The sequence below is a fragment of the Bufo bufo genome, chromosome 2 (assembly GCF_905171765.1).
Source record: "Bufo bufo chromosome 2, aBufBuf1.1, whole genome shotgun sequence".
NCBI lineage: Eukaryota > Metazoa > Chordata > Amphibia > Anura > Bufonidae > Bufo > Bufo bufo.
The window spans coordinates 809,908,341-809,980,429 of NC_053390.1; the positions used below are offsets into that span (position 1 = coordinate 809,908,341).

The 72,089-nt window shown below is 44.0% G+C and overlaps 1 protein-coding gene across 1 annotated transcript; it reads right to left on the reverse strand.

Moving 5' to 3' along the window:
- Window positions 1–7,618: 7,618 nt before the first annotated feature.
- Window positions 7,619–59,269, reverse strand: LOC120990488 (kyphoscoliosis peptidase-like). The gene is made up of 7 exons (XM_040419332.1): window positions 59,168–59,269; window positions 43,596–44,208; window positions 41,943–42,054; window positions 40,305–40,422; window positions 39,061–39,252; window positions 24,802–24,992; window positions 7,619–9,356 (listed from the first exon to the last, which is right to left on the reverse strand). Exons 2-7 carry the CDS (start codon window positions 44,181–44,183, stop codon window positions 8,044–8,046), a joined length of 2,514 nt encoding a protein of 837 aa, XP_040275266.1. The 5' UTR covers window positions 44,184–44,208; window positions 59,168–59,269; the 3' UTR covers window positions 7,619–8,043.
- Window positions 59,270–72,089: the final 12,820 nt, after the last annotated feature.

Below are 72,089 nucleotides of genomic sequence, written 5' to 3' on the forward strand. Positions count from 1 at the left end.
AATACTGCCTCCTATGTACAAGAATATAACTACTATAATACTGCTCCTATGTACAAGAATATAACTACTATAATACTGCTCCTATGTACAAGAATATAACTACTATAATACTGCTCCTATGTACAAGAATATAACTACTATAATACTGCCCCTATGTACAAGAATATAACTACTATAATACTGCCTCCTATGTACAAGAATATAACTACTATAATACTGTCTCCTATGTACAGGGATATAACTACTATAATACTGCCTCCTATGTACAAGGATATAACTACTATAATACTGCCTCCTATATACAGGGATATAACTACTATAATACTGCCTCCTATGTACAGGGATGTAACTCCTATAATACTGCTCCTATGTACAAGAATATAACTACTATAATACTGCTCCTATGTACAAGAATATAACTACTATAATACTGCTCCTATGTACAAGAATATAACTACTATAATACTGCCCCTATGTACAAGAATATAACTACTATAATACTGCCTCCTATGTACAAGAATATAACTACTATAATACTGTCTCCTATGTACAGGGATATAACTACTATAATACTGCCTCCTATGTACAAGGATATAACTACTATAATACTGCCTCCTATATACAGGGATATAACTACTATAATACTGCCTGCTATGTACAAGAATATAACTACTATAATACTGCTCCTATGTACAAGAATATAACTACTATAATACTGCTCCTATGTACAGGAATATAACTACTATAATACTGCTTCTATGTACAAGAATATAACTACTATAATACTGCCTCCTATGTACAAGAATATAACTACTATAATATTGCTCCTATGTACAAGAATATAACTACTATAATACTGCTCCTATGTACAAGAATATAACTACTATAATACTGCCCCTATGTACAAAAATATAACTACTATAATACTGCCTCCTATGTACAAGAATATAACTACTATAATACTGTCTCCTATGTACAGGAATATAACTACTATAATACTGCCTCCTATGTACAAGAATATAACTACTATAATACTGCTCCTATGTACAGGGATATAACTACTATAATACTGCTCCTATGTACAAGACTATAACTACTATAATACTGCTCCTATGTACAAGAATATAACTACTATAATACTGCCTCCTATGTACAGGGATATAACTACTATAATACTGCCTCCTATGTACAGGGATGTAACTCCTATAATACTGCTCCTATGTACAAGAATATAACTACTATAATACTGCTCCTATGTACAAGAATATAACTACTATAATACTGCTCCTATGTACAAGAATATAACTACTATAATACTGCTCCTATGTACAAGAATATAACTACTATAATACTGCTCCTATGTACAAGAATATAACTACTATAATACTGCCTCCTATATACAAGAATATAACTACTATAATACTGCTTCTATGTACAAGAATATAACTACTATAATACTGCCTCCTATATACAAGAATATAACTACTATAATACTGCTCCTATGTACAAGAATATAACTACTATAATATTGCTCCTATGTACAAGAATATAACTACTATAATACTGTCTCCTATGTACAGGGATATAACTACTATAATACTGCCTCCTATGTACAAGGATATAACTACTATAATACTGCCTCCTATATACAGGGATATAACTACTATAATACTGCCTCCTATGTACAGGGATGTAACTCCTGTGGAATGCACCATGAAATATCTGCTGAGCTTTTAGGGCTGTGTCAATACCTCATTGATGCATTCCAAGTGTCAGCCAGAAGAATTGTGAATGCAGCTCTGGATGTGACTGTAGTATGCGGCATCACATATTACCTTCTGTTTGAAGATCAACAGTTAAGTTAGAAATGTAAAAATAAAATAAATGAAATTTAGAGGGAGGGGCAAATACTTGCAAATATCAGGAAAAAAAAACAAAGTAATGGTATCCGAGATGACAGAGACAGGTCAGGCATGGTAAGGTAGGTGTCAGATACAGGCCCCAGCCTTGGAATGTGCCCCTTATCTGCCCACACAATGGTTGGCACTGGAGCTGCCCCTATCCCCGTCCTATTAATACACTGGGCCTAGTGTGATGTTATCAGCGGGGGGTGGACGCAGTGTCCTGGTGCAGACGAGGGGCTGAGTGATGGGAGATGTGGGAAATTTCCAATGTGATAGTTCTCTGCAGCACTGGCAAGGCTCCTGTGCCCCTCACCCTTAATCCCTGCGATAGGGCAGATTTATTTTCGTCCTGGTTTTCCTAGAGAGTAAAGCCGATGCTTACGGGCAGAGGGTCTATAAATACCACCGCATAGTGGTTCTCACACTCAGAGCTGCACATTATCAGGTGCCCGGAATCCTGCAGGTGTTGTGTCAGGATCATTGATGCCTACAGTGAGATGTCAGGTCCATATTAAGGCGCCAGCACCTACTGCTCCTGTGCCCCTGCCACCCACTGGTCTGACACGCCTTATTGTGATAAGAAGACCGATAATAGTACACCCACATGTGAGAAGGGGTTAAAGATATCTCAAGCATATAGAAATCCTTGAGTTGTCCTCTTCTGCTTTTTCTCACAAAATTTGGTGAAGACCAATATGGTCGCTGTAGCTCCGAACAGTAAACCCGCCAAATTGTACAGTGATACAACAGAGCATCAAGGGGCAATTATCATTCAGAACTCTAGAGCTAGATTTCTCCGAAGTGGACATAAAACCTTGTGCACACGGCTGTATCACGTGTCCTACACACACACTGCATTCGGAAAGTCTGCAGACCCTCTCACTTTTTTCACATTTTGTTACGTTGCTCCTTGTGCTAAAATTTTAAAAATTCCTGTTTTTCCAATCATTCTGCACTCAATATCCCAATATCAGAAAGCAAAAGGAGAATTTTTTTAAATCTTTGCTCATTTAAAAAAAAAAGGAAAAACAAACCTTTCATTGACATAAGTATTTACACCCTTTACGCAGGACTTAGTTGAGCACCATTGACAATTATTCCGACCTCCAGTCTTCTTGGGGATGATGCCACAAGGTTTGCACCCCTGGATTTGGGGATTTCCTGTCATTCTTTGGAGATCCTCTCAAGCTCTGTCAGGTTGGTTGGTGACCATCGGTGGACGGCCAATTTCAGTTCTCTCCAAAGATGTTCAATTAAGTTCAAGTCAGGCTCTGTCTTGACCACTTAAGGACATTCACAGAGTTGTCCCTAAGCTTCTCCTGTGTTGTCTTGGCTGTGTGCTTAGGGTCATTCAGGGACATTTATCAAGACTGCTGTTCCCATACACCAGTCGTGGAAGATGCCTCCTTCATTGTAGGGATGGTATTGGGCAGGTGATGAGCAGTGGCGGGTTTCCTCCAGACATGACACTTAGAACTGAGGCCAAAAAGTTAAGTCTTGTTTTTATCAGACCAGAGACTCTTGTTGCTCACAGTTCGAGAGTCCTCTGGAGCGTTTACTGAGGAGAGGTTTCTTTATGGCCATAAAGCCAAGATAGGTGGAGGCTGCAGTGATGGTTGACCTTCTGGAAATGTCTCCCATCTGCGCCCAGGATCTCTGGAGCTCGCCAGAGTGACCACTTGGTTCTTGGTTACCTCTCTTACCAAGGCCTTTCGCCCTTGATTAGTTTTGTCGGGTGCAGGGGTGGGCTAAAATTTTTTTAACAGGTCCCCTACTCAACGGCAGGCATGCGGCATCACGTCACATGTTTACATATACAGTACATACACCATATATATGCAACACACATAAATACACCATATACATGGTACACATACATAAATCCACCATATATACACTACACACACATACCACCCAACTTTTTAAAAAGCCCGGGGAGATAAACTATCAGAGGCGTGCAAAGCTCGTCACAACAAGTGGCCCACAACTCTAACGCCACATGATGTCTCTATTGTGCCCCCCACACAGTAGTTATGCCAGATCTGGGCTGGTTGGGAGGTATGCATACATAAACAGACTATATAGACACTGCACTCACATAATCACATATACAATATACACCCATATAGGGGGCACTTACAGTAGATTTACCTACACCGTATACATTTCATACACATTTGTACCTAGCACTAGAGACATATTTGCATGCACATAATATTTAGTGCTATCCAGAATACAGCGCCCCATACGGTACCTCTTACATCCAGTGACTTCTCTGATGTAGATGTTCTCTTCCCTCATCTTCTCCTTTCACACCCCAGACCGCCATGATGATTTTTCACCCATCTCATCTCTGTAGTTTGTCAAAAAGACATCTTAGGTTACTACTTTTCCATCCTCCTACCTTCTGAACAACTCATCCTGCCACATTTAATACTTTGCCCGCTGTGCTCCCCAATACTATACTACAGAAACTGTACACCTGAAAATGCCAGTACCACACAGATAGTGCCCCCAGTACTGTGCCCGCTGTGCTCCCCAATACTAACCAGCAGAAACAGATAAACTCCCTGATAAAAATAGTACCACACAGATAGTGCCCTTCAATAATTATTGGCAGACACTGCGCCCAGCAAATAGTGCCCCTGACACTAAAAGTGTAAAACATTATGTCCCCCTGTTACTAATGGGGGACTATGGGGAACATGGTTACATATAAAGGGTATTATGGGAGCATTATTACTTCTGGGGCACAGTGGGGAAATTATTACTATTATGTGCACTCTGGCAGAGAATTATTACTATTGATGTAACTTTGGAGCAATATTACTGTGGGGGGCAAACTGGCCACTTAAAATGAGCACCAGTACAAAGAATGCCACTTTTAATGTGCCCTAGTACAAAAAATGCCCCCTAATAATGTGCACGAGTTCAAAAATGCTCCCGTTCTGTGTGCCAGTACAAAAAATTCCCCCTCTTAGTGCCCCCTGTTGAGCTAATATCCCTATAGTGCCCCCATAATGTGTGCAAGTATAAAATACCCCTATATAATGCTCACATAGTGCTCCTCTCCCCTTACCCATAGTATCCCCCATAATGTGCATTATAAAATGCCCGATATAGTGCCCCAAGTAGATGCCACCATAGCGCTCCTTCCCTTTCCCCATAGTGCCCCCATAATGTGCCTATATAATATGCCCCCATAGTGTTCTCCATGATCTGCCAGTAATGCTCCCATAGTGCCCCCATGATGTGCCACTAGATGCCCCCATGGCGTCCACCAGGATGTGCCAGTAATGCTCCCATAGAGTCCCCCATCATGTGCCAGTAAGTGTCCCATAGTATCCCCCATCATGTGCCAGTAATTGTCCCATAGTATAACCCATCATGTGTCACTAATGTCCCCATAGTATCCCCCATTATGTGCTGGTAATGCCCCCATCATGTGCCAGTAATGCCCCCATAGTGTCCCCATCATGTGCCAGTAATGCTCCTATAGTATCCCTCATCATGTGCCAGTAATGCCCCCATAGTGTCCCTCATCATGTGCCAGTAATGCCCCCAGTTAATGCCCCCATAGCGCGCCACATAAAAGAAAAAAAAAACACTAATACCTCCATGCTGGCAGCGATGCAGGCCTCTTCCGGCCTGTGTCCCGCGCAGTACAAATCTTGGCTCAGGCGGACGTGATGATGTCATCGCTCCGCCTGCGCCAGCCTCTGATGGGCAGGAAAGGGAGACGCCTCTCCCTTGCTCTGCTGCTGCCGAGCTCCGGATCGGGATTCAGCCAGCAACACGGTTTTCCGATCCGGCTGTAATATTAACAACCGGATCTGGAGAACCCATGCCTGGTGGGGCGGCCAGCTCTAGGAAGAGTCCTAGTTGTTCAAAACTTCTTCCATTTAAGAATTATGAGGCCACTGTGCACCTAAGAACGTAAGTGTGGTAAATTATTCAGTGCAGCAGATTACTGCTCCTTACAATCCTGTCTCTGAGCTCTACAGGCAGTTCTTTTCTTATCATGGCTCGGATTGTGCTCTTCTATGCATTGTCAGCTGTGAGACCTTATATAGACAGGGCCGTGTATTTCTAAATCATGTCCAACCAACTGAATTTACCACAGTTGGACTCCAATAACGGCGTAGAAACATCTCTGAGATGATCAAGAGATGAGAGGCCACCAGAAGTAAATTTATAGTGTCCTAGCAAAGGGTCCGAATACTTATGTCCATGTGAAATTATACTTTTACCGTTTTCATGAATTTGCAATCTGTGTTCACTTTCTCATTATGGGTTACTACGGTGTTGGGCCTATTTATCGCAGACCAGGGATCATGGATCAGTCTGAACACATCAGAATACTTGAAGAGGTCATGCTGCCTTATGCTGAAGAGGAAATGCCCTTGAAATGGGTGTTTCAACAAGACAACGACCCCAAACACACCAGTAAACGGGCAACTTCTTGGTTCCAGACCAACAAGACTGACGTTATGGAGCGGCCAGCCCAATCCCCGGATCTTAATCCAATAGAAAACTTGTGGGGTGACATCAAAAATGCAGCTTCTGAGGCAAAACCAAGAAATAGAGAAGAACTGTGGAATGTAGACCCATCATCCGGGGCTGGAATACACAGGGGCCAGAAGGTGGTGACTCCGAGCAGCACAGACGTCCAGCAGTTCTCAGAAACAGCGGTTATACAACTAAATATTAGTGACGGGATTCAAAGGAAAGCAAAATCTTCAAACATTTCTCAGTTTATATAGTGAGTATTTGAGTTTGTAAAGAAGAATACAAACACTGCTATTTTTTTGAACAGTCTAATCATTTTTTTATCAATTTATTTTTTTGAGGAACAAAGCAAATTTTATATATTTTTTTTCCATGTTTTGGTTTGGAATAGAATGTGTAGTGTTCCCAATGCATCTGTGTGTATGGAAATAAAAGCTATTAGAAGGATTTTGAGCTTTATTCACTTTTTAAACACACTGCTATTATTTTGAACACAACTGTATATATACATATATAGCACATATACCAGAAATGCAGCAAAGAGTTAATCTTCACTAATCTTTATTCATCATTAATGTTACATGCTTCAACTTCTGCAAATATCCCCATACACAAACTCCATTCCCCAAATCGGCTCTCCATAGGCTGACTTCTACACAGCAGCCGATCAGTATGGGAAGTGCTGCAGTGTAAAGTATAGGAGATGGTCATATCTCAGATTCTAAAAGAACGCAATCTGTCAACTATTATCTAGGATAGATGAGCAGGCTCATGCTTTTGTTTTAGTTCATTCACCAGGGAAATGTCCAAGCTGGAGGTAAAAGTACAGGAAAAATAGCAAATTTACCAGGTTTTACTTTTAAAGGGGTTTCCTGGAACCCAAAAATGTGACATAAGGCTGGGAAAGAGCTGCTGCTCAGTTGGTCCCTGTGGTCTTTTTTTTCCGGTGCCGCAAGAATGACATCACCAGCTACTTCACATGATCTCTGCAGCCAATCACTGGCCTCAGAAGTCATGTGAGGTAATCAGGTATAAGATCACTCTAGCGATGATGTGCCCGACTACCCCAGGACATGATTGCATGGAGTAGTCGACGCCGCCATCCCTGCAGCATCAGAAGCAAAGACCACTGGGACCACCAAAGCACCATCACTGGAACGGCAATGGATTGAGCAAGTGAAGAAAGTTTTTTTTTTTTGGGGTGTTTTTTTTTGAGGGTTCCGGGCCTTCTGTAAAATTTTGGGGGTTCTGAAAAAAGTAAAAATAAACTAGAGATTTTCTGATTTCAATACCTTAGGGGTAAAATATGATGTCCACTTATTAGTGTCCTATCTCTCCAGCCCTGGCCAGGGCAGAAGGCTGCCAACAAAAAACAGCTTCCACCATGGTGGATCTGGCCTGTCATGGAAGGTTCTCCATGGACCTATGGTGATCAGCTGATTAGTATTCAGTCTAAAAAGAAACTCAAATGGCTCCAGATGCAAAGCTATATTAGGAGCCTCCACCTACCTATCAATGACTTCATCTGGCACGGTATGGTGACATGCTATATGACCTTTACACGTTATATCACATGTAGGTTATAAGGTTTTGCTTTTTGCAACCTTTTATGGAGGCCGCTACATGACTGCTACCCTGAAGACGTATCCAGCATGTCATTTTGAGTTTTGAATGACATCACGATGTCCATTGTAGTGGAGGTTGGTGTGGCTTTCACAGCTATTTTAATGATGGAGCCAGCAGTGCCTGTGAAAACCTTCCCTTCCCAGATCTTGTTCTTGGTAAGCTGAAGTTCAGTCTTCATGGGACCAATGACAAGGACCTTATAAGCACCAGGAATCTTCACTCTAAATATCTCCCAACTCTCAACCGGAAGGAGTCCGACTCGTGGCTGCAGTAAGGTGCAACCATGTCCCCATGCGCTAAAGACTTTTGGGAAGGGTAGTAAGCTTGTGTTGGAGTAGCAGTCAATGACATAGTCACACACATGCGAAAACTCCTGAACTTCTTCGACATCTTGACGTTTGGTAAAAATGCTCAGTTTGTAATGTCCAGACTCTGGAAGATGAACGGTCAAACTGATCTTATGGTCCAGATGGGTAAGGAAGCAATGCCGGTCCAGAGAGTACAAGCCATTAGCTCCTTTACTATTTTCCAAAATTGGATATAACTCCAAGTCCCACAACGTATGGAAGGTGATATTACATTTACCAGTGGTTGTCGTGATGACTGGAGATGTGTGGCTGGGGTTGGTGAGACCATGCCTTCTTGAGTTGGTTCCAGGTCCACAGTGAACACTGAGGTTGGGCGGGAAGAGTTCATTATGGTTTATTGGGTTCTTGCATTTTATTAAAACATTAGCCGCATTCTGAAATTCTGTTTTCTGGTCTTTAACAAATAAAGACAATCGATAGTATCCATGGAACGGAAGGAGAAGATAACATCCAAGCTGGTTGTCCTCTATCTGAGAAACTAGACATTTTTGACTGAAAGTCTCCAACATCTCTGGGTGGGCTAATTGGAATGTTGCCACCAAGGATCTGGATGTCTTAAATGTAACCTTGAGGGAGCTGGTCTCCGTCATGATAAGGTCTTCACCAGGGTTGTAGCTGATGACCCCAAAGTCTTTTGCTTTGTGATTCAACCCCCAGAAGTGATACGGGTTTTCAGGCAGCTTTAGAGAGGTTTTCGGCTGAGGGCAGTCAATCTGATAGGAGCAAACCCATTTGTATGGATATTCGGCATCAACGGGTCTCGCAAATATCATGAGCTCATACTGTCCATGCCAGGGGGGAAAAATGCGTAGGGTCATGAGGGTCTCCTGGATGGTGAGTATCCCGAAGGTCTTTTCCACAAAAGTTCTGCTATTGAAGATCTTGTAAATCTTATAACTATATTCCATTTGGTGGGAGCAGCCAAGTGATATTGTGACTTCACCATTTTCTGTATAGAGGGAAGAGAAAAAAATCTGTAAAAATTAGGGCATTGATGAAACCTTTTCTGATCATGTCACAGGAGAGAACTTTGTTACAATGTTATCAGAGATCTGTGTGAGCAAGACTGGTCTGGATTTAAAGGGCACCTGTCAGCAAGATTAACCCTATTAAACCAATCATACTGCCTGATGGGGTTGATCCTGATGATTAAAATGATACCTGTCTTGTGAAAATCGGTTTTGGCGTTCCGAAGAAAAATTACTTTTATCCTTTATGCAGTTGAGGGCTTCAGTGCACCGTGGGTGTGTGGCCTGCACTAGAAAGCTGACCAGCTGACGGGCGATGCCCCACCCACTAGTGCACTGAAGCCCTCATTTGTATAAAGAATAAAAGTTGTTTTACTTGGGAACACCAAAACCGATTTTCACAAGACAGGTGTCATTTTAATCAGCAGGATCAGCCCTACCAGGCTGGGTGGTTTAATAAGGTTGAGAATTTATTAGAAATTGTCTGATGAGGCAGCAATTGTGATAAAATAATAAAAGAATGCAAACTCACCTATTTCACCCCCCCCCCTCCCCACAAAGTGCACTTATCGGTCATGATCCCCCCCCCCCCCCCCCTGCTGCGCTGAACGTCCTTTCGGACAGGACACTGGACGAGGGGCAAGCCAAGAGTTCCATGGCAAATTGTGCCAGCTCTGGCCACAGGTCAAGCCTGCACACCCAGTAGTCAAGGGGTTTCCTCGCTTCTCAGAGCGTCCACATTGGCCTTTAACCCGATGTAGTCGGACACCTGTCGGTCTAGGCGTTCCCTGAGGCTGGATCCGGAGGGCGGCTGTTGATGGTTTGGCGGCAAGAATGATCTCCTATCCGAAGTGACCAACACATCTTCAAACCGCCCTCTTCTTCCATGCGCGGTAGGATTGGTACCTGCACCTGTTTCGCTGTGGGTGTAAATTCCTCTGCCAGCGCCCGCAACAGCAGCATCTCTCGCAGGAAGGCCTGGAAATGCTCCATTCTGACAGCCCCAGTGGCGTACCTACCATATAGGCAGACCACGCAGCTGCTATGGGGCCCGTGAGGAAGGGGGGGCCCTGCAGTGGAGGAGAGTCCCCGCCCCTGTCTATCTTCCTAACTGTCTCCTGTCTGCTAGCTCCGCCTCCTAGCTCCGCCTCCTGCCTGTTATCTCCGCCCCCGCCTGATTCCTCTGGATTGCCACAACCAGTAATGAAGTAAGTGAGGACTTGTAGGTGAGGACAGTGCAGAGGTGTGTGGGGGTCACTCAGCTTTCCCAGGCTATTCCTCTGCACATAGGCCATTCAGAACAGGAGGAAAGCTGGGTGCTATTATGTAATGTGACTCAGCTTTCCTGATGTCCTGCATGGCACAAGTGCAGAGGCAGGAGAAGATATGAGGGTTGTGTTACTCAGCTTTCTCATGTCTCTCCACATGTGCCATGCAGGAGAGCAGAAAAGCTGGGTGCTATTACATCATGTAATGTCACTCAGATTTCCTTCTATCCTGCAAGGCATAAATGCAGATAATAAGAACATGGAAAGGCAGGGGGAGGGGGTCACCCAGCTTTCCCAGAGACTCCTGTCTCTGCACATGTGTCATGCAGGATAGCGAGTAATGTCAGTGTCTCCCAGCTGTCCTGCATGACACAGAGGATGGGGGAAGGGGGGCACTCACTTCATCACACTTTTCTCATGTGCATGTGCCATGCTGGACAGCAGGAAAGTTGGGTGGTATTACATCATGTAATGCCCCAGATTTTTGTCAATATATGCTGAACACTGCTAGAACCTACCGGATCCCATTCACTATAATGGGTCTGTTGGGTTCCAGCGTGAGTACTGCTGCACGAGATGGGGCAGAGGAGAAGTTAGGGAGGGTAGTGAGAGGAGCCAGGGCGCACAGTGGGAGGGACTAGGAACGGGCATGGGGGCCCAATCTAAATTCTTGCTATGGGGCCCAATGATTTCTGTGTACGCCCCTGGACAGCCCTCTGTGATGCTGGTAACCTGTCCGGCATTTTGTGTTTGTACCGGGGATCTAAGTACGTTGCCACCCAATACTGGTCCTTGACCTTCATGCTTTTTATTCGGGGGTCTCTCTTCAAACACTGGAGCATGAAGGCCCCCATTTGCACTAAACTGGAAGCGGTGGAGTGGCCTGGCTCCTGCTCATCGCCCAGTAGAATGTTCTCCTCGGTCTTCTCCCCCCAGCCACGGACAACACCAGGGATCCCAGAAAAGTTTAAACCCTGCTCTTTTTGCCCCTCCTCTTCCTCCCTCCAGCCACCATCCTCCTCTGACTCCTCTTCAGACTCCTGCTGACTTGTCTTATATGGAGTAGCCCCCCCTGGGAATTCATTCAGCATTGCCACTTCCTCATCTTCCTGCTCCTCGACGGCTTGATTAATGACACGATGCAATGCACGCTGCAGAAAGAAGGCGTAAGGTACAATGTCACTGATGGCGCCCTGGCTGCGACTGACCAGTTTGGTGATCTCATCAAATGGCCGCAGTAGTCTTCATGCGTCGCGCATGAGCAGCCACTGGCGCGGTGAAATTGAAACCAAGCTCCCAGAACCTGTCCTGCTGCAGAGTTCGTACAGGTAATCATTAACGGCACATTGCTGCTGGAGCAGCATATCAAGCATATACAAGGTGGGGTGCCAGCACGTCGGGCAGTCACGAATCAGACGTCTGACGGGCAGGTGTGGTCGACGCTGAATTTCAGGAAGGCGAGCCATGGCCGTGTAAGATCTTCTAAAATGGCCAGAGATTTTCCTGGCCTGCCGCAAGACGTCCTGGACCCCGGGGTATTTGGCAATGAATCGCTGCGCGACTAAGTTCAGGACGTGTGCCATCCACGGCACATGTGTCATTATGTCCTGTTTCAGTGCGCTCAGCAGATTGGCACCGTTGTCGCACATCACTTTACCAACTGTCAAATTGAGCAGGGTTAGTCACTGATCGGCCTGTGACCACAAAGCTGAAAGCAGTGCAGGACCGGGGTGGCTCTTGGCTTCCAGGCACAACAGCCGCAGCACAGCATGGCAACGTCTCACCTGGCACGTCGAATAGGTTCTGAGGAGCTGGGGGGGGGGGGGCAGCGGAAGAGGCGGTAGCAGTGGAAAAGGAGGAGTCAGCCGAGGATGAGACGGAGGATGGAGTATGAGGAGGAGGAGAAGAAGAGGCAGGCCTGCATGCAATCCATGGCGGTAACACCAAATCTACATGGGTGCCATGGGTTACATGCTTGATGGCCGTTAGAAGGTTCACCCAGTGGGCAGTAAAAGTTATGTACCTTCCCTGCCCGTGTTTGCTAGACCACGTGTCTGTGGTCAGATGTATTTTGGCACCGACACTGTGTGCCAGAGATACATTGACTTGCCGCTGAACGTGGCCATATAGCTCTGGGATGCCCTTCTGGGAGAAATACTTCCTTCCGGGGCCCTTCCACTACCGTGTGTCAATGGCTAAAAATTTTCTAAAGGCCTCCGAGTCCACCAGTTTATATTGCAGTAGTTGGCAGGCTAGCAGTTCCAACAAGCCAGCGGTCAGCCGTTGGGCAAGAGGGTTATCCAGCGTCATCATCTTTTTTCGCTCGAACATTTGGGGCAAGGAAGCCTGCCTTGTGCCAGATGAACGCGACAACGGCACGGTGGAGTGGAGGACAACTGGGAGGAGAGAGGAGAAGGAGAAGAGGCAGGACGTGGAGCGCCGGGAGTGTGGCTTTGTGGGTTCTGACGGTGTTGCCCCCCCTGGACTCGGTGATGGGAGGTCAGGTGCCTTCTTAAGGCGGTCGTCCCTAGGTGAGTGTTGGGCTTACCACAACTTATGCGTTGACAGCACAGGCTGCAGATGGCAACACAATTGTCAGCAGCAGACATGTTTAAAAAAGCCCACACTGTGGAGCCATGTGCCGACGTCCTGGGAGCTCCAGATGTGACCGTGCATAGTGGATGGCTCGTTCCAGATACATTAGCAGTCTGCTTTTTGCCTCCTGTGCACTGTAAGTTCTGTCTGCTTCTCCTCCCTATCTGCTGCTCCGTCTCTCTCTCTGAACTCCCCTCCTCTCTCTCTTGTGGGCACCCATGTGACGTCCATCGACACGTCATCATCGTCACCTTCACCACCACTGACATTAGAGATCTCGGAGTAGGCAGCAACAGGCTGATCTGGGTACTGTCGTCAGACTGCTGGGTAGTGGCCGTTGCTACCTCCTCTTCCTGATCCGATGCAAAGAATGGCTGCTCATCGGTAAGGTCTGGGAATGGATGGGAAAATAATTCCTCTGACTCGAGCGGAGGGGATATGGTGGTGGTGGTGGTGGTGTCTTTGGGGGGTGCACACAGCAGAGAGTGAAGAGGGTGCAGATAGAGAGGATAAGGAGGGTGCAGAAGCGGAAGGCTCAGTGAGCCACTCAACCAAGTCTGGTGCGTCCTTTGAGGTAATCGCACGCACTTTCTTCAACTTCCCACTTAGGCTGCGGCCTGGTGCACCTGCCCGACCCCTACCAACCCTGTGGAATGGCCTGCCTCTTCCTCTGCCTGTCATTTTCAAAATGACCCTGTGACAAAAGTCCCTATAGAGGAGCAGTATTTGTGGAAGAAGGTATATCACACCCCTGCCTCAACTACTTTTTTTGGGGGGGCAACTGGTATATCACCAGTAGAAATTATTAGTTCCAATAGCGTTTCTCACTCTGTGTAGCTGCGGTAACGCAGAAAAACCGCAAATAAATGCTGCACTACCTAAATGCACTATATAGAAAGTATATTATTGGTATATCACACCCCTGCTTCAATCAGTATTTTTGGGGGGCAACTGGTATATCACACCAGTAGAATATATTTGATCCAATAACGCTTGTCCCTCTATATACACTGCGTGCAGAATTATTAGGCAAATGAGTATTTTGACCACATCATCCTCTTTATGCATGTTGTCTTACTCCAAGCTGTATAGGCTCGAAAGCCTACTACCAATTAAGCATATTAGGTGATGTGCATCTCTGTAATGAGAAGGGGTGTGGTCTAATGACATCAACACCCTATATCAGGTGTGCATAATTATTAGGCAACTTCCTTTCCTTTGGCAAAATGGGTCAAAAGAAGGACTTGACAGGCTCAGAAAAGTCAAAAATAGTGAGATATCTTGCAGAGGGATGCAGCACTCTTAAAATTGCAAAGCTTCTGAAGCGTGATCATCGAACAATCAAGCGTTTCATTCAAAATAGTCAACAGGGTCGCAAGAAGCGTGTGGAAAAACCAAGGCGCAAAATAACTGCCCATGAACTGAGAAAAGTCAAGCGTGCAGCTGCCAAGATGCCACTTGCCACCAGTTTGGCCATATTTCAGAGCTGCAACATCACTGGAGTGCCCAAAAGCACAAGGTGTGCAATACTCAGAGACATGGCCAAGGTAAGAAAGGCTGAAAGACGACCACCACTGAACAAGACACACAAGCTGAAACATCAAGACTGGGCCAAGAAATATCTCAAGACTGATTTTTCTAAGGTTTTATGGACTGATGAAATAAGAGTGAGTCTTGATGGGCCAGATGGATGGGCCCGTGGCTGGATTAGTAAAGGGCAGAGAGCTCCAGTCCGACTCAGACGCCAGCAAGGTGGAGGTGGAGTACTGGTTTGGGCTGGTATCATCAAAGATGAGCTTGTGGGGCCTTTTCGGGTTGAGGATGGAGTCAAGCTCAACTCCCAGTCCTACTGCCAGTTTCTGGAAGACACCTTCTTCAAGCAGTGGTACAGGAAGAAGTCTGCATCCTTCAAGAAAAATATGATTTTCATGCAGGACAATGCTCCATCACACGCGTCCAAGTACTCCACAGCGTGGCTGGCAAGAAAGGGTATAAAAGAAGAAAATCTAATGACATGGCCTCCTTGTTCACCTGATCTGAACCCCATTGAGAACCTGTGGTCCATCATCAAATGTGAGATTTACAAGAAGGGAAAACAGTACACCTCTCTGAAAGGTGTCTGGGAGGCTGTGGTTGCTGCTGCACGCAATGTTGATGGTGAACAGATCAAAACACTGACAGAATCCATGGATGGCAGGCTTTTGAGTGTCCTTGCAAAGAAAGGTGGCTATATTGGTCACTGATTTGTTTTTGTTTTGTTTTTGAATGTCAGAAATGTATATTTGTGAATGTTGAGATGTTATATTGGTTTCACTGGTAAAAATAAATAATTGAAATGGGTATATATTTGTTTTTTGTTAAGTTGCCTAATAATTATGCACAGTAATAGTCACCTGCACACACAGATATCCCCCTAAAATAGCTGAAACTAAAAACAAACTAAAAACTACTTCCAAAAATATTCAGCTTTGATATTAATGAGTTTTTTGGGTTCATTGAGAACATGGTTGTTGTTCAATAATAAAATTAATCCTCAAAAATACAACTTGCCTAATAATTCTGCACTCCCTGTAGCAGCGGTATCGCAGCAGAACCGCACACAACTGCTGCACAATACAAATGCGCTATAATATACTTTCTATGTTAGAATGTATATTATAAGTATATCGCACCCCTCTGTGTATCACACATATAGATAGCACACCTATATCAGTCCTTGAAATGACTTTTGTGGCCCTATTATCTAGCGTTTGGTGTCCCTAACAGCCTGTCCCTGCTCCACACAGCAACCTCTCCCTACACTGGCAAAATACAGAATGTAAAATGGCGGCCAGATCAGGTTTATTTATAAGGTAGGGGGTGTGTCCATGTGCTGAAACGTCTCAATTGGCTGTCCTGTACCACCTGATGGATGTGTCATGGGTCAAAGTTCTTCACAATGTAAAAGAATATGGCGGGCGCGAATATTGCCATATATTCGGCGAATCGCGAAACGACCGCCGGGCGAACCACAAGGCCATCTCTACTGACAAACACTAATGTGAACAATGGCCTTGCATCTCCTTGGAACGTTTCGGTAAGTCAGGTTTGTATGTTGTCGTTTTAGGCTCGATTCCAGGTTCTCATCAATAAGACGAATTTTCTCTTGATAAGGTTCATGCTTGAAAATGATTGTTCGCATAAATATGTGACCCGGATAAGGAAAGAACAGCAAACGCAATGTATATGAGTCAGGAATACTATTCCAGGTGTTAAAGACCAACATCCCTTCCTTCTCCAGGTCTTTCCCAGCAGAACACTTGTTCTAAGTTCACATTTGTTTTTCTCCAATATTTCTATATCAGCACAAAGACGTTTTAAATGTCGAGCTCCACAGTTCTCAGATTTTTAAATCCAGAGGCCAAGGTCGATTTGCTGTCTCTGAATTCCTGAAACCTGGACCTGTAGATCCTTCAGTGTAGGTCAGGATTTGCAGCTTCACAGCAGATTCAGAAGATTCACCCGTGCTGGATTTGCAGAAGTTACTGTACTTTTCGCCCATAAGACGCACCTGGGTTTTAGAGGAGGACAATAAGAAAAAAATATTTTTCATTACAGCTCAGGTCAGACCAGCAATCAGACCCCCAATGTTAATAAGACCCCCCTCAGATCAGATCCCCAATCAGACGTCATCTCAGACCCCAATGTAAATGACCCCCAATCAGACCTCAGATAAGAGCCCCATGCCTCTCATCATCCCCATTATTATCCATGATGCCTCTCATCATCCCCATTATTATCCATGATGCCTCTCATCATCCCCATTATCATCCATGATGCCTCTCATCATCCCCATTATTATCCATGATGCCTCTCATCATCCCTATTATTATCCATGATGCCTCTCATCATCCTTATTATTATCCATGATGCCTCTCATCATCCCCATTATTATCCATGATGCCTCTCATCATCCCTATTATTATCCATGATGCCTCTCATCATCCCTATTATTATCCATGATGCCTCTCATCATCCCCATTATTATCCATGATGCCTCTCATCATCCCTATTATTATCTATGATGCCTCTCATCATCCCCATTATTATCCTTGATGCCTCTCATCATCCCCATTATTATCCTTGATGCCTCTCATCATCCCCATTATTATCCATGATGCCTCTCTTCATCCATGATGCCTCTCATATCCCCCATTATGATTCTCATCACCCCCATTGCCTCAGATCAGCCCCAAGTTTCATAAAATAAAAAAGCCCTTACCTCTCCTGCTCCTGTACGCCGCCGCTCCTCACCGCCCGCGCTCGGTGTTCCTCCTGCTGTTGGCTGTGCTGTTGACTGGCGCGCACAGCGAGACGTCACAGAGCGCCTCACACTGTGCGCAGCCCTGCACAGCCGACAGCTGAGGACCAGGAAGCAGTGAGTACAGAGCCTTCACCGCTTCCTGGTCTTCCCCCTCCTGCCGATTTTTGCTACGGGCAACGTAAATGCAATCGCACTCTACGTGCGAGCCCGCACCTGGAAGAGCCAAATTCAAGGGGATAAAGAGCCTCTTGTGGCTCACGAGACGCGGTTTGCCGACCACTGCCCTAGTATATACCCTACACACTGCTGCAACCAATCACTGGCCTTAGCAGTACACAGCACGGGACTGCTGAAGCCAATGATTGGCTGCAAAGATCACATGGAGTAAAACGGGTCCATAAAAAAAGTCCAACAGAATCGGAGCAGCGGCTGTGGATAAAAAGTGAGTACACATTCTTGTATTATTTTATTACAATTGCTGCCTGGGGGGTGTTATTTGATAAGTCACACAACCCTTTTAACAATGAGTGTTTCCATTCACTAACAGTATGCAGAGATCTTGAAATGATAAGCAAGTTATACAAAATACATAAAAAGTCTCTTATTTGTAGAGGGTTATCACATGATTAATGTAAAAATCTAGAACAAGACAATCTCTTTCTAACAGAGCTAGAACCAGCGCTGCACCTCACATGGATCCAGAGATCTCCACATTTATTGTTCCAACTGTTCTGCTAGATTTATTTCATGCTGGCAGCTCAGGGGGCGTGTCTTTTCAGATACAGCTCAGGGGGCGTGTCTTTTCAGATACAGCTCAGGAGGCGTGTCTTTTCAGCTACAGCTCAGGGGGCGTGTCTTTTCAGATACAGCTCAGGGGGCGTGTCTTTTCAGATACAGCTCAGGGGGCGTGTCTTTTCAGATACAGCTCAGGGGGCGTGTCTTTTCAGATACAGCTCAGGGGGCATGTCTTTTCAGATACAGCTCAGGGGGCGTGTCTTTTCAGATACAGCTCAGGGGGCGTGTCTTTTCAGATACAGCTCAGGGGGCGTGTCTTTTCAGATACAGCTCAGGGGGCGTGTCTTTTCAGATACAGCTCAGAGGGCGTGTCTTTTCAGCTACAGCTCAGGAGGCGTGTCTTTTCAGCTACAGCTCAGGAGGCGTGTCTTTTCAGATACAGCTCAGGGGGCGTGTCTTTTCAGATACAGCTCAGGGGGCGTGTCTTTTCAGATACAGCTAAGGGGGCGTGTCTTTTCAGCTACAGCTCAGGAGGCGTGTCTTTTCAGCTACAGCTCAGGGGGCGTGTCTTTTCAGCTACAGCTCAGGAGGCGTGTCTTTTCAGCTACAGCTCAGGGGGCGTGTCTTTTCAGATACAGCTCAGGGGGCGTGTCTTTTCAGATACAGCTCAGGGGGCGTGTCTTTTCAGCTACAGCTCAGGAGGCGTGTCTTTTCAGATACAGCTCAGGGGGCGTGTCTTTTCAGCTACAGCTCAGGGGGCGTGTCTTTTCAGATACAGCTCAGGAGGCGTGTCTTTTCAGATACAGCTCAGGGGGCGTGTCTTTTCAGATACAGCTCAGGAGGCGTGTCTTTTCAGATACAGCTCAGGGGGCGTGTCTTTTCAGCTACAGCTCAGGGGGCGTGTCTTTTCAGATACAGCTCAGGGGGCGTGTCTTTTCAGATACAGCTCAGGGGGCGTGTCTTTTCAGATACAGCTCAGGGGGCGTGTCTTTTCAGATACAGTTCAGGGGGCGTGTCTTTTCAGATACAGCTCAGGAGGCGTGTCTTTTCAGATACTGCTCAGGGGGCGTGTCTTTTCAGCTACAGCTCAGGAGGCGTGTCTTTTCAGATACAGCTCAGGAGGCGTGTCTTTTCAGATACAGCTCAGGGGGCGTGTCTTTTCAGATACAGCTCAGGGGGCGTGTCTTTTCAGATACAGCTAAGGGGGCGTGTCTTTTCAGCTACAGCTCAGGAGGCGTGTCTTTTCAGCTACAGCTCAGGGGGCGTGTCTTTTCAGCTACAGCTCAAGGGACGTGTCTTTTCAGCTACAGCTCAGGAGGCGTGTCTTTTCAGCTACAGCTCAGGGGGCGTGTCTTTTCAGCTACAGCTCAGGGGGCGTGTCTTTTCAGCTACAGCTCAGGGGGCGTGTCTTTTCAGCTACAGCTCAGGGGGCGTGTCCTTTCTGCTGCACCTCTCTCCCTATCACAGCTGAGGAGGCAGTTGAAGGATGGAACTGAGCGTGTGTGACCACCTCAGCATGGTGGACAGAGAAATAAGAAAAATAGAAAGCAGCAGGTGGCGCTGTACAGATACATTTTATTGAATAGCTCAGTGGCTATACCCAATTTTCTAATACATGCAATTTCAAAAGTATTCAGACCCAGATGCTGGGATCACCTTTTTAAGGAATAACATCCATATTAGTTTGCAAAAATCTCCCACTTGCAAAAGAAATAAAAAAATAAAAACAAGAAATAAAATATCTGTGTTGGCTAACATGGCGGTGGTCAGGCTGACATATTGATGGTCAGAGCTGAGCCTGGTATACCAGAAGGTGTCCATACCAGGAGAGTCCTCGCTGTCCTGGGTAACGCTGGGTTCACACATGAGCGGACTGGATGGAACGCTCTGTATGCGCGATTCTACGGGCATCTCACATACGCGGCTCCTGTGCAAGGGAACGCCCATTGTCGCGCGTTCCCGGAGGTCTATGTACAGGAACGCGCGACACTACGCCCCAAAGAAGCTCCTGTACTTCTTGTGGCGTAGGGCGATTTACAGCGCGTTCGTACGCGCTGTAAAGCGCTCAGGTGAGAACCATTCCCATAGGGAATCATTGGTTCTTGCCTGTTGAGCGTTTTACAGCGCGTAGGAATGCGCTGTAAAACGCTCAGGTCTGAACCCAGCCTAAAGGTGTTGAGAGATAAGAACAAGGATTAACCTGGTGCCAACTGCTGCCAAGAAAGCACCCGCACCGATAGCCTGCAAATCCGGGATAATAAACAGCTGCTCCATGGAACAATAAATTGTGGGCGACCTTTGAATTTCATTTTCCATCGCTATTTCAAGTTGACAATAGAAATAATAAAGGACATATTAAATCTGGGTCTTTGCATGGATCAGTCAAGATCTACGGTTATTACTTCTTCCTCTGGGGAGAGGTCAACATGGAAAACCACGTTTCTCAGAATTGTCCTGAGAGCTTGAATATGCTGAGAACAAGGGGTTAATAAATGTTTCCTAGTTGGCTAATGGGGTGGTTAGTGGGCTATAGGGATACTTAGGGTTAATGATAATATACTTGGTTAAGGGGTTAATACATATTATACCTCATGGACTAAGGTGAATAGAATACTACATTTAATATCCCTGGTGGCCTAGTGTAAAAGTATCAACCCTGGTTGTCTAGGGTGGATTATGGATTCAGTGGTTAGCACTGGTGCCTCCGCTGGGAACAGCAAACGATGATAATGGGGGTCATTTATCAAAGACGAGCGTTTTACACCGGTCTGAGATAGCTGCTGCTGTAGCATTCTCCTAATTTATGATGAGACGGAGGCCTTGTCATAAATTACATAGTCGCGTCCTCCAGCAGACCGTGCGCCTAGATCAAAATCTACTCCTGTCCCTGACTGAAGTAGTTATCAATCACTATTTATGAATGGAAACATGCGTAAAAGTTAGAGAATTTGGCGTCCTTAGCCAAACCCTGCCATGCCCCCACCACTCCCAGGGACGTGCAGAATTTTTATGCCTACAACTGGTGTAAGGAGCCATAATAAATGACCCCCAGTGTCTGTAAAGCTCTGCGGAATATGGCAACCCTATATAAAGTAGTAAAATGACCTGATGTCCAGTGAGGAGTGGGTATGTGACGGTGACCTAGAGTCTATTAAGGGAGGGTATGTGAAGGCTATCTGGTGCCCAGTGAGGAGGAGGTAAGGAACGGTGACCTGGAGGCTCCACGGGAAGGTTATCTGGTGTCCACTGAGGAGGAGGTAAGGAACGGTGACCTGGAGGCTCCACGGGAAGGTTATCTGGTGTCCACTGAGGAGGAGGTATGAAAAGGTGACCTGGTATCCAGAGAGGGGGAGTATGGGGAGGTGACCAGTGTCCAGTGAGGTAGGGGTATGGGACGGTTACCTAGAGTCCATTAAGGAGATGTTGACCTGATGTCTAGTGAGAAGAGAATATATAAAGGTGACCTGGCTTCCAGTGAGGATGGTGTATGGAAAGGTGACCTGGTCTTCATTGATAGTAGGGGGTTAGGGTGTGCAGAAAGCTGACCTGATGTCCAGTGAGGAGTGGGTATGTGACGGTGACCTAGAGTCTATTAAGGGAGGGTATGTTAGGGTGACCTGGAGACTATTGAGTACAAGAAAGGTGAACTGGTGTTCAGTGAGGAAGAGGTAGGGAAAGGTGACCTGGAGGGTCTACAGGAAGGTTATCTAGTTTTCACTGAGGAGGAAGTATGAAAAGATGACCTGGTATCCATTGGGGCAGGGGTATGGGAAGGTTACCTAGAGTCCATTAAGGAGATGTTGACCTGATGTCTAGTGAGAAGAGAATATATAAAGGTGACCTGGCTTCCAGTGAGGATGGTGTATGGAAAGGTGACCTGGTCTTCATTGATAGTAGGGGGTTAGGGTGTGCAGAAAGCTGACCTGATGTCCAGTGAGGAGTGGGTATGTGACGGTGACCTAGAGTCTATTAAGGGAGGGTATGTTAGGGTGACCTGGAGACTATTGAGTACAAGAAAGGTGAACTGGTGTTCAGTGAGGAAGAGGTAGGGAAAGGTGACCTGGAGGGTCTACAGGAAGGTTATCTAGTTTTCACTGAGGAGGAAGTATGAAAAGATGACCTGGTATCCATTGGGGCAGGGGTATGGGAAGGTTACCTAAAGTCCATTAAGGAGATGTGGGCCTGACGTCTAGTGAGAAGAGAATATATAAAGGTGGCCTGGCGTCCAGTGAGGATGGGGTATGGAAAGGTTACCTAGTCTCCAGTGTAGAAGAGGAATGGAAAAGTGACCTGGTCTCAAGCGATGAGTAGGTATGGAAAGGTGATTTGGTCTCCAGTGATGAAGAGGTATGGCAAGATGGCGTAGTCTCCATTGATGAGGAGCTATGGAAAGGTGACCTGGTCTCTAGTGACGGGAAGGTATGGAAAGGCGAGTGTGGAGTTCAGTAAGGAGTGGGTATGGTAAGGTGACCTGGGGTCCAGTAAGGAGGGGTTATGGGAAGCTGTCCAGTAAGGAGTGGGTATGGTAAGGTGACCTGGGGTCCAGTAAGGAGGGGTTATGGGAAGCTGTCCAGTAAGGAGTGGGTATGGTAAGGTGACCTGGGGTCCAGTAAGGAGGGGTTATGGGAAGCTGTCCAGTAAGGAGTGGGTATGGTAAGGTGACCTGGGGTCCAGTGAGGAGGGGTTATGGGAAGCTGTCCAGCAAGGAGGGGGTATGGTAAGGTGACCTGGTGTCCGTAAGGACGGAGAATGGGAAGGTGAAGTGCAGCGAGGAAGGGGAAAAAAGTAGTTTATGTGTGTATGAAGTGAGCATATGTAGGTAGGTTGCATGCCATCCAGGGTGGAGGGGTATATGTAAGTGTCCAGCCGGTATACCGTTACATAGTGTGTCCTCTCCCTTTCTCTCATTTAGCTTCTATCGTCCTGCCCCAGGAGGATTAGTATAGAACACATACCCTGAGGTTACTCTCTGGAAGTTAATAATCACAGCACAGAAAATAGAAATAATACAATATCTAAATCCGAGACTTCTAATATTTACACTCAAGGCGCGTCTTTTTGATACAGTTTGCACTGAGATCCCACATAATCCTATAATGCCTACGCTCAGCATAACTGAAGAAATAATTGGAGCGCCTGCTGGTATCCACCTCTGCCGCAGCCGCCCCTCTCATTTATACAGCACCATGGCTATGTTCCTCTGTGTAATACCGTCTCCTCAGCTCAGAGATCTCGGCGGGTTTTATACAAAAGGAGATTTGTATCCTGAGGAGCCACAAGAAAAATTATGAAACAATGCGGATTTCCCATCTTATTGCAGTAAAGAGTATAACATGTATCCAGCAGAGTAACCCTTTAAGGAATTGTCTGGTAACTGGTCCATATTGGGTTGTCTGGTTTGAAGAGTGGCTGCAAGAACATCTCAATAGTTCTGGAGGACCCGCCATACCCATGGATTACCCAGGATTCAATGCTTCATTTCTCCCATGGTGGTGGGGCTGCAGAAAAACCTCCTACCTGCTGACCATGGTGACCTTCAGATGAAACTCTTTTTAGGGGATTCTTCCAAATAGGACTAGTCCCTTAACCTTATGGACAAACCAGGTGGAAACTTCCATAGGTTCTATAATGACTGCCATTATGTACTATACATATCTACAGTTGACGATGATGTCATGATTCATAGGCAGAAGACACAGTGGACTCCAACCACCATGATGTAACCGAAGCTAAGCATGTTTTTAGGGAGTAGCAAATGTGACCTTAACTTGAGCAAAAGGGAATTTAAGAAAAAATGCCCTAAGTTTCCCTTTCAAATAAGAGCAAATATTATTCTTTTACCTTTTTTTTTATAGCTAGGCTCCACCCCCGAGGAGCATGTATAAGGAACTTTTTTAAGTTTTCCCTCCCTAATATAGTAGTATTAAAGAAAATCTATCATTTGGCTGTATTTCATCTTTTTTTGCTGATGCCCTGCGAGCCCATCAGCTGCTGTTTTTGGTAGTCATAGGTATCTAGGGTATAGAAAACAGCTGGAACTGGTAAGTATTAGGGCTCATTCACACGACCGTATGAATGAGTCCGCATCTGTTCCACAATTTTGCGGAACGGGTGCGGACCCATTCATTTCAATGGGGCCGCAAAAGATGCGGACAGCACAGCAACATTGTTCCGTTCCGCGGCCCCGCGAAAAGTATAGAGCATGTCCTATTCTTGTCCGCAATTGCGGACAAGAAAAGGCATTTTCTATGAGAATGACGGCCATACGCGGTTCGCGAATTCCGGAACGCACACGGGCTGGTATCCGTGTTTTGCGGAGCGCAAAACACATACGGTCGTGTGAATGTAGCCTAAGAAAGGCAGCATTCCTTATGATATTTGAGGACTGCTCTTCTTCTTCTTCTCTAATTTATTTGTGACAGAAGCTCCAAGAAGCTTTAAGGTGTCTTAATAATTGGGTATTAAGAACTCTTTAATTTCACCTCTACTTGACCTCACAAAAGAGACAATTTCGCCATGTTGTACCTGTTGTAAGGCGGAACACTTTTGGATTGATGATGAAAAGCTGGAGCCTGAAGAACTCAGAGGTCTTGAAGATTTTCTGCTCGAAATCTTCAAACGAAACCGTAGACTCAAGCAGTTGCCAAGTCGGGTCATCGGGCCAATGCGTTTCTATGAAGTCCTCGGGATCGGTCAGGAAGAAAAAGTCTTCATATCTACAAGAAACAGGAGAAGGGATTGAAGTGGAATATGAGGAGGTGCCAGATAACCCTTCACAGGCCACTCATCACAAGCCCCTTAAAGGGATACAATATACAGGAGCCCTAACAGCTGCATGTAGTTCGTATGTTCCCCTGATGTTCATATGAGGGTCCAAAAATGTAAAAGCTTGTGATAGATGACACTATATGGGTTCTATAGTATTACAACGGGTATACCGATTACTACCATCCTCACACAGTGCTATTACTATACTACCACCATACAGAGTATAAATAACAGTACCACACAGTGCTATTACCATACTACCACCATACAGAGTATAAATAACAGTACCACACAGTGCTATTACTATACTACCACCATACAGAGTATAAATAACAGTACCACACAGTGCTATTACCATACTACCACCATACAGAGTATAAATAACAGTACCACACAGTGCTATTACCATACTACCACCATACAGAGTATAAATAACAGTACCACACAGTGCTATTACTATACTACCACCATACAGAGTATAAATAACAGTACCACACAGTGCTATTACCATACTACCACCATACAGAGTATAAATAACAGTACCACGCAGTGCTATTACCATACTACCACCATACAGAGTATAAATAACAGTACCACACAGTGCTATTACCATACTACCACCATACAGAGTATAAATATCAGTACCACACAGTGCTATTACTATACTACCACCATACAGAGTATAAATAACAGTACCACACAGTGCTATTACCATACTACCACCATACGGAGTATAAATAACAGTACCACACAGTGCTATTACCATACTACCACCATACAGAGTATAAATAACAGTACCACACAGTGCTATTACCATACTACCACCATACAGAGTATAAATAACAGTACACACAGTGCTATTACCATACTACCACCATACAGAGTATAAATAACAGTACCACACAGTGCTATTACCATACTACCACCATACAGAGTATAAATAACAGTACACACAGTGCTATTACCATACTACCACCATACAGAGTATAAACAACAGTACCACACAGTGCTATTACCATACTACCACCATACAGGTTATAAATAACAGTACCACACAGTGCTATTACCATACTACCACCATACAGGGTATAAATAACAGTACCACACAGTGCTATTACCATACTACCACCATACAGGGTATAAATAACAGTACCACACAGTGCTATTACTATACTACCACCATACAGAGTATAAATAACAGTACCACACAGTGCTATTACCATACTACCACCATACAGAGTATAAATAACAGTACCACGCAGTGCTATTACCATACTACCACCATACAGAGTATAAATAACAGTACCACACAGTGCTATTACCATACTACCACCATACAGAGTATAAATATCAGTACCACACAGTGCTATTACTATACTACCACCATACAGAGTATAAATAACAGTACCACACAGTGCTATTACCATACTACCACCATACGGAGTATAAATAACAGTACCACACAGTGCTATTACCATACTACCACCATACAGAGTATAAATAACAGTACCACACAGTGCTATTACCATACTACCACCATACAGAGTATAAATAACAGTACACACAGTGCTATTACCATACTACCACCATACAGAGTATAAATAACAGTACCACACAGTGCTATTACCATACTACCACCATACAGAGTATAAATAACAGTACACACAGTGCTATTACCATACTACCACCATACAGAGTATAAACAACAGTACCACACAGTGCTATTACCATACTACCACCATACAGGTTATAAATAACAGTACCACACAGTGCTATTACCATACTACCACCATACAGGGTATAAATAACAGTACCACACAGTGCTATTACCATACTACCACCATACAGGGTATAAATAACAGTACCACACAGTGCTATTACTATACTACCACCATACAGAGTATAAATAACAGTACCACACAGTGCTATTACCATACTACCACCATAAAGAGTATAAATAACAGTACCACACAGTGCTATTACCATACTACCACCATACAGAGTATAAATAACAGTACCACACAGTGCTATTACCATACTACCACCATACAGAGTATAAATAACAGTACCACACAGTGCTATTACCATACTACCACCATACAGGGTATAAATAACAGTACCACACAGTGCTATTACCATACTACCACCATACAGGGTATAAATAACAGTACCACGCAGTGCTATTACCATACTACCACCATACAGAGTATAAATAACAGTACCACACAGTGCTATTACTATACTACCACCATACAGAGTATAAATAACAGTACCACACAGTGCTATTACCATACTACCACCATGCAGAGTATAAATAACAGTACCACACAGTGCTATTACTATACTACCACCATACAGAGTATAAATAACAGTACCACACAGTGCTATTATCATACTACCGCCATACAGAGTATAAATAACAGTACCACACATTGCTATTACCATACCATACTACCACCATACAGAGTATAAATAACAGTACCACACAGTGCTATTACCATACTACCACCATGCAGAGTATAAATAACAGTACCACACAGTGCTATTATCATACTACCGCCATACAGAGTATAAATAACAGTACCACACATTGCTATTACCATACCATACTACCACCATACAGAGTATAAATAACAGTACCACACAGTGCTATTACCATACTACCACCATACAGGGTATAAATAACAGTACCACACAGTGCTATTACTATACTACCACCATACAGAGTATAAATAACAGTACCACACAGTGCTATTACCATACTACCACCATACAGAGTATAAATAACAGTACCACGCAGTGCTATTACTATACTACCACCATACAGAGTATAAATAACAGTACCACACAGTGCTATTACCATACTACCACCATACAGAGTATAAATAACAGTACCACGCAGTGCTATTACCATACTACCACCATACAGAGTATAAATAACAGTACCACACAGTGCTATTACCATACCACCACCATACAGAGTATAAATAACAGTACCACACAGTGCTATTACCATAGCACCACCATACAGAGTATAAATAACAGTACCACACAGTGCTATTACCATACCACCACCATACAGAGTATAAATAACAGTACCACACAGTGCTATTACCATACCATCACCATACAGAGTATAAATAACAGTACCACACAGTGCTATTACCATACTACCACCATACAGAGTATAAATAACAGTACCACACAGTGCTATTACCATACTACCACCATACAGAGTATAAATAACAGTACCACACAGTGCTATTACCATACTACCACCATACAGAGTATAAATAACAGTACCACACAGTGCTATTACCATACTACCACCATACAGAGTATAAATAACAGTACCACACAGTGCTATTACCATACTACCACCATACAGAGTATAAATAACAGTACCACACAGTGCTATTACCATACTATCACCATACAGAGTATAAATAACAGTACCACACAGTGCTATTACCATACTACCACCATACAGAGTATAAATAACAGTACCACACAGTGCTATTACCATACTACCACCATACAGAGAATAAATAACAGTACCACACAGTGCTATTACCATACCACCACCATACAGAGTATAAATAACAGTACCACACAGTGCTATTACCATACCACCACCATACAGAGTATAAATAACAGTACCACACAGTGCAATTACCATACCACCACCATACAGAGTATAAATAACAGTACCACACAGTGCTATTACCATACCACCACCATACAGAGTATAAATAACAGTACCACACAGTGCTATTACCATACTACCACCATACAGAGAATAAATAACAGTACCACACAGTGCAATTACCATACCACCACCATACAGAGTATAAATAACAGTACCACACAGTGCTATTACCATACCACCACCATACAGAGTATAAATAACAGTACCACACAGTGCTATTACCATACTACCACCATACAGAGAATAAATAACAGTACCACACAGTGCTATTACCATACTACCACCATACAGGGTATAAATAACAGTACCACACAGTGCTATTACCATACTACCACCATACAGAGAATAAATAACAGTACCACACAGTGCTATTACCATACTACCACCATACAGAGTATAAATAACAGTACCACACAGTGCTATTACCATACTACCACCATACAGAGTATAAATAACAGTACCACACAGTGCTATTACCATACTACCACCATACAGAGTATAAATAACAGTACCACACAGTGCTATTACCATACTACCACCATACAGAGTATAAATAACAGTACCACACAGTGCTATTACCATACTACCACCATACAGAGTATAAATAACAGTACCACACAGTGCTATTACCATACTACCACCATAGAGAGTATAAATAACAGTACCACACAGTGCTATTACCATACTACCACCATACAGAGTATAAATAACAGTACCACACAGTGCTATTACCATACCACCACCATACAGAGTATAAATAACAGTACCACACAGTGCTATTACCATACTACCACCATACAGAGTATAAATAACAGTACCACATAGTGCTATTACTATACTACCACCATACAGAGTATAAATAACAGTACCACACAGTGCTATTACCATACCATACTACCACCATACACAGTATAAATAACAGTACCACACAGTGCTATTACCATACTACCACCATACAGAGTATAAATAACTGTACCACACAGTGCTATTACCATACTACCACCATACAGAGTATAAATAACAGTACCACACAGTGCTATTACCATACTACCACCATACAGAGTATAAATAACAGTACCACACAGTGCTATTACCATACTACCACCATACAGAGTATAAATAACAGTACCACACAGTGCTATTACCATACCACCACCATACAGAGTATAAATAACAGTACCACACAGTGCTATTACCATACTACCACCATACAGAGTATAAATAACAGTACCACACAGTGCTATTACCATACTACCACCATACAGAGTATAAATAACAGTACCACACAGTGCTATTACCATACCATACTACCACCATACAGAGTATATATAACAGTACCACACAGTGCTATTACCATACTACCACCATACAGAGTATAAATAACTGTACCACACAGTGCTATTACCATACTACCACCATACAGAGTATAAATAACAGTATCACACAGTGCTATTACCATACTACCACCATACAGAGTATAAATAACAGTACCACACAGTGCTATTACCATACTACCACCATACAGAGTATAAATAACAGTACCACACAGTGCTATTACCATACTACCACCATACAGAGTATAAATAACAGTACCACACAGTGCTATTACCATACTACCACCATACAGAGTATAAATAACAGTACCACACAGTGCTATTACCATACTATCACCATACAGAGTATAAATAACAGTACCACACAGTGCTATTACCATACTACCACCATACAGATATAAATAACAGTACCACACAGTGCTATTACCATACCATACTACCACCATACAGAGAATAAATAACAGTACCACACAGTGCTATTACCATACTACCACCAAACAGAGTATAAATAACAGTACCACACAATGCTATTACCATACCATACTACCACCATACAGAGTATAAATAACAGTACCACACAGTGCTATTACCATACCATACTACCACCATACAGTGTCTATATAACAGTACCACACAGTGCTATTACCATACTACCACCATACAGAGTATAAATAACAGTACCACACAGTGCTATTACCATACTACCACCATACAGAGTATAAATAACAGTACCACACAGTGCTATTACCATACCATACTACCACCATACAGTGTCTATATAACAGTACCACACAGTGCTATTACCATACTACCACCATACAGAGTATAAATAACAGTACCACACAGTGCTATTACCATACTACCACCATACAGAGTATAAATAACAGTACCACACAGTGCTATTACCATACTACCACCATACAGAGTATAAATAACAGTACCACACAGTGCTATTACCATACTACCACCATACAGAGTATAAATAACAGTACCACACAGTGCTATTACCATACCATACTACCACCATACAGAGTATATATAACAGTACCACACAGTGCTATTACCATACTACCACCATACAGAGTATAAATAACTGTACCACACAGTGCTATTACCATACTACCACCATACAGAGTATAAATAACAGTATCACACAGTGCTATTACCATACTACCACCATACAGAGTATAAATAACAGTACCACACAGTGCTATTACCATACTACCACCATACAGAGTATAAATAACAGTACCACACAGTGCTATTACCATACTACCACCATACAGAGTATAAATAACAGTACCACACAGTGCTATTACCATACTACCACCATACAGAGTATAAATAACAGTACCACACAGTGCTATTACCATACTATCACCATACAGAGTATAAATAACAGTATCACACAGTGCTATTACCATACTACCACCATACAGAGTATAAATAACAGTACCACACAGTGCTATTACCATACTACCACCATACAGAGTATAAATAACAGTACCACACAGTGCTATTACCATACTACCACCATACAGAGTATAAATAACAGTACCACACAGTGCTATTACCATACTACCACCATACAGAGTATAAATAACAGTACCACACAGTGCTATTACCATACTATCACCATACAGAGTATAAATAACAGTACCACACAGTGCTATTACCATACTACCACCATACAGATATAAATAACAGTACCACACAGTGCTATTACCATACCATACTACCACCATACAGAGAATAAATAACAGTACCACACAGTGCTATTACCATACTACCACCAAACAGAGTATAAATAACAGTACCACACAATGCTATTACCATACCATACTACCACCATACAGAGTATAAATAACAGTACCACACAGTGCTATTACCATACCATACTACCACCATACAGTGTCTATATAACAGTACCACACAGTGCTATTACCATACTACCACCATACAGAGTATAAATAACAGTACCACACAGTGCTATTACCATACTACCACCATACAGAGTATAAATAACAGTACCACACAGTGCTATTACCATACCATACTACCACCATACAGTGTCTATATAACAGTACCACACAGTGCTATTACCATACTACCACCATACAGAGTATAAATAACAGTACCACACAGTGCTATTACCATACTACCACCATACAGAGTATAAATAACAGTACCACACAGTGCTATTACCATACTACCACCATACAGAGTATATATAACAGTACCACACAGTGCTATTACCATACCATACTACCACCATACAGTGTCTATATAACAGTACCACACAGTGCTATTACCATACTACCACCATACAGAGTATAAATAACAGTACCACACAGTGCTATTACCATACTACCACCATACAGAGTATAAATAACAGTACCACACAGTGCTATTACCATACTACCACCATACAGAGTATATATAACAGTACCACACAGTGCTATTACCATACCATACTACCACCATACAGTGTCTATATAACAGTACCACACAGTGCTATTACCATACTACCACCATACAGAGTATAAATAACAGTACCACACAGTGCTATTACCATACCATACTACCACCATACAGAGTATAAATAACAGTACCACACAGTACTATTACCATACTACTACTATACAGAGTATAAATAACAGTACCACACAGTGCTATTACCATACTACCACCATAAAGAGTATAAATAACAGTACCACACAGTGCTATTACCATACTACCACCATACAGAGTATAAATAACAGTACCACACAGTGCTATTACCATACTACCACCATACAGAGTATAAATAACAGTACCACACAGTGCTATTACCATACTACCACCATACAGAGTATAAATAACAGTACCACACAGTGCTATTACCATACTACCACCATACAGAGGATAAATAACAGTACCACACAGTGCTATTACCATACCATACTACCACCATACAGAGTATAAATAACAGTACCACACAGTGCTATTACCATACCATACTACCACCATACAGTGTCTATATAACAGTACCACACAGTGCTATTACCATACTACCACCATACAGAGTATAAATAACAGTACCACACAGTGCTATTACCATACTACCACCATACAGAGTATAAATAACAGTACCACACAGTGCTATTACTATACTACCACCATACAGAGTATAAATAACTGTACCACACAATGCTATTACCATACTACCACCATACAGAGTATAAATAACAGTACCACACAGTGCTATTACCATACCACCACCATACAGAGTATAAATAACAGTACCACACAGTGCTATTACCATACTACCACCATACAGAGTATAAATAACAGTACCACACAGTGCTAATACCATACCATACTACCACCATACAGAGTATAAATAACAGTACCACACAGTGCTATTACCATACTACCACCATACAGTGTCTATATAACAGTACCACACAATGCTATTACTATACTACCACCATACAGAGTATAAATAACTGTACCACACAATGCTATTACCATACTACCACCATACAGAGTATAAATAACAGTACCACACAGTGCTATTACCATACTACCACCATACAGAGTATAAATAACAGTACCACACAGTGCTAATACCATACCATACTACCACCATACAGAGTATAAATAACAGTACCACACAGTGCTATTACCATACTACCACCATACAGTGTCTATATAACAGTACCACACAATGCTATTACCATACTACCACCATACAGAGTATAAATAACAGTACCACACAGTGCTATTACCATACCATACTACCACCATACAGAGTATAAATAACAGTACCACACAGTGCTATTACCATACTACCACCATACAGTGTCTGTATAACAGTACCACACAGTGCTATTACCATACTACCACCATACAGAGTATAAATAACAGTACCACACAGTGCTATTACCATACTACCACCATACAGAGGATAAATAACAGTACCACACAGTGCTATTACCATACTACCACCATACAGAGTATAAATAACAGTACCACACAGTGCTATTACCATACTACCACCATACAGAGTATAAATAACAGTACCACACAGTGCTATTACCATACTACCACCATACAGAGTATAAATAACAGTACCACACAGTGCTATTACCATACTACCACCATACAGAGTATAAATAACAGTACCACACAGTGCTATTACCATACCATACTACCACCATACAGTGTCTATATAACAGTACCACACAGTGCTATTACCATAATACCACCATACAGAGTATAAATAACAGTACCACACAGTGCTATTACCATACTACCACCATACAGTGTCTGTATAACAGTACCACACAGTGCTATTACCATACTACCACCATACAGAGTATAAATAACAGTACCACACAGTGCTATTACCATACTACCACCATACAGAGTATAAATAACAGTACCACACAGTGCTATTACTATACTACCACCATACAGAGTATAAATAACAGTACCACACAGTGCTATTACCATACTACTACCATACAGAGTATAAATAACAGTACCACACAGTGCTATTACCATACTACCACCATACAGAGTATAAATAACAGTACCACACAGTGCTATTACCATACTACCACCATACAGAGTATAAATAACAGTACCACACAGTGCTATTACCATACTACCACCATACAGAGTATAAATAACAGTACCACACAGTGCTATTACCATACTACCACCATACAGAGTATAAATAACAGTACCACACAGTGCTAATACCATACCATACTACCACCATACAGAGTATAAATAACAGTACCACACAGTGCTATTACCATACTACCACCAGAGTATAAATAACAGTACCACACAGTGCTATTACCATACTACCACCATACAGAGTATAAATAACAGTACCCCACAGTGCTATTACCATACTACCACCATAGAGAGTATAAATAACAGTACCACACAGTGCTATTACCATACTACCACCATACAGAGTATAAATAACAGTACCACACAGTGCTATTACCATACTACCACCATACAGAGTATAAATAACAGTACCACACAGTGCTATTACCATACTACCACCATACAGAGTATAAATAACTGTACCACACAATGCTATTACCATACTACCACCATACAGAGTATAAATAACAGTACCACACAGTGCTATTACCATACTACCACCATACAGAGCATAAATAACAGTACCACACAGTGCTATTACCATACTACCACCATACAGAGTATAAATAACAGTACCACACAGTGCTATTACCATACTACCACCATACAGAGTATAAATAACAGTACCACACAGTGCTAATACCATACCATACTACCACCATACAGAGTATAAATAACAGTACCACACAGTGCTATTACCATACTACCACCAGAGTATAAATAACAGTACCACACAGTGCTATTACCATACTACCACCATACAGAGTATAAATAACAGTACCACACAGTGCTATTACCATACTACCACCATAGAGAGTATAAATAACAGTACCACACAGTGCTATTACCATACTACCACCATACAGAGTATAAATAACAGTACCACACAGTGCTAATACCATACCATACTACCACCATACAGAGTATAAATAACAGTACCACACAGTGCTATTACCATACTACCACCATACAGTGTCTATATAACAGTACCACACAATGCTATTACTATACTACCACCATACAGAGTATAAATAACTGTACCACACAATGCTATTAACATACCATACTACCACCATACAGTGTCTGTATAACAGCACCACACAGTGCTATTACCATACTACCACCATACAGAGTATAAATAACAGTACCACACAGTGCTATTACCATACTACCACCATACAGGGTATAAATAATAGTACCACACAATGCTATTACCATACTACCACCATACAGAGTATAAATAACAGTACCACACAGTGCTATTACCATACTACCACCATACAGAGTATAAATAACAGTACCACACAGTGCTATTATCATACCACCACCATACAGAGTATAAATAACAGTACCACACAGTGCTATTACCATACTACCACCATACATTGTCTGTATAACAGTACCACACAGTGCTATTACCATACTACCACCATACAGAGTATAAATAACAGTACCACACAGTGCTATTACCATACTACCACCATACAGAGTATAAATAACAGTACCACACAGTGCTATTACCATACCATACTACCACCATACAGAGTATAAATAACAGTACCACACAGTGCTATTACCATACTACCACCATACAGAGTATAAATAACAGTACCACACAGTGCTATTATCATACCACCACCATACAGAGTATAAATAACAGTACCACACAGTGCTATTACTATACTACCACCATACAGAGTATAAATAACAGTACCACACAGTGCTATTACCATACTACCACCATACAGAGTATAAATAACAGTACCACACAGTGCTATTACCATACTACCACCATACAGAGTATAAATAACAGTACCACACAGTGCTATTACCATACTACCACCATACAGAGTATAAATAACAGTACCACACAGTGTTATTACCATACTACCACCATACAGAGTATAAATAACTGTACCACACAATGCTATTACCATACTACCACCATACAGAGTATAAATAACAGTACCACACAGTGTTATTACCATACTACCACCATACAGAGTATAAATAACAGTACCACACAGTGCTATTACCATACTACCACCATACAGAGTATAAATAACAGTACCACATAGTGTTATTACCATACTACCACCATACAGAATATAAATAACAGTATCACACAGTGCTATTACTATACTACCACCATACAGAGTATAAATAACAGTACCACACAGTGCTATTACCATACTACCACCATACAGAGTATAAATAACAGTACCACACAGTGCTATTACCATACCATACTACCACCATACAGAGTATAAATAACAGTACCACACAGTGCTATTACCATACTACCACCATACAGAGTATAAATAACAGTACCACACAGTGCTATTATCATACCACCACCATACAGAGTATAAATAACAGTACCACACAGTGCTATTATCATACCACCACCATACAGAGTATAAATAACAGTACCACACAGTGCTATTACTATACTACCACCATACAGAGTATAAATAACAGTACCACACAGTGCTATTACCATACTACCACCATACAGAGTATAAATAACAGTACCACACAGTGCTATTACCATACTACCACCATACAGAGTATAAATAACAGTACCACACAGTGCTATTACCATACTACCACCATACAGAGTATAAATAACAGTACCACATAGTGTTATTACCATACTACCACCATACAGAGTATAAATAACAGTACCACACAGTGCTATCACCATACTACCACCATACAGAGTATAAATATCAGTACCACACAGTGCTATTACTATACTACCACCATACAGATATAAATAACAGTACCACACAGTGCTATTACCATACTACCACCATACAGAGTATAAATATCAGTACCACACAGTGCTATTACTATACTACCACCATACAGAGTATAAATAACTGTACCACACAATGCTATTACCATACTACCACCATACAGAGTATAAATAACAGTACCACACAGTGTTATTACCATACTACCACCATACAGAGTATAAATAACAGTACCACACAGTGCTATTACCATACTACCACCATACAGAGTATAAATAACAGTACCACATAGTGTTATTACCATACTACCACCATACAGAGTATAAATAACAGTACCACACAGTGCTATCACCATACTACCACCATACAGAGTATAAATATCAGTACCACACAGTGCTATTACTATACTACCACCATACAGAGTATAAATAACAGTACCACACAGTGCTATTACCATACTACCACCATACAGAGTATAAATAACAGTACCACACAGTGCTATTACCATACTACCACCATACAGAGTATAAATAACAGTACCACACAGTGCTATTACCATACCACCACCATACAGAGTATAAATAACAGTACCACACAGTGCTATTACCATACTACCACCATACAGAGTATAAATAACAGTACCACACAGTGCTATTACCATACTACCACCATACAGAGTATAAATAACAGTACCACACAGTGCTATTACCATACTACCACCATACAGAGTATAAATAACAGTACCACACAGTGCTATTACCATACTACCACCATACATTGTCTGTATAACGTACCACACAGTGCTATTACCATACTACCACCATACAGGGTATAAATAACAGTACCACACAGTGCTATTACCATACTACCACCATACATTGTCTGTATAACAGTACCACACAGTGCTATTACCATACTACCACCATACAGAGTATAAATAACAGTACCACATAGTGCTATTACCATACTACCACCATACAGAGTATAAATAACAGTACCACACAGTGCTATTACCATACTACCACCATACAGTGTATAAATAACAGTACCACACAGTGCTATTACCATACTACCACCATACATTGTCTGTATAACAGTACCACACAGTGCTATTACCATACTACCACCATACAGAGTATAAATAACAGTACCACATAGTGCTATTACCATACTACCACCATACAGAGTATAAATAACAGTACCACACAGTGCTATTACCATACTACCACCATACAGAGTATAAATAACAGTACCACATAGTGCTATTACCATACTACCACCATACAGAGTATAAATAACAGTACCACACAGTGCTATTACCATACTACCACCATACAGAGTAATTATTTCTTGGCTGCAAATATGAGCTGAAGGTTTTTCAGGTTTGCCTGCCATTAAAATGAATGGGACCGGCCGTGAACTTGCGGTTCGCTAACATTTGATCGCATTCGCGATCCGTCCCGACAGATGTTCATCCATCACTAATGATATCTACCATAACATCTTCCATATTGTAAGGTAAGCTCATTATTCACAGCCACCTAACCTTGGTAGAAATATTCTGCCTTGAAGGTCTACGGTGCCCGCTCCCCAGCAGGCGTCCAGGAGGTACCAGTGTCCAGCCAGCTCCACCGCGTTCCACATATGGTTAGACTTCGTCCTATGGAAACCCACGCTGTCACAGGAGTCTGCGCCTCGGCTGAACCCCGAAACCTCTCTGCAGTGTACTCCTGCCTCCCTGTAGGGGAGAAATGCGTCAGTGCTCTCAGGACACTCCAGAATAATGTGTGAGGCTCAGTGCAGGGTCTGAAGGGGCGGAGCATGATGGCAGGAGGGAAAGCCTGTGTCATTCCCCACCCCCTCGGGCTCTGCAAGTCTGCAGGTCATGTATGATGCCATGTAACCCTCGCCTTATCTCGTCGTGTTATGCAAAAACTGAGTATACGTAATATTCTTAATTTTCAGTTTATGCACGATTAGGCCCCAAATCTTGTAAGCTACACCCCAATACTGAGCCCTTTAACCAGAAGCTGTGCTGCACCAATCGTATGTAATTTCCTGTGGTTTAATGTGAAACTTACTCCATTATATTATAACTTCTTGGTATTTAAAGGGGCTTTCCAGGAGCTTAATATTAATGGCCCAACCACCAGGATAGGTCATCACTATCAGATTGGTGGGGGTCTGACCCCTGGCACCCCCAGCCATCAGCTGTATGAAGAGACTGCATTCCACTTCCTAGGCCAGTGATGTCACTTTCATCGGTCACATGGCCTGTGTGCAGGGCCGTCCCATTCAAGTGAATAGGTCTAGGCTGCAATACTAAGCACGTCCACTATACAATGTACGGCGCTGTGCTTGCTATGCTCCTCGGCCTCTTCAAACAGCTGATGGGTGGGTGCCAGGGGTCCTCTCCTGAGGATAGGTCATCAATATTGAACTCCTGAAAAATTCCTTTAAGCGGTTCCTCACTAGTCATCTGGGTTGGTCCACTATAGGGTTAATAAAGGTAATTTTTCACCTATCCCCCCTCTATTAACTTTTTAGGCTTTACTCTGAGTTGTCCAGAGGGAAAGCCTTCTACTACAGTACAAACAAGAAAGCGCACATTTAGCTCTGCTACATCTTTCCAATGTAATGGTCACTGGCATGAAGTCCTGTGATGGTCCCACAATGCGTTCTCTATGATTTCCTATAGAATGACAATTTGAGCTCTGCTACATCTGTGTGTTAATGGCATGCCGCCTGAAGCAGAAGGGCAGAGGATGCTTTGTACTATTATCCTCCTACCTACACATTTCTTTGCACAGCCCAGCGTAGCCGGCACACACCCCTCTCTTCTTCTCCAGAACATCTTCTGTTCTGTACAATTTCTGAGAACTTCCAAGAAATCCATCCACGTCATAACCTTGGGAAGAGAACAGAAATAAGGATGAGCGGTCACATGGAGTTTAATAGACGCTAAAAGGCTATCATTTAATATACAGTTGCTGTGGAAAGAATAAGGAAGAAATGCTCAATGCTTTTTTATCTTTACAGGTGCCGGTCATAGTGCCGGCGTCTTCTCATGTGGCACAGCGGTCTGTGGGCACCAGAATTCGGGTGCAATTGCTGGTTCCACTCCCTTTTACAGATCCTGTTCTGGTCCTACGTTACAGTAGGAGACATAAGGCCTCATGCACACCACTGCCGGCAGATCCGCAGATACCAGGAGTGTGCACCCCGCACTTTCATTGGTCCCTATTATAGAAATGACACAAATAGGACATGCTGTATAGTTTGCAGAACGTCCACATGGATGTGGACAGCACACGGAGGACATCTGTGTGCATTGCCCGGGAGCAAGGACAACTTTGGAGTATAGACATTTTTGGCCATTTGCCCCTATTGCTACTATGCAAAGCCATCAACTTCTGAATGGTTAAATTGCAAAGTTTTGGAGGGAAAAAACAGACACCCTGACCTTCTGACCGTCTGGTTTATGGTTAAAGACTTGTTTATGAGTGGAAAAACCGATAACCTTGTATTTAAAGTCTATGCAAGGCTATGACAGACTGAAATTGCAACATTGTTTCTGTTTAGGCTGTGCTTCTCCACTCCACCTCTCCAACTAGAAGGTTCCAGCTCAGCCAGAAACTGCATATAATTAGAGCAGTCGGAGCCCCTAGAGTTCTGCAGTTAGGGATCAGTGCTTAGTAGAAAGACTCTGCCAGACTGCATGAGCGACCAGAAGGGATATTCTGCCACAAAGTCACAGCCCTTTAATCAGAGAGCCAGCCAAACGATCAAGCCACAAAACTTGGGCCACCAGCCCTTTGGCCAGCCTTCTGAGAGAGCCTTTCCTCAGCATAAACCTTCTTCGGCCAGGGAGGAGACTGGAGAAGCCAGCCCTATGCCTCATATATATTTTTTTATTTTATGTTTTTTATTTAGATTTTTCATGTTTGCATTTTTGTGTCTTGTTTTGCACTTGAGTTCCTCCAATAGAGAAGCACCCCGGTTCACTGCAGACCCTGACCCTCTGGACTCATTTCCCATTGGTGTGCACCACGCCTTACCATCCCCTCCGGAGAGCAGCAGCACGTGGTGACACCTTGATGATTAGTGATGAGCGGCAGGGGCTATATTCGAATTCGCGATATTTCAAGAATATTTGGGCGAATATTCATCATCTTGTAAGCCTCATCAGTCAAGAACATGTTACACAATACATTTGGGAGAAGGTAGAGATAAAACTGCTTTGTGTCTGACTGGGACAGAAACCTTCACCCTAAACCAGAGTATCCTTGTGGGATATTCTGGTGAAGATAGAGAGACTCCTCCACATTTCAGAAGCTTGAAGGTTTGGCGTCCTTTCAATGGCCCCGGCTGAGAATAGGAAAACTTTATAGAATTTTGAATTGAATAAAACACACACTATAGACTCACTGATATTATGGCAAATCCAAATCCATATTGCCCGTAATTTCTCAATGTCATTGGAGGATCTTGCTGTGACTTTATGGACAATTTCTTTCACGGTCACAGTTCCTGACTCAATCTATAAAAAAAAAATAGTACAAAAAAGCAAATCATATACTGTTGTCCAGAATATACAATAGCTTATCTATTTACTGGTGACCACTGAAATGCAGCCTTCTCATTCACCAGAAGGAAGTGACATCACCGAGACTGCAGCCTATACATTCACTAGAGAGCAGTAACATCACTGATAATGCAGCCTATCCATTCACTAGAGAGCAGTAACATCACTGGGAATGCAGCCTATCCATTCACTAGAGAGCAGTGACATCACTTAGAATGCAGCCTATCCATTCACTAGAGAGCAGTAACATCACTGAGAATGCAGCCTATCCATTCACTAGAGAGCAGTGACATCACTTAGAATGCAGCCTGTCCATTCACTAGAGAGCAGTGACATCACTGAGAATGCAGCCTATCATTTCACTAGAAAGCAGTGACATCACTGACATTGCAGCCTATCCATTCACTAGAGAGCAGTGACATCTCTGAGAATGCAGCCAATCTATTCACTAGAGAGCAGTGACATCACTGACAATGCAGCCAATCCATTCACTAGAGAGCAGTGACATCACTGAGACTGCAGACAATCCATTCACTAGAGAGCAGTGACATCTCTGAGACTGCAGCCAATCCATTCACTAGAGAGCAGTGACATCACTGACAATGCAGCCAATCCATTCACTAGAGAGCAGTGACATCACTGACAAAGCAGCCAATCCATTCACTAGAGAGCAGTGACATCACTGACAATGCAGCCAATCCATTCACTAGAGAGCAGTGACATCACTGAGAATGCAGCCAATCCATTCACTAGAGAGCAGTGACATCACTGACAATGCAGCCAATCCATTCACTAGAGAGCAGTGACATCACTGAGAATGCAGCCAATCCATTCACTAGAGAGCAGTGACATCACTGAGAATGCAGCCAATCCATTCACTAGAGAGCAGTGACATCACTGACAATGCAGCCTATCCATTCACTAGAGAGCAGTGACATCTCTGAGACTGCAGCCAATCCATTCACTAGAGAGCAGTGACATCACTGAGAATGCAGCCAATCCATTCACTAGAGAGCAGTGACATCACTGACAATGCAGCCAATCCATTCACTAGAGAGCAGTGACATCACTGAGACTGCAGCCAATCCATTCACTAGAGAGCAGTGACATCACTGAGAATGCAGCCAATCCATTCACTAGAGAGCAGTGACATCACTGACAATGCAGCCTATCCATTCACTAGAGAGCAGTGACATCTCTGAGACTGCAGCCAATCCATTCACTAGAGAGCAGTGACATCACTGAGAATGCAGCCAATCCATTCACTAGAGAGCAGTGACATCACTGAGAATGCAGCCAATCCATTCACTAGAGAGCAGTGACATCACTGACAATGCAGCCAATCCATTCACTAGAGAGCAGTGACATCACTGAGAATGCAGCCAATCCATTCACTAGAGAGCAGTGACATCACTGAGAATGCAGCCAATCCATTCACTAGAGAGCAGTGACATCACTGAGAATGCAGCCTAGAGCATTGACTTCACTGAGAATACCTGACTGTTCACAGAGAGAACATAATCATCAATGTGGCTAAAATCTGTTGCCGATAGTAGTTCTTGTCTTCTCTTCCTCCTAAAGGGATTAGCGGGTTGCGGAGTCTCATATATCATGGCCTTGTCTGCTGGGGTAATGAGAAAAGGCTCCTTAGATGTAATATTTTTGTTATCTTTACTTGTATTGACCATTGGTCTTTCTTGAATCTTGACCTTTGATGACCAAAATGTAAAAACCTCCTTTCTACTTCTCACATTTGTACATATCTTGTCCTGTTGACTTGTGATCGTTAAGGGTCTAGACTCTTGGTCAGTGACCATCTGGTCGGATGTTCTACTGGAGATTTGTATGTTGCCATGGTTTATCTTTTGCAATTCATATATATTTCCATTTTGGAAGTCTAGAGCCTTGGACTTGGTGGACAAGTTGATGTTTCTTGTCCCTTGATCTTCAGGATTGCATGAAGATGTTTCCTTCACACATTTTTTATAGATGTTATTGTTCGCATTTTTCAGTAAAGGGATTTTCATGGGAAGAGGTTTTTCACGGTGGACGTCTTCTGTCCCGATGCTGTTGTCACGACCCATTTCCACCGCAAGACCAATGGGGAACCTGGTGGTAAAAAGCAAACAGTCAAGACTTGGTCTTTTCTCCAAGACTAATAGGTGAAATTGTGTGTCCGTGGGGAAGAGATGCTGTGACTACATTGTAAGTGTCGGTCTGGGATTCCTTGGGCCCATCAAAGGAAATTATTCTCGATGTCCAACCCCTATATCATCAATAATGTTTAATACGTTTAAAATAAAATTAAAATTAAAAAAAGTGGAAAGTGATTGGCACCAAAAGGTAGCCAAATGTTTTTTTTTCCCCTGGATCTTTGGGGCCCATTATAATATCAAAGCCTGGGCCCACTGGAGTATCCTCTGGTACTCTGGAGGGGCAGTCCAACCCTGGAAGTAGGGGATGTCCAGCTGTGGCTACTGGGGGAGAAGAGGCTGTTGTGAATATTGGGAAAGTATGTGTGGGTGGGGGGGAGGTGGGCATGGGACTGCTATGATTACCGTGAAAGTGGGGAACTACTGTTACTGCTGGGAATAGACGGGTCCCGCTGTGCATACTGGGGAGACAGCTCTGGTGAATGGAGATGTCATGAATCTACGCCATATCTTTTGTCGTGTGAACATAGCCCAAGGCTTACAAAATCCAGCATACAGTGCAGGATATCATTGCTGGCTCCTACGTTTTAGAGTCTTTCCCCCAGATCGGTGTGAGTTTTCTCCATACCTACGGTATTAGAACCTAGCATGTGCTTTCCATAGATAAATTCTGGACGTCCCGTGTTAATGCTCGCAGGTTTACCGCTAATCTCCATGTTGATTTATGGACCTTGGTGCATTGTTACATCTGCCATATGCTGGTCAAGCCTAAACAAAGAGTGGTGTTCACACTATAATTAGCCTGCTCGTCCTGACGGGTACATGGAGTCCCCACGTGTATAATTAGCTGGGGCAGGATCCTGCACATTGTATTTTCCAAAGCTATGAAATAGTCCAGCCATCGGTGCAACAATGTAACAGCTGCTACACAAGAAGGGACAAACTGTTACATTGTATCTTATATCTCATGTTCCTTAAAGGGCCTGTCCAGTAAGTAAAACATAATCATTTTAGAATAAAAAGGTTCTGAAACCTTCTAATATATGAAGCCTTCCAAATCCTCTGCTCGCCATCAGTGAATGGAAACATTTTGCATTCAATGGTCTTGCTCACACAGCTCTGCAGTCCCCTGTAATAATGCCATGCATACAATGACCCTATAACAGTGCCACTCACCATACAGTGCCACATAACTGGGCCAGGTACTCAGTGCCTTATAACAGTGCCAGGCAAAACTTTTGCCCACAGTTGAGGTCAAAAGTTTTGAGGCGGACACAAATTTTGGTTTTCACAAAGTTTGCCGCTTCAATTTTTATGGTGGCAATTGGATTAAGTCTAGATAGTTATGAACAGTGATCAGGTGAACTGTTATTAGTTGCAAAGTTGTTCCCTGCCACGAAAATTAACTTAATTACCCCCAAAAAATTTGACTGCATTTCAGTTCCTGCTCCAAATGACCTGCTAACATGATTTCAGAGATCTTCTCGTTAGTTCAGGTGAAAGTCTTAATGAGGACACAGCAGACTGATTGAGAAGAGGAGACTGGTTGCTTTAAAAGGGGTAGTAGTGCTTGAAATCATCGTCTTTGTCTGTTAACCATGGTTACCTCCAAGGAAACACATGCAGGCATCATTGCTTTGCACCAAAATGGCTTCATAGACAAGGACATTGCTGCTTGTAGAGTTGCACCTAAATCCACCATTTATCGGATCATTAAGAACTTTAAAGAGATAGGTTCAGTTGTCGTGATAAAGGCTTCAGGGCGCCCAAGAAGGTCCAGAATGTACCAGGTCCATCTCCTAAAGAGTATTCAGCTATGGGATCCTGTGACCACCAGTGGAGAGATTGGTCAGGCATGGCAGCAGGGTGGGAACAGCATGAGAAGTCCACAGAGTGGCCCTATGACATAGTGGTGAGGTGGAAGCAGCATGAGGAGACCACAGAGTGACCGCACTAAACACCCGCTCTGATGCCACACTACTGGCCGGACAGGACAGCTTTTCCAGGGAAAACTCTGCCAGTTGCGGCCACAAATTCAGTTTGGCTGCCCAGTAGTCCAGTGGATCTTCAGGGTGCTGTCCAAGTATGCAACCACCTGCTGGTTCAGGTTCTGCTCTACGTCTAGCTACTGCTGCTGCTGGTGAGTAGTTTCTTCACTATGCGGGGGAAGAAAGCTTCTCATCAGCGACTGTAGACTAAGGCTGCTACTGATGGAGCTGGTACTGCTCCTGCCTCCCCACCCCTTCTCAGCAGCCATGGCAATGGAACGTGAGTGCAGTGGGACCACCGTTCAAACCTGTGAGAGGATGGACGATGGCGCAGATAGGCAGCGGCCAACTGACTACATAGGATGTCTCTGTAGTAGTTCAGTTTGTCCTCCCTCTCGGTAGGTGTAAAAAAGACCCCCATTCTGGACCGGTAGCGAGTTTCCAAAGAATTCATCCCTCTGCCGAATGGTGACAATTTGGCTGTCTCTACGCAAGCAAGTGAGCATGCATTGAGCCATTTGTGCAAGTGACTCGGAGGGACTCCCTGCCTCCATCTCCACTGCATACTGCCACGGTGTGTCCGGGTCCTCTGTCTCGTCTTCCTCATCGTCCTGTAGCTCCTCTGGCTGCTCCTCCTCTCCTGTCACCTGAGTGGAAAAACCACTCATTTGGCTACACATTGCCTGTGCTCCAATGTCCTCCCCCTCCTCCTCCTCTTCCAGTTCATCCCCCACAGGGCTCATGTGGCTGTGAGATCTAGGCGCCACGTCTCCAGTCCCCTGACCAGCCATTGTTATCAGCATCTGTTCTAGCACATGAAGCAGTGGAATGACGTTGTTCATCCCGTAGTCCGGGCCACTGACAAATAATTAACGTGGCGTCCTCAAAGGGCCTGAGCAAGCGGCAGGTGTCACGCATGAGCTGCCACTGGCTGACATCGAAGTTACACAGGGGAGTACTCCTGTCCGCTTGCATCATCAAGAAATCATTGATGGTCTTTCTCTGTTCGTATAGTCGGTCCAACATATGGAGGGTGGAATTCCAACGGGTGGAAACATCGCATATCAGCCTATGTTGGGGGATGCCGTTCTGCCTCTGCAGCTCAAGGAGGGTGTGATTTGCGGTTTAGTAGTGGCTGAAGTGCATGCAAAGTTTCCTGGCCATTTTTAGGATGTCTTGCAGGTGGGTGAAAGACTTCAGGGACCGCTTGACAACCAGATTGAACATGTGTGCCATGCAAGGAGCATGGCTCAGCCTTCCTTGATGCAGCGCTGACACCATGTTCTTCCTGTTGTTGGTCACCATGGTTCCGATTTTGAGTTTAGATTTCTTAGATTTCTTGATGCATCCCACGGAGCAGTTCCTCCCCTGTGCAAACCAGGTGCATAACAGCGTGACACCACTGAGCCCTGCACATGTGGTATGCTGGAGGGGCACTGTGAATTGTCCCTGCAGTGGAGGCTGAGGATATGGTGGAGGCTGAGAAGGCAGAGGTGGACATTGTCGCAGGACCAACGGCGTGACAACGTGGAGGCGGAACCGGCGTGACCTGGTAAGTTGCTGGTGTGGTTGTGCAGGAACCACATTCACCCAGTGGGCCGTAAAGGACATGTACTGTCCCTGACCGTAGTTACAGCTCCACACGTCAGCGCTGTCTAGCACTTTGGCAGACATGGACAGGCTGAAGGACTGGCCCACCTTCTGTTCTACATGTGTGTGCAGGGCTGGTTCTGCCTTTTTCGCAAAGAAATGACGGCTTGGGACTTTCCACCTCGGCTCGGCACAAGCCATCAGTTCTCTGAAAGGTGCAGAGTCCACCACTTGGAAAGGGAGAGACTGCAGCACCAGCAACTTGGCCAGGAGCACATTCAGCTTCTGCGCCGTTGGATGAGTGCACCCATACTGATGTCTCTTGGCAATCGCTTCGGTGATCGATTGCTGACAGAATGACTGATGAGGAGTAGGAGGAGGAGCAGGAGCATCAGGACCAGCAGATGATGGGAAGGACAGACTGCTCCCTTTGGCTGAGGTGGTGAAGCCTTGACTGGCTGAAACTGGGTGCGTGCCACTGGGTGACATAGCGGCAGCTACGGCAGGCTGAGCCTCCACATCAGAGCCACAGTTCTCCCAGGCCACTTTATGGTGACGCTGCATATCTTGACACATTTGCACCCTGCCCACGCTTCACCTTCTGCCCACATAGTCTACATATGGCCATGTTGACTTCCTCTGGCGGCTTCACAAAAAACTGCCACACCGCCGAGTACCTGATTTTCCCCCCTACACTACACACTGGCTGACTGCTATTGCCGCTGCCTCCATGAGCCCCTGCACCACTCCTTTCTGGGCAGGTAGGCTCCTGCAAAACGGATGTTCTACCCTATGACCGTTTGGCTCCCGACCTCCCACTGCTGCCACCCTGCTGACTCCTGGCCACACTAGCGACTTGCTGGCTCCGCCGCTGGCTCATGGGCAAGCTGCCACCCTTTTCTCCTGATGATGATGAATCCCCTTCACCCGGCTCCCAAGTGCGATTGGCTTCATCATCATTGAGTAGTGTCTGCACATCACTGATGTCCTCCTCAATGGTCTCTGGGTCAGGAGCCTCACCGCTTGCAACACAAGCTCCCGTGCCACTCTCCTCATCACTACTTGCCCGCCTAGCGGAGGAAGCGGCGGATGTCTCCTCCAGATCTTGGCTGGCCAGTAGCTGCTGACTGTCCTCTAGTAGCTCGTCCTCGCTGTATAGTGGAGCTGAGCCCACAGCATATAATACTTCTGTGAGGGCACAGGGCCTGCTCCCGGGCCATGCCAACTAAGGGTTGTGTCTGACGAACCCACCGACTCTTGGCTGGGGGTGACTGATGTCACTTGGGATGATGTGGATGACCTAGTCAACCATTCAAGAACCGCTGGGTTGCTGGTCAAGACACGACCGCTAGATGACACCGGGAGCTCAGACCTCTCACTGCGACTCCTGCTGCCAAGCCCCCTTACTCTGCCTGCACCAGAAACATTCAGGCCTCTGCCACTCCTCTGTGCATGGCCGGCACTTCTCTGTCTGACATATTTATAGCTGAACTAAACAAATTAAACGGAATTTAAAACTCCCCTAAAATCGATGAATATATTTTTCTTTTTGTACTGAAATACGACCCTATTCGCTTTGACAAAAAAAAACTCAAAGAGTGAACTGCGCATATAGTTTTCTTGACGTAGTGAAATACGCCCCTATATGCTTTCACCAGAAATAACTGCAACAGTGAGAATATGTAATTCTTGTTGGATGGAAATAGGCCACTGTACGCTTTGACTGGAAAAAAATTAAAGAATCTGATTGAAGTGCGTATATATATTTCTTGAAGTACTGAAATACGCCCCTATACGCTTTCACCAGAAATAACTGCAGAAGTGAAATGTGTATATATTTTTCTTGTCGTACTGAATAATTTACTAAGATATAAGCCCCTAAAGGCTTTTCAACATAGCACTTGCTGCCCAATAACAAATAGCTGGAATTCCATTGCGTCAGCTTCAGTTCGCTCATCTCTAGTCCTGTGTCACGCCACCCGTAAAGCGTCCTGAGTCGGCCCACTGAACACTGCTTCCTGGAGCTTGTGACCTGCTGCCTTCATGGACGCGGCTCCTATCATTTTATGTACAGCTGATATTCCGGAGTCTCACTCGCTGCCGCACACAGCGTAGCTTACGCTTCATTTATTTTTAGCTGGGTGCTGAGACGCACAGGTCGGGATCTTACCACGGTTGGATCTATCCTGGCGGATAATTAAGCGTCCGCTGTCTCGCTGCGAGTGTCGCCGCTTCTATGTTCCATTACCCAGAAGCGTAATGACTATTGGGTTCAGAGCTGATAGAAATAACGAGCCGCCTCTTGATCGATAGGAACAAATCTATATCATAAAACTGCTTGTCCTACCTTATTAAGAGCCGCAAACACTGATACATGGCCGCCATCTGCACAACCCGTCTGCGTCGAGAGCGGCTGCCGGTTTTTGGCCGGCGGATCCTGCGCAGCCACAGATGTTTATCTAACTAAGACAAATAGGTGCCAAAAAAACGGCTGCAAGTTCAACCACCACCTGAGTCCTCCGACTGGCGAGACTGACGCGATAAAGCGCATCTTAATTAAAAGACTCTGGGAGGGCGCTGCATTAACCCCTGCATGACGGACAACGGATCTGAAAACTGAGCAATCAAACTCGTTATGAAAGCTTTTTTTTTTTGTAAAGAGAAACATTGGGGGTCATTTACTTTTTGGTGTATATATCTTTATGGTGTATAAATAACCTTTGCTCAGCAATCTGCGACTTTTCCCCTTTCGCACTAGGTCTAAAAAAAGGGGGCGTAGCATGGACGGGCATGGGGATGGTCCGGCAGTCCCGTCCAATTTATCATTTTCTACACCTGTTTTAGGCGTAGAAGATGGTCTAAATCTACGCCAACAAGGGAGCTGGTGTAGATTTAGACCGTGGATATGCCGAAGTTATGTAGAGGCGCCGGCAGCATCCTCCGCCAGCTAAAGGGGTATTAAGACCGGCGTCTAAATGACCCCCATTGTTTCTATTTTGCACCATTGTTCCAGATCTGTGAGTGCAGCCTGCAGTGTAAAGAAGGGAGGATTTCATTACAGTTATTAAGGCTACCCTCAGCAATTTAATTAAAGTTCAAAAGGAAGCTGCATCCACAAGTGTGGTCCCCACTATATGTCTGTTTAACTAGGTGGGATAGTTGATCACAAAACAGCGGACCCCACTTTTTCCAAAGAGGTGAGGGTCCCCAGAGGTGAGAAGACATAAATGGACAATGCTAGGAAGAACAAATCGGAGAAAGCAGCCTTTGATGCAGGCTATGTAGATCCTAAAGGTGGTGGAGGCCTCATGGCACATGACTCGGGTGGGAGGCGCAACGTAAGAGGATGGAAGTGGTAGATGTGTGAGATAATGCTCACAGTGGCTGGTGTCCTGTTCCCGCGCTCCGTGCATGTGCACAGTGAGTAGGGGGCGCACCTGAAATTCTGGGTTTGGGGGTCTCCTGCCTGGTGGAAGGTGCGGTGCCCTTGTTGTGATGATGAGGTGCAAGGCAGAACAGTATAATGGAAGAGGTAGATGGCGAACACAAAGGGGGACATTTATGGAGACTGGTGTTCCCATACGCCAGTCTTGATCTTCTGTGCGCTGGTGTAAGATCGTCTAATGCTTCTTAACCACCTCAGCCCCCCTAGCTTAAACACCCTGAAAGACCAGGCCACTTTTTACAATTCTGACCTATACTACTTTCACCGTTTATTGCTCGGTCATGCAACTTACCACCCAAATGAATTTTACCTCCTTTTCTTCTCACTAATAGAGCTTTCATTTGGTCGTATTTCATTGCTGCTGACAATTTTACTTTTTTTGTTATTAATCGAAATTTAACGATTTTTTTGCAAAAAAATGACATTTTTCACTTTCAGTTGTAAAATTTTGCAAAAAAAACGAGATCCATATATAAATATTGCTCTAAATTTATTGTTCTACATGTCTTTGATAAAAAAAAAATGTTTGGGTAAAAAAAAAATGGTTTGGGTAAAAGTTATAGCGTTTACAAACTATGGTACAAAAATGTGAATTTCCGCTTTTTGAAGCAGCTCTGACTTTCTGAGCACCTGTCATGTTTCCTGAGGTTCTACAATGGCCAGACAGTACAAACACCCCACAAATGACCCCATTTCGGAAAGTACACACCCTAAGGTATTCGCTGATGGGCATAGTGAGTTCATAGAACTTTTTATTTTTTGTCACAAGTTAGCGGAAAATGATGATTTTTTTTTTTCTTACAAAGTCTCATATTCCACTAACTCTGTGACAAAAAATAAAAAGTTCTATGAACTCACTATGCCCATCACGAAATACCTTGGGGTGTCTTCTTTCCAAAATGGGGTCACTTGTGGGGTAGTTATACTGCCCTGGCATTCTAGGGGCCCAAATGTGTGGTAAGGAGTTTGAAATCAAATTCTGTAAAAAATGACCTGTGAAATCCGAAAGGTGCTCTTTGGAATATGGGCCCCTTTGCCCACCTAGGCTGCAAAAAAGTGTCACACATCTGGTATCTCCGTACTCAGGAGAAGTTGGGGAATGTGTTTTGGGGTGTCATTTTACATATACCCATGCTGGGTGAGAGAAATATCTTGGCCAAATGCCAACTTTGTATAAAAAAATGGGAAAAGTTGTCTTTTGCCAAGATATTTCTCTCACCCAGCATGGGTATATGTAAAAAGACACCCCAAAACACATTCCCCAACTTCTCCTGAATACGGAGATACCAAATGTGTGACACTTTTTTTGCAGCCTAGGTGGGCAAAGGGGCCCACATTCCAAAGAGCACCTTTCGGATTTCACTGGTCATTTTTTACAGAATTTGATTTCAAACTCCTTACCACACATTTGGGCCCCTAGAATGCCAGGGCAGTATAACTACCCCACAAGTGACCCCATTTTGGAAAGAAGACACCCCAAGGTATTCGCTGATGGGCATAGTGAGTTCATGGAAGTTTTTATTTTTTGTCACAAGTTAGTGGAATATGAGACTTTGTAAGAAAAAAAAAATAAAAAATAAAATCATCATTTTCCACTAACTTGTGACAAAAAATAAAAAATTCTAGGAACTCGCCATGCCCCTCACGGAATACCTTGGGGTGTCTTCTTTCCAAAATGGGGTCACTTGTGGGGTAGTTATACTGCCCTGGCATTTTCCAGGGGCCCTAATGTGTGGTAAGTAGGTAAATGACCTGTGAAATCCGAAAGGTGCTCTTTGGAATGTGGGCCCCTTTGCCCACCTAGGCTGCAAAAAAGTGTCACACATGTGGTATCGCCGTACTCGGGAGAAGTTGGGGAATGTGTTTTGGGGTGTCATTTTACATATATCCATGCTGGGTGAGATAAATATCTTGGTCAAATGCCAACTTTGTATAAAAAAATGGGAAAAGTTGTCTTTTGCCAAGATATTTCTCTCACCCAGCATGGGTATATGTAAAATGACACCCCAAAACACATTCCCCAACTTCTCCTGAGTACGGCGATACCACATGTGTGACACTTTTTTGCAGCCTAAATGCGCAAAGGGGCCCACATTCCTTTTATGAGGGCATTTTTAGACATTTGGATCCCAGACTTCTTCTCACGCTTTAGGGCCCCTAGAATGCCAGGGCAGTATAAATACCCCACATGTGACCCCATTTTGGAAAGAAGACACCCCAAGGTATTCAATGAGGGGCATGGCGAGTTCATAGAAATTTTTTTTTTTTGGCACAAGTTAGCGGAAATTGATTTTATTTATTTTTTTCTCACAAAGTCTCCCTTTCCGCTAACTTGGGACAAAAATTTCAAACTTTCATGGACTCAATATGCCCCTCACGGAATACCTGGGGGTGTCTTCTTTCCGAAATGGGGTCACATGTGGGGTATTTATACTGCCCTGGCATTCTAGGGGCCCTAAAGCGTGAGAAGAAGTCTGGAATATAAATGTCTAAAAATTTTTACGCATTTGGATTCCGTGAGGGGTATGGGGAGTTCATGTGAGATTTTATTTTTTGACACAAATTAGTGGAATATGAGACTTTGTAAGAAAAAAAAAATAATTTCCGCTAACTTGGGCCAAAAAAATGTCTGAATGGAGCCTTACAGAGGGGTGATCAATGACAGGGGGGTGATCAATGACAGGGGGGGTGATCAATGACAGGGGGGTGATCAATGACAGGGGGGTGATCAGGGAGTCTATATGGGGTGATAACCACAGTCATTGATCACGCCCCTGTAAGGCTTCATTCAGACGTCCGTGTGCGTTTTGCGGATCCGATCCATCTATCAGTGGATCCGTAAAAATCATGCGGACGTCTGAATGGAGCTTTACAGGGGTGTGATCAATGACAGGGGGGAAATCAATGACAGGGGGCTGATCAGGGAGTCTATATGGGGTGATCACCACAGTCATTGATCATGCCCCTGTAAGGCTCCATTCAGACGTCCGTGTGCGTTTTGCGGATCCGATCCATCTATCAGTGGATCCGTAAAAATCATGCGGACGTCTGAATGGAGCTTTACAGGGGGGTGATCAATGACAGGGGGGTAATCAATGACAGGGGGGTGATCAGGGAGTCTATATGGGGTGATCAGGGGTGATCAAGGGTGAATAAGGGGTTAATAAGTGACGGGGGGGGTGTAGTGTAGTGGTGCTTGGTGCAACATATTACTGAGCTACCTGTGTCCTCTGGTGGTCGATCCAAACAAAGGGGACCACCAGAGGACCAGGTAGCAGGTATATTAGACGCTGTTATCAAAACAGCGTCTAATATACCTGTTAGGGGTTAAAAAAATCACATCTCCAGCCTGCCAGCGAACGATCGCCGCTGGCAGGCTGGAGATCAACTCTCTTACCTTCCGTTCCTGTGAGCGCGCGCGCCTGTGTGCGCGCGTTCACAGGAAATCTCGCGTCTCGCGAGATGACGCACGGATGCGTCCAGGAGGAATGAATCAACCACCTCCAGGACGCGTCTGTGCGTACAGCGGTCCGGAGGTGGTTAAACGGGTTGTGGCGTGAAAAATATTCTGCAGTTTTCAAACTAACATCTAGATCTGAATACTTTTGTAATTGCATGCAATTAAAAATGTAGTAAAGTCACTGACCTATTCCATAAAATGTACCTGTATAGCGCCACCGGCCGTTTGTTTTTTCCTTATAACTTGTCCTCCTCACTGAGGTGGTCGCACATGCTCTATTTAAATCTTCAACTGTCACCAGCTGTAACCGTTACAGGGAAAGAGCTACAACAGAAAAGACACGCCCCCTAAGAAAGGACACACCCCTGAGCTGCGATAGGGAGAGCTGGAGCAGAAAGGACATGGCCCTGAGCTGTGATAGGGAGAGCTGGATCAGAAAGGACACCTCTGAGCTGTGATAGGGAGAGCTGGATCAGAAAGGACACACCCCTGAGCTGTGATAGGGAGAGCTGGATCAGAAAGGACACCTCTGAGCTGTGATAGGGAGAGCTGGATCAGAAAGGACACACCCCTGAGCTGTGATAGGGAGAGATGGAGCAGAAAGGACACCTCTGAGCTGTGATAGGGAGAGCTGGAGCAGAAAGGACACACCCCTGAGCTGTGATAGGGAGAGATGGAGCAAAAAGGACACCTCTGAGCTGTGATAGGGAGAGCTGGAGCAGAAAGGACACACCCCTGAGCTGTGATAGGGAGAGATGGAGCAGAAAGGACACCTCTGAGCTGTGATAAGGAGAGCTGGAGCAGAAAGGACACACCCCTGAGCTGTGATAGGGAGAGCTGGAGCAGAAAGGACACCTCTGAGCTGTGATAGGGAGAGATGGAGCAGAAAGGACACCTCTGAGCTGTGATAGGGAGAGCTGGAGCAGAAAGGACACACCTCTGAGCTGCGATAGGGAGAGATGGAGCAGAAAGGACACCTCTGAGCTGTGATAGGGAGAGCTGGAGCAGAAAGGACACACCTCTGAGCTGCGATAGGGAGAGCTGGATCAGAAAGGACACCTCTGAGCTGTGATAGGGAGAGATGGAGCAGAAAGGACACCTCTGAGCTGTGATAGGGAGAGCTGGAGCAGAAAGGACATGACCCTGAGCTGTGATAGGGAGAGATGGAGCAGAAAGGACACCTCTGAGCTGCGATAGGGAGAGCTGGAGCAGAAAGGACACACCCCTGAGCTGTGATAGGGAAAGATGGAGCAGAAAGGACACCTCTGAGCTGTGATAGGGAGAGCTGGAGCAGAAAGGACACACCCCTGAGCTGTGATAGGGAGAGATGGATCAGAAAGGACACCTCTGAGCTGTGATAGGGAGAGCTGGAGCAGAAAGTACACACCCCTGAGCTGTGATAGGGAGAGCTGGATCAGAAAGGACACCTCTGAGCTGTGATAGGGAGAGTTGGAGCAGAAAGGACACACCCCTGAGCTGTGATAGGGAGAGATGGAGCAGAAAGGACACCTCTGAGCTGTGATAGGGAGAGCTGGAGCAGAAAGGACACACCCCTGAGCTGTGATAGGGAGAGATGGAGCAGAAAGGACACCTCTGAGCTGTGATAGGGAGAGCTGGAGCAGAAAGGACACACCCCTGAGCTGTGATAGGGAGAGATGGAGCAGAAAGGACACCTCTGAGCTGTGTTAGGGAGAGCTGGAGCAGAAAGGACATGCCCCTGAGCAGACAGTGGAGCTATGAATGGGGAGATCTCTGGATCCATGTGAAGTACAGGGCAAGTATTCTATAAAAAAATTTACAGCCATGGGATAACCCCATTAATAAATTAGTCTCATCTCTGGGACTATGTGTGCAAGAAACTCAAGTCTTGAGAGACTTGAGCTATGACTTCAGGCCCTGGCCATCAAGCTAAGCTCCACCGCTTTCATAGCCACTTCAAAAAAGTGTTGAGAAGCTCCAAAAGTTGCAAATTATAATGCAAATATGGTGTGTGCCATAATTTGCTCCTTTTTGCCACAATTGTGGCCTAAAAGCTTTAATAAACGTCCCACAAAGTCTTCACTAGAGCTTCAGGAAACCTTCCAGAAAATGGAGGCTCAGTTCTCGAATGGTTAGAAACATTGCTGAGGCTGAATGAATGAGTTACCTCCTGGAGCTCCCTGCAGGGGGCACTGCATTGTAATTCCCAACTCAGCTGAAGGTTCGTCACAAGCCCAATAATCGGTCTGCATTTCCTTTAGCAGCACAGGCTCTTCTTCAAGCAGTAAGGATATGAACAGGGACCGGAAGACTTTACTACATAGCAGAACGTGTGCTGCAGTTCTGAGTATGACCAGTGACCTTTACACCAAGTGCTAAGTCTACAGTCTACAGTGCTAAGTCTACCAGTGACCTTTAGACCTAGTGCTAAGTCTACAGCCTTGTGCATTACCTTCACAGATTTCCATGCACCAACCCTCTTTATATGGCATGCTGATCTTCACTCAATGTGTGGGATTCTGCCTGGGTCCTCAAAGGCTGACTGTCACTGCCTCATACCGGAGTGCATAATCTATCTGCTTACACTAATAGACCAAGCTCAGGGCTTAGGGCCTGCCCCTTCCTGGAGACTATTTCCAGGGGGTGGGAATTAACCCTATACTTCAGCCTCACCGTGCACACAAACAACAAAAACAGTATGGAGTGAAATGAAGCCACAAAACATCAGGAACCGTCACATTCCATGTCTGGCACTGTCACTGGTCATTTAGCAGTGGCCCGCTGGGTCACTGCAGGTGCCCTGCCTTTAGCCCCGTCTTGAATAAGCACTACATACACAGGTACAGCAGAGATGTACAGTATATGCTGGACATAACCAGAATAAAAAGCCTCCATTCTTTACACTGCCAACTGGTGCAAAATAATCTACTGCAAGTTGTCTTTGTAGCTCAAGGGTGGAACTGTCTTTTATTAACCCCTTAGTGACCAAGCACATTTTTTAAAAAATTGCATTCCAAGAGCTAGAACTTTTTTTGTTTTTTTTAAATGTACTTGTATGAGGTCTTATTTTTTGCAGGACAAGTTATAGTTTTTAATGCACCATTTTAAGTACATGTAATGATTGATCAAAGCCAGCCGTTTAGCTAAAACCCCCTTTGTTTACGTCAGTAAAAACACGTATGGGTGGTCACTAAGGGGTTAAAGAGACTCAGTTGATATACGGAGACTTACGGACAGGCAGTGCATCATGGGAAAAATGTGCAAATTGTCAGATATCAGACAAACCAGAGACTGACCCAAGTGCAGGCAGCTGTTTCTGGGCGCTGGTCCCTTCATCAGTCAGGAGCTGGAGGACTGGGCTAATTTGCATACTTTTTTCCCATGGAGCATTGCCTGTAAATAAATCTCCATAAAGCCACCAGGTCTCTTCAATGAGAACCAATACCTCGCTAGTTGCATGTGAGGCATCTCAGATTTTAATATTTCTAAAATTTACCCTGTAACAAATACCCGGGGGGAAGACTACACCTGGTGGTGGACATGTCGGGGAAATATCCAGATTTTACATATACATGACATCTATAGCATGTGATCCCAGGCTTTATTACAATCTGCCACATCACACATTGAGGCAGAGATTTCATTCTCTCAGGTTTGTGGATTTATGTAACACAAGAGATTATTACACCTATTCTCTATATTACAAAACCGCAAAAACACCAAGAAAAAAAAAATGTCACAACAGAAAACACAAACCATTATATTATATTTTTTTGGATTGTTTGTCATTTGGCCAATTTTTAGATAACAGCATCTTATGTAAATATTTTGAAAATATAATAAAATCAATATTCATATGTATGAAATATACATTACATATTATACTATTTTAGTATTGTATTACTTAAGTCTGTATGTTATTAGATTTGAATATATAATTTTTTTGTTATTTTTATTTGATCTGTAGTAGTAATATTTACTTGTTCTTAGCTTATTTTAATATAGTAATAATTATTATATTTATAATTACTAACTAATATATATATAAAAATTATTTTATCATTTTAATATGTTAACATTTTATTATTTGTTCATATTTTATTATTTTTTTTAGATATTTTACATTTTAATATATTAACATTTTATAATTTATTTGTTCATATTTTATTATTTTTATTATTATATATTTATTATATGTACTTTTTTAAAATAAATTATTTGATTAATATTTCAGAATTAAATTTTGATTTTATTTTAATATGTTGCAATTTCATTGTTCTTTGCTACTTTTTTAATATTTAGAATATTTTTGTTATTGTATTTTCATGTTATTTTGTATTACTATAATTATTATTGTTTTTGTTCTGTTAATCTCTTTAGATAACATTTTGTACTGATTTTCTAATCTAACTTAAATCTGGTGGACTATCAGATGATACATTGCAGTACTTACCACCCAAGGTATAGGGGGAGTCAGTGTTGGCTGTGCCAGCTTCTCTGGGTGCCCGGTCCGCTGTGGGTGAGGAGTCCTTATATACCCCAGGAGCCGGGCCTGTTCTTTCCTCTCACACACTTCACATGTTCAGAAAGATCTATAAATACTTCAAAGGCTCGCTGTAAACTTTCCATGCCCTGCCGGGGTCAGCACACAGTGCGTTGTACAGATAAAGCGGTTTGAACGTAAATAGTCGCTGATCCTCAGGCTCGTTGCGCAGGTTACTTAGTAACATAAGATGGTTTGGGTGGATTTTAACAGTAAGCAGAAAAACACATACAATAATTAGAAAGCAACGATTTGTAAATCTCATAGACCCTTATGGTATTCACAATAGATCACAGAACACGGATCAGATGTTTAAGGTGAGGCAACTTGATGGCCGCAACGCATCTCAAAAAGGTTGGCAGAGGGGTAACTAAAGGCTGGGAAGGTAAGTACTACTAATAAAAAAAACAGCATGTTAGAGAGGCCGGGTCTAAAAAAAACTGGGTCTAAAAATTGCAGAACAATTTCAGAAAAATGTTCTTCAATGTAAAATTGTGAAGACTTTGACTATCCCACCACCTACAGTACATAATATCATCAAAAGATTCATAGAATCTGGAGAAATCCACGTGCGCAGAGGACACGGCTAAGAGTCAGTACTGGACACTCCTGATCTACAAAGGCCAAAGCTGAAGCCAAAGCTCACAATGAACTGAAGCAAAATGGAAAACTGTTCTGTGGTCAGAGGTATCAAAATTTGAAATTATTTTTGGAGATGGATGTCCTAAACTGTGGACTCAAGAGGAGAGGGACCATCCAGCTTGTTATCAGCACACAGTTCAGAAGCCTGCATCTCTGATGGTATGGGGAGCATTAGTGCCTATTTCATGGGCAGCTTACACATCTGGAAAGGCACAATCAATGCTCCCATCCAGTCTGCGTCTCTTTCAGCAGAGGCCATGCATATTTCAACAAGACAATTTATTTACTTATTTTGCTCACTTCTATAGCGCTGACATATTCTGCAGCATTTTACAGACATTAGAATCACGCTGTCCCCAATGGGGCTCACAATCTAAGGTCCCTATCAGGATGTCTTTGGAGTGTGGGAGGAAACCGGAGAACCTGGAGGAAACCGGAGAACCTGGAGGAAACCCACACAAACGTGGGAAGAACATACAAACTCCAAGCAGATGTTGTGCTTCATCGGATTTGAGCCCAGGACCCCAGCGCTGCACCGGTGCTACCCACTGAGCCACCGTGCTACCCACAAATGCTGAACCACATACAATGCCTTGAAAAAGTATTCATACCCCTCAAACTTTTCCACATTTTTTCACGTTACACCCACAAACTTAAAAGAAAATGAAAAATGTTTTTCAAAATTTGTAATGTGTAGAAATCTGGCGTGCATTTGTATTCAGCCCCCTGAGACAACACTTTGTAGGACCTCCTTACGCTGCAGTCTTTTGGGGTATGTCTCTACCAGCTTTGCACATCTAGAGGCTGACATTTTTGCCCATTCTTCTTTGCACACTAGCTCGAGCTCAGTCAGATTGGATGGAGAGCGTCTGTGAACAGCAATTAGTACTATTATACAATAGTACAAATACCCGCCACAATGCCCGGTCCCCTCCTATAGACGATACTTACCCAGTCCCTGGCACCCACGTTTCTCTAGGTCCCTGCACAGACACCGCTGCATCTCCTGGTCACATGGATAAAAACATCCGGCAATGGGGGGAGCTGCCAATAGCAGGCAGCGATGATGACCAGCCACCCTAGCCTCGCGGGTAAAGAAGTGGTGGCCATGCAGGGATCCAGAGGGATGTGGGTGCCAGGGACTGGGTAAGTATCATCTATAGGAAGGGCCCGGGCATTGTGGGTGGTATTTGTACTATTGTATACCATAACCCCTTTGAGGTCGGGTGATTGTGGAGGCCATGTCATCTGACGAACCACTCTGTCACTCTCCTTCATGGTAAAATAATCCTTAAATAGCCTGAAGGTGTATTTGGGGTCCTAGTCCTATTGAAAAACAAATGATGGTCCCACTAAATGCAAATCAGATGGGATTGCATGTCACGGTGGGATGCTATTGTAACACCCCAGAGTTGTGTTACTACACGCCTCTACCACGCTACAATCTCCTAGGAGCCTTTATATTGTCATATGATGTAATTTATATTATGTCTTCCACAAATATGCACATAAACCTATGTTAAATAAAATTGTTTATGTAACTTACCTGGTTACCAGTAGGTGGCAGCAACCCATTGGCAAGTACAAGTTTAGTGTTTAGTGAATCTGAGCTGGAATGGATTATTCCAGCTTAGCTCCCCCTCTGTGGAGAGGTGGGCTGTTCCCACATCCTGCAGCAGGGGTGGAGAAGGAAGTTAGGTTCCGAGTAACAGTTGGGGAAGGCTGTGTGATAGCGTTCAGGAGACCCCCTGCATAGGGAAGACAGCAAGGACATAGTCTCGGCTGAGACTTGGCCATATTCCCAGTCTGAGCACCATCAGCTCTGCTGGATGAAGAGAGTAGAAAACTACATCCAACCCCCAGAGTTCCAGGAAGAAAGCATCCCCTGAGAATCCATCTGGGAGATAAGTCCAGAGTCCTAGGAGAAGCCATTCCTCCTCAGCTAGTCTGTCCCCACAGCAGAAGGTACCAGATAAGTGCAGAAGCTAACCCTGCCATAGTTACAGAGCAGACGTTTTATCCTGTCAGCTCCACATTTAAAGCAGAAGTACTCATTCCTGCCAATCATTGCCAAAACCTTGCTGGGACCAAGAGACCAAGGCTGTATACTGCTTGGATGAAAGTTATTTCAAGTCAAGAAACGTTAGAAGTTCATCTAAAGGCCTGGACATCATTTCTTCTGCAAAATACCTCCATTACTCCTACTATCACTACACTCAAATTTATTGCGAATGAGCCAGGAGTCCAGCCGTACCCAGGTAGGAGACACCGTGACACAACTACCACCAAACTACAGAGACATTATAGGCCATTACACCACTCTGGCATTCCTAACCTGGGACGTGCGTTATAACACCTTGGAAGGGCCCTGGGATAGTTCCCTGCGCACGCTGCAATTGGCGTCACGAACAAATACAGAATATTATCCCCCCGTACCTGGCCACTGCACTATGATAGCCATGCTGATTGAGTGTGCCTTCAATTTTGAATAACTCGCCAACAGGGTCAAAGCACCTCCACACCATTGCACCTCCTCCCCCATGGTTCATGGTGGGAACCACACACGTAGAAGCGATTCACGCACCTTTTCTGCATCTCACATATACAAGGCAGTTGAAACCAAAAATCCTACATTTTGACGCAAAGTATAGATTTCCACTGGTGTGATGTCCATTCTTTGAGTTTCTAGGCCAAAGCAATTGTCTTCTTCTCCTGCATCTTGTTCATCAGTAGTGGCTTCTTTGTAGTAATTCGACCGTAACAGCCTGATTTTCATCTCCTTTGAAAAGTCGATGTCGAAATGTGTCTGGTGTTTGGCCTCTGTAAGAGTACGACCACACATCATGGCCGTGATCCATTAGGCTGAAGCTGCCTGATATTTAACTAATAAAGACCACACTGTGTAGGCGGTCTGAATTCTTAATAGCCATGCAGCATCTTCAATACTGTGCGGCCATTAGGAATTCAGACCGCCTATATAAAGCGGTCTTCATTAGTTCAATATCAGGCAGCTGTGGTCTAACTGGCCGCGCGGTTCTTGACTGCAGGTGGCCACAACACGACCAGATCACGACCGCGCATGTGGTCCTACCCTAGGCTCTAATTTGAGGTGCTGTTAATTTGTGGGTTTCTGAGGCTGGTAACTTCTGATGAACTTCTCCTCTGAAGGAAAAGTGACTCTTCCTGGGGCATCCTCATGAGAGTTTCAATATAGCCTTTGATGGTTTTCATGACTGTGGTGAGGATACCTTCAAAAGTAAATTTTTGGGATTGACCTTCATGTCTTAAAGTAAGGTTGGACTCTTGTTTCTGGAAATGAATATCCTACGGTACCTCTGCAAAACACATCTGATGGTCTCAAGTACATTATGAAGGCAAGAAATTCCCCAAATGAACTCTTTACAAGGCATGCGGTACCTGTTAACGGAAAACCATCCCAGGTGACTATCTCATGAAAGCTGTCATTAAAACAAAAGGGGACGACTGGGCAGAATCTAAAATATAAAACATATACTGGTTTGGTTAATGAAAAGGTGTTTTCATACTTTTGACTTACAGCACTGGTAGAGTTAACCCTTCCCTCTTGCTCCCTGTCCAGCTGATGACTAAGGTGCTGACCAGCCTAGCTGGGCTGTGGTTCCACCACCTTTCCTGAGCTTTGAGATTTTATAGTAACCATGAAAGTGTCATCTCTTATCTGACTACCCATGTACAGTACCTTGCCTGACTGCCAATGCTGCTTCTTGCTGCCTGCTCTGACCTTGGAATCTGGATTACACACGTTCTCAGCCTGCCCTGACCATGGACTGTATTCAGACATTTTTCCTGACCCCTTGGTGCTTTGCAATGGTGTTTCTGACCCCTGCGGTCAGTTTCAACTACACCAGGAGGTAGCAGCCAGTTTGGTTCACTGCTGTAAAGTCCACATCCCTGTAGAGGGGTTAAAGGTTGAATACCAGGGAACCACTAGGGTAACGCCCCAAAGCTTAGCCTAAAGTCAAACTGGTTAGTTGGCACAGTGGGGTCACACCCACTGTCCGTTACATAATGTTTTAGTATATTTAAAGGAGTTTTTCATATTTTTGATGATACTCCACAGGAAAATTTGGTGACAAAATTGCACATATACAATTTATTGATGTTTTATAGTGGAAATCCATAGTTTCTCACATGAACTTTCACCTGCAGTTATGATTTCTGATGTCACTGTGTTCTCCTGTAAGTTTCTAAAGAATAAAGTATCTTGCTTAATGTCTCTGGGGCCGTTGTACGGCAACAGTCCTGGAATGTGCCGGGTGACAACTGTGAATCTGCATAGGTTTGTGATTTCTGCTGTTGTCACTGAATCTCCTCCAGTGACTTTGTGGCGATATTATAAGGTTAATGACAACTAGTGATGGACGAACATCTGCCGGGACGGTTCGCGAACGCAATCGCGACAACGCGATCAAATGTTCGCGAACTGCAAGTTTGCGGCGGGTCCCATTCATTTTATTGGCAGGCGAACCTGAAAAACCTTCAGCTCATATTTGCAGCCAAGAAATAATTACTAGAAGTGCACAAATCGTCCCACAACATGGACAGTGACACCAGATGTATTATTCAAATTTGCGATCTCCATTCATTATTTTTTCCAATGCAAAATATCGGCAATATAATTTTCGCATGCGCAAATGCACTATACAGTACCCAAAAGCACTATAAAGAAAGTATATTGGTATATAACACCCCGCTTCAATCCGTTTTTTGCGGGACGACTGGTATATCACACCAGTAGAAATGATTTGTTCCAATAACGCTTGTGCCTCTATATACCTGCAGTATCGCAGCAGAACCGCACACAACTGCCGCACAATACAAATGCACTATAATATACCGTCTAACATAGAAAGTATATTATAACATTGTACAAGGAAGGCAATCCATTAGAATATACATAAAGATAAAACGTAACCTTTAATAATGTTACTATGAGGGTCCATTCACACGTCCGTAAGTGTTTTGCGGATCCGCAAAACACGGACATCGGCAATGTGCATTACGCAATTTGCGGACAGCACATCGCCGGCACTATAATAGAAAATGCCTAATCTTGTCTGCAATTGTGGACAAGAATAGGAAACGGAAGCACGGATGCGGAAGTGCGGACAGCACATTCCGGCCCCATTGAAAATGAATGGGTCTTAAAGTTAAGCAAAAAGCATAGATGTGGTCGGCAATAACAGGTGCTCGGCGGCACCAAATCAGAAACCATATGTCCTACCACAATCCGGGGGGTTCCAGGGCACATCCATGAATCCCGGAGGGAAAACAAAAAACATCCATCCCCGGGCTAGATGATGATGTGGTATTGAAGGACAGGGTGGGCAAAGAACTGTCCCTGATATTGCCCTACAGGGGGGGGCTATTCTGGCCCTGATAGCCTAACCACAGACCACCCGCCCTGATAAGAGCGACCCCGTCCGGAACCTTACCCTATATAAAAATGGCCCTAGTAAGCCCCTAGCCCCTAGGCCGCTGACTTCCAGGTGATCACTATATAGATCTATGTGTTTTTGACTCATTATAAAAGTATATTATAAGTATATCGCACCCCTCTGTGTATCACACCTATCGATAGCACAATGTTACCAGTCCTTAAAAGGACTTTTGTGGCCCTATTATCTAGCGTTTGGTGTCCCTAACAGCCTGTCCCTGCTCTACACAGCAACCTCTCCCTACACTGGCAAAGCACTGAATGTAAAATGGCGGCCAGATCCGGTTTATTTATAAGGTAGGGGGTATGTCCATGTGCTGAAATGTCTCAATTGGCTGTCCTGTCCCACCTGATGGATGTGTCATGGGTCAAAGTTCTTCACAATGTAAAATAATATGGCGGGGCGCGAATAACTTCATATGTTCGCATGTTCGGCGAATCGCGAACACGCAAAGTTCACAGCGAAACGACCGCCGGGCAAACCGCAAGGCCATCTCTAATGACAACCAGTGATCTCCTTCCTTCCATGCCTTGAGCTAGAGTTCATACTTGGCCTATCACAGGGCGCAGTCTGTAGTCTACCGGGTATTCTCCAGTATCCATCTCACGCTTTATAGCGGTAGCACAAATGTTATGTTCAAGATGCAGATAAAGTTGAAAACTGTGGTTGTGCAGGGATTTGAGCCCGGGGCAGACAACGGGATGGAGGAATCCATGATTATGTCATAGCTCCGAATCGGTAGATACCCCAATCGTTCTGTGCATTTTTTTTTTTTTTTTTTCAGGGCTACTATTGCTGTAGGGAGGCAAAGTTACAGTGTGGATAGTACAAAGGGCACCAGTGATCTCTACAGTCATGGACCGGAGAGAAGAAAACACCATACCCAACCAGTCAGTGGATGGACTCAAGAAAATATCTGACGAGTCAGTGGATGGACACAAGAAAATATCTGACAAGTCAGTGGATGGACACAAGGAAATATCTGACGAGTCAGTGGATGGACACAAGGAAATATCTGACGAGTCAGTGGATGGACACAAGAAAATATCTGACGAGTCAGTGGATGGACACAAGAAAATATCTGACGAGTCAGTGGATGGACACAAGGAAATATCTGACGAGTCAGAAATTGGACTCAAGTAAATATCTGACCAGTCAGTGGATGGACACAAGGAAATATCTGACCAGTGTAGGAAGGCGCAAGGGTCTGTCATTGATGGAAGGTATGTGTCACTGAGGTTCCTGGCCTCGGTGGAGTAAGAGCCAGTTTTCATGTGTCAGCAGCAGTTGCTGTTTGACACCTAGCTATTTAGTATAGCTGATCTGGGACGGCTCTTACTGGGAGTAGTCAAAGTGCTGGGTGGGTGACTACTCCCCACGTTCCAGGCCGGATCTTGACTGGCCTATAAAAAACCCAGCCGGCAGTGTCAGCTGGGTGTGATTACCTCTCTCTCTGACAGAGGAGCTCTGGCAATTGCTGGATTGGGATCTGAGCCGTGTGCTAGGCGGGAGGCCTGAGTTTGGGAGGTCTGCTCTGACCTGAGCAATGCCGATTGGGTGTGAACTAACACCTAGGATAACAGGTGACTGTATGGCTGTATGAACTGTCTAGGTGTGAGCAAACACCAAAACTGCAAATGGACTGTCGTACTGTTTTGTTGCCATAAGTGTGAATAAAACACTGACGTTTTTTTGCGTTAAAAAACTGGTCTTTGCCTCTATACTGCATCTGCTTGTCCTGTCTACCAGAGCGAATCCCCACATCAGTCAGAGGATGGATACAATAAAATATCTGACCAGTCAGTGGATGGATACAAGGAAATATCTGACCAATCAGAGGATGGATACAAGAAAATATCTGACCAGTCAGAGGATGGATACAAGGAAATATCTGACCAGTCAGAGGATGGATACAAGAAAATATCTGACCAGTCAGAGGATGGATACAAGGAAATATCTGACCAGTCAGTGGATGGACACAAGGAAATATCTGACCAGTCAGAGGGGGGATACAAGGAAATATCTGACCAGTCAGAGGATGGATACAAGGAAATATCTGACCAGTCAGAGGATGGATACAAGGAAATATCTGACCAGTCAGAGGATGGATACAAGGAAATATCTGACCAATCAGAGCATGGATACAAGAAAATATCTGACCAGTCAGAGGATGGATACAAGGAAATATCTGACCAGTCAGAGGATGGATACAAGGAAATATCTGACCAGTCAGTGGATGGACACAAGGAAATATCTGACCAGTCAGAGGATGAATACTGTCACAGTCGTTACCTCTGGCTGTGACCTTCCGTCCTCGCTCGTTTGGCGCACCTCGCTGAAGTTTTGTTTCTGTGTGCCATTTGTGGTTCTGTATGGGTTAACTCCCCTGTGTTCCTATTAGGAGTTAATCCTCTCTGTCTGCTCCATGGGTGTGGCCTCTCTGCTGCACCCATGGAACCTGTATATAAGGCTGAGGTTTCCTCAGTTCTGTGTCAGCTCTCCTGGTGTGTGTTGTCTTGTCCTGTCCTGCTCCTGGTTTGTACTCTCTCTCCCATGCTGCTGACCCATGGGATCCGTGTCTGTCTGTCTGTGCTCTGTGGGTTTCCCTACTTGTTCATTCCCGTCCTCTTTGACGTCCTCTTTCCTGTCTTTTTGTTATCTGTTCTGCCAGTTATGTTTTAGTTACTTTGTGTGTATTCATATGTCTCGGTTCAGCAAGCGCCTAGCTGCAGAGTGCTATGCGCAAGGCCACGCAGTATACTAGTGGTGGAGCAAGTCCTCCTCTGCTCATTGTCACTCCTGTTTCCTTGCTACGTATTTCTGCTTGTGTTATTAGTTGCCCTGTTTTGTATTTGCCTGTCTGTTATGTTTGCCTATGTGCCGTCGGTACCTTCTGGTACCTGTTGTCCATTCGTTCCTGCTGTCACTGTCTAGTTCACGCTCCAGAGTGGACCCTGGCAACTTCCTGCGGCAAAGCCTAACCCTACCTTCTGGGGCCCTAGTGAATACCAGAAGTTGCTTAGTCACGCCCCTCTGGAGTATTACTAGACAGTGGCGCAGTGGAGGTTTTCTCCCACTGTGCTGACGGTACATAGAGCTCATGTTTTGTCTGTGCTGCCTTCCCTGGTTTTTGTTTGTGCAATAAACTCTTGTGTCTGTACCTGATTTCCGTTTGTTTATTGCTTGACGACGCGGTGGTCTCTCCTGGGACCTCCAACTCGTGACAGATACAAGGAAAAATCTGACCAGTCAGAGGATGGATACAAGGAAATATCTGACCAGTCAGAGGATGGATGCAAGGAAATATCTGACCAGTCAGAGGATGGACACAAGGAAATATCTGACCAGTCAGAGGAGGGATACAAGGAAATATCTGACCAGTCAGAGGATGGATACTAGGAAATATCTGACCAGTCAGTGGATGGACACCAGGAAATATCTGACCAGTCAGTGGATGGATACAAGAAAATATCTGACCAGTCAGAGGATGGATACAAGAAAATATCTGACCAGTCAGAGGATGGATACAAGGAAATATCTGACCAGTCAGAGGATAGATACAAGAAAATATCTGACCAGTCAGAGGATGGATACAAGAAAATATCTGACCAGTCAGAGGATGGATACAAGGAAATATCTGACCAGTCAGAGGATGGATACAAGGAAATATCTGACCAGTCAGAGGATGGATACAAGGAAATATCTGACCAGTCAGAGGATGGATACAAGGAAATATCTGACCAGTCAGAGGATGAATACTAGGAAATATCTGACCAGTCAGTGGATGGACACCAGGAAATATCTGACCAGTCAGAGGATGGATACAAGAAAATATCTGACCAGTCAGAGGATGGATACAAGAAAATATCTGACCAGTCAGAGGATGGATACAAGGAAATATCTGACCAGTCAGAGGATGGATACAAGGAAATATGTGACCAGTCAGAGGATGGATACAAGGAAATATCTGACCAGTCAGAGGATGGATACAAGGAAATATCTGACCAGTCAGTGGATGGATACAAGAAAATATCTGACCAGTCAGAGGATGGACACAAGAAAATATCTGATGAGTCAGAGGATGGATACAAGAAAATATCTGACCAGTCAGAGGATGGACACAAGAAAATATCTGATGAGTCAGAGGATGGACACAAGAAAATATCTGATGAGTCAGAGGATGGATACAAGAAAATATCTGATGAGTTAGAGGATGGACACAAGAAAATATCTGACCAGTCATTGGATGGACACAAGAAAATATCTGATGAGTCAGTGGATGGACACAAGAAAATATCTGACCAGTCAGTGGATGGACACAAGAAAATATCTGATGAGTCAGTGGATGGACACAAGAAAATATCTGACCAGTCAGTGGATGGACACACTGTACAATGGGAAAAACAGCAATAAATGGAAAAAAAATTATATTACAAATGATGCAAACTTTTACTTCAGCTTTTTTATATCCGTTCATCTCAAGAGTCACTGATATTCCCATTATATCTGGTTGCTGACTCGTCATTGAGTGTATGACTTCAATGGTCAGCCAATGGCAATGTCAGGGGCCCGACTGGACCTCATCTGCAGATTGTTATTGAAATGAAATCCTATTTACACCAGCACAATGTAGATAATATTTCTAGTGCTTTATTGAGCACGATAAGAAAGGCAGACGCCGATAAAAGCCAAGGCAGCGCCAGTGTGAGCCGTATCAACAGATGATGACCTCCAGCTTCTATAGAACGCTCCATGTACCGGTAATTCATCTCAGGGTGTTAAATATGGACAAAAGATATCCGGGAACCGTGTCTTGTGTCCATGAACCCATCCTGCTATCATCTACTGGAGATGTTGGAGAATACAGGGCCCCTCAACTCCAGCATATTCACATTCTACAACATAAATAACCATAAATGCTGAATTGTACTGGAGAATTGAAAATACAGCATTGACTAGAAGCTCAGACCCAGTTACACCATCAGTCAGAGCTATGAACATCGATTTATCATCTCTCTTCCATTAAAAGTCGCAAACTATGTGCTTGGGACTTTGTAACTGTGACTTTTTGAAAAAATTGTCGCATCTCTCACTTTTTCAGAAAGGGCCATGCAAGGGGCGGGAAGGGGCGTGAGCAGCAGACATGACAAATTTATCGTCATTTACACCAGTTTTCTGGCGCAAATGAAGTAAGAAATCTTCGGCAGCTCCGAGCCTCTGTACATGTCTGTTTAGGTGCACGAACTTCCAGAGGATGCACCTAATTTATGATGAGTTTCAGGCCTCTGTTATACATGCAGACAATAGAACTAGGGACTGGAGATTATTCTGGATTACAGTGGTACTCTACCTACTATACAGGTAAAATGGAAGCTCTTTGCGCAAATTTTTTATCCAAGGTTTTTCGGGCCCATCTACCAACGTCAAGGTGGTTTCTGCAGATGGTTACCTAAGGGTACTTTCACACTTGCGGCAGAGGATTCCGGCAGGCAGTTCGGTCGCTGGAACTGCCTGCCGGATCCGGCAATCCGGACGCAAACGGATGCATTTGTGAGATGGATCCGGATGCGGATCCATCTCACAAATGCATTGCAATACCCGATCCGTCTTTCCGGTTCTCATCCGGAAAAACGGATCCGGTATTTATTTTTTTCACATTTTTAAAGGTCTGCGCATGCGTAGATCGGGGAACCGGATCCGTTTTTCCGGAACACTGAACTGATGGATCCTGATGCATACTGAACGGATTGCTCTCCATTCAGAATGCATTAGGATAAAACTGTGACGGAACTCAATACCGGAAAAGAAAAACGCTAATGTGAAAGTACCCTAACACTAACAGAACTGCCTCTCTTGGGCCTAAGCACTCCCCGCCCATCTCCAGGGCTTCTGAGCAGAGTATAAATATAGCTGGTTCCTGCGTGGTCTTTCAGTCCTACCAAACAGAGACATCATAGGTTTTTTACTTTTCCATTATCCTCCCCACCTTCTCAACACAACCTCTCCATCCTAGTGCACCAACAGTGTCATCTTGCCACCCCAATATTGTGCCCGCTGTGCTCCCCAATGCCCTAAATACTATACAGCAGAAAAAGTTGTGCCCCCAGTATTAATAATCCTACTATTTTGCCCCCATTAATAATAATGCCTCCTATAGTGCCCCCAGTAATAATAATGCCCCTCTAGCAATCATGCCAGCTACAGTGCTCCCAGTAATAATAATGGACAGTATAGTGCCCCCAGTAATAATAATACCTCCTATAGTGTCCCCAGTAATCATAACGCCCTCTATGGTGCCCCCAGCAATAATAATGATCCTTATAGTGCCCCCAGTAATAATAATGCCCCCTATAATGCCTCTAGCAATAATAATGCCCCTATAGTGCACCCTTATAAAAATAATATCCCCTATAGTGCCCCCAGTATTAATAATACCCCTATAGTTCCTCCAAATAATAATGCCCCCATAATAATAATGCCCCTATAGTGCCCCCAGTATTAATAAAGCCCACTATATTGCCTGCAGCAATAATAATGCTCCCTATTGTGTCCAAAGTATTATAAATTCCCCCATAGTGCCGCAGTGATGCCCTCTATAGTGCTCCCAGTATTACTAAAAAATGTCCCAGTGCCCCATAAACCCCCTATTGTGCTCCAATAATTTTGCAGACAAGAATAGGCATTTGTAGTATAATGCGGTAATGTGGCACCTG

Coding starts and splice junctions, on each gene's coding strand:
- LOC120990488 (XM_040419332.1), bottom strand. CDS start 44,183: ATGGGTCGTGACAACAGCATCGGGACAGAAGACGTCCACCGTGAAAAA. Junction 39,253..40,304: donor CTGTGCAAAGAAATGTGTAG/GTAGGAGGATAA, acceptor TCTCCCCTACAG/GGAGGCAGGAGTACACTGCA. Junction 9,357..24,801: donor AGTGTTCCGCCTTACAACAG/GTACAACATGGC, acceptor CCCTCTATACAG/AAAATGGTGAAGTCACAATA.